This window comes from Cynocephalus volans, chromosome 10, assembly GCF_027409185.1.
Source record: "Cynocephalus volans isolate mCynVol1 chromosome 10, mCynVol1.pri, whole genome shotgun sequence".
NCBI classification, from domain to species: Eukaryota; Metazoa; Chordata; class Mammalia; order Dermoptera; family Cynocephalidae; genus Cynocephalus; species Cynocephalus volans.
In genome coordinates, this window is record NC_084469.1 from 19147552 (window position 1) to 19208499 (window position 60948).

The 60948-nt window shown below is 46.4% G+C and overlaps 3 protein-coding genes across 9 annotated transcripts; 2 read left to right on the forward strand and 1 right to left on the reverse strand.

The window, feature by feature from the left end:
- The first annotated feature begins 13752 nt into the window (after window positions 1-13752).
- On the forward strand, window positions 13753-20834 carry ZNHIT3 (zinc finger HIT-type containing 3). Its single transcript, XM_063112042.1, has 5 exons — window positions 13753-13900; window positions 14023-14054; window positions 17566-17652; window positions 18855-18935; window positions 20232-20834. Exons 1-5 carry the CDS (start codon window positions 13815-13817, stop codon window positions 20411-20413), a joined length of 468 nt encoding a protein of 155 aa, XP_062968112.1. The 5' UTR covers window positions 13753-13814; the 3' UTR covers window positions 20414-20834.
- Window positions 20676-55390, reverse strand: MYO19 (myosin XIX). 7 transcript variants are annotated; one of them, XM_063112036.1, is made up of 26 exons: window positions 55231-55390; window positions 54387-54547; window positions 52953-53088; window positions 50172-50310; window positions 49657-49805; window positions 47823-47936; window positions 40177-40309; window positions 39446-39515; window positions 38777-38879; window positions 38143-38239; window positions 37926-38002; window positions 36135-36225; window positions 35542-35716; window positions 33747-33820; window positions 32832-32953; window positions 32243-32356; window positions 31814-31990; window positions 31285-31437; window positions 30090-30197; window positions 29060-29130; window positions 27068-27171; window positions 25191-25357; window positions 24950-25079; window positions 23451-23536; window positions 22623-22928; window positions 20676-21445 (listed from the first exon to the last, which is right to left on the reverse strand). In XM_063112036.1, the coding sequence occupies exons 3-26, from the start codon at window positions 52962-52964 to the stop codon at window positions 21314-21316; spliced, it is 2904 nt and encodes a 967-aa protein (XP_062968106.1). In that variant the 5' UTR covers window positions 52965-53088; window positions 54387-54547; window positions 55231-55390; the 3' UTR covers window positions 20676-21313. The 7 variants fall into 7 exon arrangements, with proteins under 7 accessions (XP_062968106.1, XP_062968105.1, XP_062968107.1 ...); XM_063112035.1 differs by having other exon boundaries at window positions 50172-50383; XM_063112037.1 differs by lacking the exon at window positions 47823-47936 and having other exon boundaries at window positions 50172-50383.
- Window positions 55391-55493: 103 nt separating this feature from the next.
- On the forward strand, window positions 55494-59422 carry PIGW (phosphatidylinositol glycan anchor biosynthesis class W). Its single transcript, XM_063111686.1, has 2 exons — window positions 55494-56048; window positions 57310-59422. The coding sequence occupies exon 2, from the start codon at window positions 57318-57320 to the stop codon at window positions 58830-58832; it is 1515 nt and encodes a 504-aa protein (XP_062967756.1). The 5' UTR covers window positions 55494-56048; window positions 57310-57317; the 3' UTR covers window positions 58833-59422.
- Window positions 59423-60948: the final 1526 nt, after the last annotated feature.

Consider the following 60948-nt stretch of genomic DNA (forward strand, 5'->3'; position numbering starts at 1 on the left):
GCTAAGGAAGCTGGGGACAAAGAGAAGCCAGAGATATGGGCACAATCAGAAAATGTTTAGGAAAAGAAGTTGACTAGCCTAGCTACATGTTTGATTGGATGAACGGGAAAAAGAATTTACTAGGCCTGGACAATGGGGAAATCTGGGAGATTGACAGTTTGGCAGCCTCTGTTTCCAGAAAGGCTCTGGGCAGCCAAAGGTGGTCAGAGCTTGCAGGTAAACCCTCCCTCTACAAGAATCAGCTCTGTGGGGCCGAGCCCGTGGCGCACTCGGTAGAGTGCTGCGCTGGGAGCGCGGCGACGCTCCCGCCGCGGGTTCGGATCCTATATAGGAATGACCGGTGCACTCACTGGCTGAGTGCCGGTCACGAAAAAACGACAAAAAAAAAAAAAAAAAAGAATCAGCTCTGTGAGATGCGGGAGGACAGGCTGTGGGACCTGCCGGGCTTCCCTGTGGCCAGGCTAGAGCTCTAGAGACCCTTGGGACATTCACATGGGAGTGTCCAAAAAGCACTTGGGCAAGCTTTAGTCTCAAGGCAAGGTCTGGCCTGGAGCCCTGAGTTGGGGGCGGTTGTTGTGTAGATATAACTGAGGCCAGGCAAGGGATAAGGCCCAGGGACAGGCAGAGGGAAAAGAGGCCAAGGGAAGGGTACGAGGCCCCCCCCTCGGCAGGACCCCAGCCCAGCCACAGCTGCTCCCCGCACCCACCCAGCCTTACCCTGGGCCCATCAGCCCCCAGAAGTGCAGACAATTCTGTTTTGTTTTGCTCCCCTCTCGGGTCATTGTTGTCACTTCCTTTCACCCTTTATTCTCTCCTTCCCTCTCTCCATGGCTTGCTCTCCTGTCCTGTCTCTTGCCCAAAGCCCCTCTGGCCTCTGGTTGATTTTGCTGCTGTTTCTCATCTTCAGCATCTCCTTTGGCAGCCTCTGTCTCCAGAGAGGCTCTGAGCGGCCAAAGGTGGTCAGAGCCTCAGGTAAACCCTCCCTCTAGGGGAGTGAGCCCTGCGAGATGCGGGAGGGCAGGCAGCAGGACCCACTAGGTCTTCACAGGGCTGGGAGGTCTCATCTACATTTTACCCATTGAGGGGGCTGGGCCCAGTTGCCCTCTTAGGCACTCACTGTGCAGCTTGGGATTCCAAGTTGCAAGGAGTCACCCTCCTGGCCAGCGAGCACTCTGCCACCCTGTCCAAGGAGACCTGTGGGAAGGGAGGCTTCATGTCACTACAGGGCACAGTTACAGTGGGGGATTCCAAGACCCCTTGGAATGGCCAGATCCCTGAGCTCCTCAGCCAGCTGGAGGTCCACCTCTGGCCTTCCCCCTCCAAAAAGGAAGGACAGAGAAATAGTTAGAAACAGGAGAGGCCTGTGTAGTGTTGCAGGGGCCAGAGCCAATTCACTGAGGTTGAGCAGGGAGATGTAGGACTGAATGCAGATGACTGTGCACTGGGGCTCTAGTCTTCTGCCCCCCAGGATGGTTCCCAAGTCCCGAGGATGTCATGAGGCAACCTCTCTTCCAGGACATTATTTTGTTTTGCTGCTGGCCAGTACAGGGATCTAAATCCTTGACCTTGATGTTACCAGCACCATGCTCTACTGCTGTGCTAACCGGCCAGCCCAGGACATTCTTTAACTAGGGCAGCAGCCACACCTGTTGACCCGATGAAACTGTACCAGCCCCAGTGCCCTGTGGCATGGCCCAAGAGGTCATGAATGTCTGCATGGTAAGCTAGTCTCGGGGAGAAAAATGGACCTGTGGAGGACAGTGGAGTGTGCAGAAACAGCACTCCCAGAGGAGGGGAAAATGGGGCTTGGGAAAGTAGGGGACTGTGATCCTCAGTGACATTTCTCTGCTCCCTAATGCAGCTGCAGGAAGTTATGGACAAATTCGACTTAGAGCTCTGAAACTCAAGTGAAATAAACAAAAAAATATAAGAAAGAGACAGAGACAGAAAGAGATCATTTCAAAAGTTGTGAGCAAATCAGACTCACTGTTCTGAACTGGGTCTGAGATAGGAGGTGAGATTCTGCTGGGCCTTCAGCCAATCTCAGCTATAGGTTGTTCAAGGTTGTTTTAAAATACATTTTCTGGCTTTGTTCTGACTTTAGAATTTTACCTTTATGAAGAAGCATAATATATTTCAAACCTATACAACAATGCTGGTGCCACTGCAGAGACAGGTAGCTGATAGATTAATGACACTTTCATTTTTCTCCTTTTTCTGTCTGAGACCGAAATGATTAGCAACTAGTTCCTGGTTAACTCGGAAACACACCCAGAGGCTGCAGCTGCTGCAGTCACCAAGCGTACATGGCAGAGTGGAGAAACAGGATCTGACTGTCTGGCCCAAGGACACAGGGAGGGCAAGAGAGAGAGACTTGGCACCAGACAGACCTGAGTCCCGAGTTGGAGTGCTGGCTTTGCTGCTGCTAGCTGGGTGGCTTCGGGAAAGTCATTCAACTTCTCTGAGGCTGATACCACTTACAATGCAGGCTAAGGCTGCATCTCTTTCTTCCTGGACCTCTATTCACTTGCAATACAGGATGTTTCCACTGAGCTTTGCCCACGTCATCCCTGAACTTCAGGCCTAAAGTGTGATCAAATTGAATCAAATCCAATTCTGTTTGAAAAACAGGCTTATTCAGTGGTGATCCACTCTAGCCAAAGACTTCCAAAAAACAAAACAGTTATAAAGAACCATCTGGCAGTAGATGAATGTCGAGTTTTTTTTCCACAAGGAAGTGCCATCTTGAGTACCCCCATGTGTCTGAAACATCCATGTAGATGAAGGTGGAGGCCCGAATTACCCATGTCAGCCTGTCTACACTCCTGAAAGTCAACCTTCCTTGCTTAGGGCTTCCACAAGTCTTTCCCCACACTAGCTGGTCTCTTGGGAAAAAGAGGAATTCAGGCAGCAAGAGTCAAGCAGGTGCTTCAGCAAGCAGCGAAGTCATTCATCCTCAGCAGCCTCATCCTGGGAATGGTTCAACAGTTCTTCACAGCAGGCTGCAGCCCCCAAAGGAGGGCTCTTGTGTGCAGTGCTCTCATGTGCTCTGCTCAGCTGTCATCCAACCGAGCTGATCACTGGCTGTCAGCAGCACAGACTGAGCAGTAAACTTCATAATCTTGTACAGTCCTCTTAAAAATAAAAATTAACAGCAGATAATAAACCAATCCAAATTAAAACAGGAATTGAGAAAGCTAGGTGAAAGATGACTGTTGTTTCCAATGTAATAAAATAAGAAGCTTTCAAGGAAGTTGCATCTCCTTAACATTTTAATCCCACATGTCACCTAATGCTTCACATCTACATAAGGTAATGCCAATGTAAGGTGATTTCCATGTTAATGGCAGTTACAGATCCCATTCTGCATTTCTTTCTAGTTATTATGCCTTTATGACGTTGCAGCTGAGGATGAATATTTAATTGTATTCAACCATTATATATATATACATCAAGAACAAAGAGCATTGGATTGTTGGCATGCTGTATTTTCTTTCTTTATAAATAAAAGTCCTCTGTGCTGAGAACAGTATATCCACATGGTCTGAATGGTGCAAAACGTAATTGAGCCTTAGGCAGGGCTGGTAGCAATGAATGAACAGTAGTATTCACACAGTGCTTTACAGTTTACAAAACTTTTCATACTCCTACTATATTTCTCAAACGAAAAAATTACAGCTCAGCTCCAACCTCAGTCTATCAGTCATCAGCCTGTTTACATAAAATGGGCAAAATGAAGATAATGTCCACCTTTGTAAGCTCCCTCAGCTTAGTAAGTATATAGACATAGAACTATTTGAAGGTTAAATGAGCTACACAAGTGTTAAGCATCCTTACAAGTCTCCAGCCTTGTGATGGCCCCAAATACCAAATCCTGGGACTACCAGGCTCAGTTGATGGCATAACTGAGTTGAGCACTGGGGAACCAGAAATAAATGGAGGGCCTTGCCCCATGGCTAGTGAGACAGACACAAATTGCCATAAAATTCAGGGAGCTGTGGGTTAGTAATAAGCATGTGGGAACCCAGAAAATGTGCTTAAATTTGCTCAAGAGAGAGGAAAAGTTACAGATATTTTCACTGAAGAATGGAACTTGAACCAAGACTTAAAGGAGAAGCAGAAGTCTGTCAACACAACAAGGCAAGTAATAGGATTCTAGGAAGAGGGACTAGAGTGTATGAAGAGGAGAAGGTGGTGAGAAGCCCAGGTATTTGATAACTTTTAAAAAAATCACATTCTATACATCAGAGTAAATGTAACTCAATGGCTGATAGTCATTACGATGTACAGCAAAGACTTAGGTTCTTTACATTCTGCAGGTAAATGCTATCCTCTTTCTTATTGCTATTGAGAAAATCAGCTAGAGATGACTCATCTTCAAAGGGAGCTATCACAATAACAAAAATAATTTGAAAAATAAATAAATGAAAGCTTAGTCTAGGATAAAAAACAAAACAAGCAAACAAAAAACAAAACTGTGGAACATCAAGACAATGGAATATTATTCAGCACTAAAAAGATATGAGCCATCAAGCCATATAAAGATATGGAGGAAAGTGAAATTCATATTACTAAGTGATAGAAGCTAATTTGAAAAGACTACATACATACTGTATGATTCCACTATATGGCATTCCGGAAAAGCAAACTATGGAGACAGTAAAAAGATGAATGGTTACCTGGGGTTAAGGACAGGCAGAGCACAGAGGATTTTTAGGGCAGTGAAACCACCCTGTGTGAAACTACAATGGTGGATATACGTCATTATACAATTGTCCAAACCCATAAAATATACAACACCCAGAGTGAACTACGTAAACTATGGACTTTGGGTGATAGTGCAGTGTCACTGTAAGTTCATTGATCGTAACAAAAATACCAATGTTGGGGGGATATCGATAATGGGGGAGGCTATGCATGTGTGGGGCGGGGAATATATGGGATATTTCTGTACCTTCCACTCAATTTTTCTGTGAACTTAAAACTGCTCTAAAAAATAAAGTCTTGCGGAGGAAGAAAAGCTTAGCCTATTACTTATGACTGGGGAGGGAGCCTGAGCAGCAGATTCTCCAGGCCTTCAGTAGATAAAAGGTCTGTGTGCACATGCACATGATGGTGACAAAGGCTGTACAAGGAGGGACAGACAAAAAACACCCTTTATGCCCTGAAATCTGGACATCATACTTTTGTAGGAAAGGGAAGGAAAATGAATGTTGATTTGATCATTCAGTTTAATACATGTTCCAGTGCTTGAACATTAGGTGTTTCTACCTGGCCCTTGGGGTTGGAGTCTGAATTTTACAATGCTTTTCCTGATCCACCCAGTCCTACATGTCTTCAGCCTTGTGATGATCCAATAAACTAAGTGCTCTGTAAAAACCTGACAGACAGAATCCCCTGTGCTTTCAGCATGGGCACAAATTGCTGGCACTGCCAGAACCCATCCTGAAAGTTTCTCAAAGGGTAGAAATGACCCATCCCTTTGCTGTGAATGTCCAATACCCCTTTGGTGACACCAGAGGAACTGCTTTCAGAGCCTGGCACAGTGTATGACACTAGGAGGTACTGAAGGACATTTGGATGGATGGATGGGATGACAGCCCACTACCGTTTTAAGCTCTGAGGAGCCCCCGACAGCAGCTAGATGACCTAGGCCAAGGGAAACCTCCTGCCTGGGCCTAGCTCAGGTGAACTGACAGGTCCAGCCAGGTCCACAGAGACAGACTTGAAGCTGTGACCAGCAGGGCCCACGGCAAACACTCAAAGCACAGCCCTGGCTTTTCTCCCCTCTGCCTCCTGCCCCCATTTTTCTTCTCCTAAGTGATGATTTCAGGCTGCTCTCTCGATATCACTCATGACAACACGTGCCCCCACTCCTGGTGATCAGGGCTAACGAAGCCGCCGCTCCCTAATGAAGCCATCGTTGTTGACTCCCCACCCAGCCCCATCTCCTCTTTTCCTTCCTTTCAACTTTTTCTATTTGAAACCCCTTTCTAGGTTAGTTTGCTTGAAGTCAACCAACCCACCTTTGTTTTCCACAGGCTTTATATTTTCTGCAGGAACAGCTGATCTTATTTTTTTCTCAGTGGGACAGGTTTCAGGGTTGCACTGCTCTGAAAGAGACGCAAATCTCAGGCACACATCACCTCCCTTTCAGTGACAAGGCTGCACCTCCCCCCCAAGCCAACATCTAGGTGGGAAGCCCGTGTATGGGGTAAGGGGTGGAGTGGGGTGGAGATGGATGCAGAGGAATATTGAAGATCAAGATCAGGGCCACTGTAAGGAAATCAGGAGTGACCTGAGATGGCACAAGTTCAAAAAAGGCAGAGCTGAAGTGCCCCATGGACCTGTCTCTGTCCCTTAAAACAGCTGTGGCCTGCAGGGGCTCTGTCCACCACCTCAGCAAATGTTTATATGAAGCACCTGGGCCAGCCACTGTGCTAGACATGAAGGGCACAGAGATAAATCCCTAAGGAGACCACAGTCTAGTAGGGAGGTGTCTGTCAGGACACACCTAGATTATATAGTTCTAGTCAGACAAAAAAACAAAACTGAAAAAACAGAAACTCAAGGGAAAGTCAAGAAAGACCTCACCAGATGAAGTAACCTCTGAGCTAGACTTAGAGGATGAAAACCTCTTCCTAGGAAGAGACCTACCAAGATCTGTGCAAGAATTTTATGAAAATTCTAAAGCTTTACTGACAGACATCAAAGGAGACCTGAATACGTGGAGAGACATTATCCTCCTAGAATGGAGATTTATCTCCCTCAATTTATCTACAAATACCAATCTGAAGTCCAGTAAGATTTGCTTATGGAGCTTGACTGTGAAGTCCTCTCCACGTAAATCAGATTTCACTAGGAAAAGAGGGGTGAGGGCAAAGGAAAGCCTGCGGGCAAAAGGCACTAGGAAGGTGGGTGCCAGATGCTGCTTGGTCAAGTAGAGGTGCCTCATGGGAAGGGAGGCTGAGACCACACTGTGAGGATTGCATTGTTTGATGGATCAATTTGGGGAGATCTGACATCTTAACAATATTAAATCATCTGTCTTTTCTTTCTTTCTTTCTTTCTTTCTCTCTATTTTTTTCTTCTTCATCAGTCTGGCTAGAGATTTATCAATTTTACTGTTTTTTCTCCAAAGAGCCAGGTTTTGGTTTTATTGATTTTCTATCTTTTCTGTTTTATTGATTTCTGCTTTTGGTTTCCTAGTCTCTTAATAAGGGAGCTTAGATCATTTATTTGACACTTCTTTTTTTTCTAACATAGGAGTGTTTCTCAACATCAGCACTGCTGGCATTTGGGGCCAGATAATTATTTGTTGTGGAGGCTTTCTTATGCATTGAAGGACGTTTAGTAACATCTCTGGCCTCTAACCACTAGACATCAGTAGCACCCCTTGCATACTTGGGACAATCAATGTCTTCAGACATTGCCAATGTCCTGGGGATGGGGGGATTGTTCCTGGTTGAGAACTACCTTTATAATAGTCACTTAACGTTATAAACTTCAGCTATGTCCTAAAAATTTTGACATATTTTTTCATTCAGTTAAAAATATATTTTTTAGTTTCCTTTGTGATTTCCTCTTTGACTCCTACATTATTTTGAAGTATATTTTTTAGTTTCCAAATATTTGGGGATTTTCCAGAAATATTTCTGTTACTGATTTTCTAATTTAATTCTGTTGTGCTCAGAGGACATGTTTTGTGTGGTTTCAAATACTTTAAATTTGTGGCTGGCTGGTTAGCTCAGTTGGTTGAAGCGCATCCTTACAACATCGAGGTCACAGGTTCATATCCCTGTATCAGCCACACACACACACACACACACACACACACACACACACACACACACACTCACAAACCCAAAAAACAAATCTTTTAAATTTGTTGACATGTGTTTTATGGTCCTGTATACAGTCTATATTAAGTAAGTTCAGTGTGCACTTGAAAATAATGTATATCCTGGTGTTCTGGGGTGGAGTTGTCTATAAATGTCAATTGGGTTGGTAGTGTTGTTCAAGTATTATTATCATTTTTTTTTTTGTGGCTGGCACGGAGATCTGAACCCTTGACCTTGATGTTATCAACACTGTTCTAAGCAACTGAGCTAACCGGCCAGACCTCAAGTCTTTTATATCCTCACCCATTTTCTCTCTACCATCCTTACTGAGAGAGGAATCTCCAACAATAATTGGGGATTTGTCTACTTCTCCTTTTGGATCTATCTGTTTTTGCTTTATGTATTTTGAAACTCTGTTATTAGACACATAACACATTTAGGATAGTTATATCTTCTTGATGGATTGATACCTTTATGAATTGTTCCTCTTTATCTTAGGAACATTCTTTATTTTGAAATCTACTTTGTCTCATAGTAATATAACTACTCCAGCTTCCTTTTTTTTTTTTTTTTTTTAATGGCAGCTTGCCAGTACAGGGAGCTGAACCCTTGACTTTGGTGTTGTCAGCACCATGCTCTAACCAACTGAACTAACCGGTCAGTACACCAGCTTCTTTTTGACTAGTGTTTGCATGGTATATATTTTTCATATTTTAACTTTTAACCAGCCTGTGTCTTTATACTTAACATGAATTCCTTGTAAATAGCAGTTGGCTCTTGCTTTTTTATCCAATCTGGCAATACCTGTCTTTTAATTAGGTGTTTAGAAACCATTTACATGTAATATAATTATTGATATGGATGGGTTTAAATTTATCATCTTGCTATTTCTTTTTATTTGCCTTATTTGCTTTTTTTCCTCTTTCCCTGCCTTCTCTGGGATTGAGTATCTTCTGACCCCATTTTACCTCCACCTTTATGAAAGTAATAATGTTATACACTCACATGTAGTGCAAGAATCTTACCCAGTAACTTCTATTTCCCCTATTGTTTTTGCTATTGTCTTCATATATTTAACTTTACATGTGCTACAGACTCCACAATGTACTATTTTCTTTAAAGAGCTGATTATCATTCAAAGAGATGGAAAAATGGAAAAAATGTTTTTCTAATATACTATATGTTTACAGTTTCTGTTGTTTCTTTTTGTAGATCCAGATTTCCATCTGATATCATTTTCCTTTTCCCCGAATAACTTTTCTTGTAGTGCAGATCTGCTGGTGAATAATTCTTATGGTTTTTGTTTGTCTAAAAATCTTTATTTTGTCCTCACTTTTAAAGGATGAGGAAACACCAAGGTCTATGATTTGATCCCTGTGCTGGCCAGCTGCCAAAAAGAAAGGGGAAAAAAAAAGGGATAAGGAAGGAAACATGGGGTCTCAGTTTCTCTTCCCTGCTCCTCCCACTGAGCAGAGTTCCTATGTATCTCTGTCACGTGGAGGTAGAGATAAGAAATCCATGAAAAAGTTATAACACCAAGGTCAAGGGTTTGTATCCCCATACTGGCCAGCTGCCAAAACAAACAAACAAAAAATAGAAATTCATGAAAGGCCCAGAGCTCCACTCTCAGTCCACATGGGACCTTTAGAAGCTTCTTGGAGAATCTAGTTTGGTAATCCTGGCTTTTTTGATCTCTGTGTGTCCTAGGGAATGTAAAGTGGGAGATCTGTGTGGATTTGCAAGTGAGAGAGGGTGTGAGAAAAGAAGTGTGGGGTTGTGGGCCGCAGGGTGTGCTCAGGAAGCAACGGTGACCTCTATTGTCTGTGCTCTCCCAACAGTCTGGGATTGTGGAGAAAGCATTTATTCTGTATCCCTTTTGTTGTTTGGAAGTTCTCCTTGAACTCTAACTGTAGACCATATTGTCATTGTCTGGAGTTGGGGGATGGATATAATTTCATGATTGTGAAGTAACATGCAGAGTTGGAAAGCAATTACTTGGGTCCACCCCACCAGCACCTCAGGCCTCCTTCTGACTCCCACCCGCAACCTCACTCATTTTAGCACCTGAGCTACTCCGTCTTAGATGCCAGAGGGGAATGGAAGTAAGCAGGTGAGAAGGTGGCAGCGGTCCCCTAGACAGCCACCATAGCTACCTTCTTCTGATGCTGGCCCTGGCTCCTTCTAGCTCTGGGAAGAAATGGAGGTGTTAGAGCGGCAGAAAAGAAACTGAGACTTAGCAGGGCGCAACCTTATTAACGTAGGGCCCCTGAGGAGGGCAACGCACGGCTCATGTGGGAGATTAGATCGATCCACCCGTCCAATCAGGGTGGCTGGTGAAGGTACAAGGTGGTGGATCGCGCCTTAGCTACTAACCCACAAGCTCCTGAAGAGCCTCCAGCTGGAATCCCGGGCTGCTGGGATTGCGGGACGGTGGGCACCGCGGAACTGCCCCCGGACAGCCAGTCTCATACGGAGCCCTCAGTTGGCGCAGGACGGCTTTCCGCAGGAGACACTGCTCCCCATGTGGTCGGCCGCTTCGCCCGGCGCTCTCTGCGCACTTTGCCGCCACCTGGCTGTGTTCTAGGGGCCTGGACTTGCTCCTGCCGGCGCGGCCACACAGCCCAGCCTCCCGCGCCAGCTGCGGTGCGGCGCGGCTCGTGCTCCAGCCAGGCTCCAGCCCGCCACCAGCGCCAGTCTCGACCGGGAGCGCCCTCTGGCGGTGCTGGGAGCCGGCCCGGGGCTCCGCGCGCCTCCAGACCTGAGTGTTGGGCTCGCCTTGACCGCGCTGCACGGAGCCTGCCAGACCTGGACGGGTCTGGTGGGTGTTCGGAAAGAGCCAGGTGGCCGCCAAGGGCCGCTGCGTTAGTGTGGACATCTGTTTGCTGAGCCTGGAGTCACCTTTTCCGGATTGGCCACTGCCTGGAGGAGGTATAGCAGGCTTCTTGGTGTCCCCAACCTCACTGCCGTCTCTAGCTGAGCCCACCTCCTCTCCTGGGCACTGGAGGAGGCGGGAGTGCGGCGGTCCACGCAAACGGGAGAGCATCCGGAATAGAGGGGGGTGCACCTTCACCGTGTGGGATGTGCGTGGGAGGAACTCTAGAAAATGTCCCTGCTTTTCCTGGAATCGCCATCTCTCGACTCGCATGCAGGGGAGTCAGAGTGGCTCGGATGCGGGTGGGGTGAGGTTGAACCCCTGAAAATTGCTGGGACTCTCCTGGCCTCGGTTTTCACACTCAACTCACTGGACAAATCTGGAGCGGGCAGTGGCGATGTCCTTCCTAGTGGGTGTATTTCTACCAGTGCCAGACAGGGCACGGGATTCAAGTGTGGCCCTGGACAGGTCACTGGCCTTTTCTGGCCTTCCCAGGTAAGCTTAGACCTTGAGAGAGGCTTTGGGTTCAAACCAGCTGTGGTCATGTTACAGGTAACATCATTAGCCCATCCTGTTACAATGCAAGCTGCTGAATATTTCTGTACCCTACAGCTCCATGATCATAGGCTTGTGCTCATGTAAGCAAAAACCACAGGCTGCTATAGCTCCCAGCTTTTTAACCATACTTCCTGCCATTGTACCCAGGAGTAATGAAGGCCTTACCTAAAGCTTGTTCAAAATTATGCCTGTAAGGAAAGTTTTATGCTTTGCTAACTTGCATATTTTAGCTTTTGTAAACCAGCTGTGCTTGCTCTTGCAAAACATCTTGTGTGCCTTACAAGATGTCACTAGTTAACAACTCAAGGTTAAACATAAGTAACACTATTTTGTAAAAACATCTATTTTGGTTCATCTCAAGGACAGTAGGGAGGGGGTAGGATGGTCAGAAAGTCCTGACCAAGGACTGTCGGAGAGTCCCTTAGTCCCTGAGTGCCTGCCAAATGCTAACCACAAAAATTAGCTTATGTATACAAGGCTTGCTTGCATTGGCTAAAACAAAACAAGCAATCACCCGATCGCACCCAACTCAGCATAAAAACCGAAAGTAAATCAGGCTCGCCCCCGCAGTTTGAATTGGCTGCTGCGGTCCCGGCCGGAATAAATCTTTAACACTCCCTTCTGAGTGTGTCTCCTTTGAAACTCGGCTATAACAGTCACAACTGTTGAGGAATACGAGGAACGCTGCGGGTAACTGGATCAGTATGAACGCGACTTGGATTGCAGTCCGGGTCTTGGGTGGAGGCTGGAGGCGGAGGCAGCTGCATGAGGGGACAGGTAGGCGGCCAGAGGGGCCCTGCTACTTCAGCACCGAGGACCGGACAGCGCCCTCGGGGCCGCCCCGCGACTCCAAAGGAGGGACTGTCGCTCACTTTGCACTCCTGTGGCCGACAGAGGCAGACGGCAGAACCGTGTTGGAGGGGCCTCACCTTCAGGACGCGGGCCTCGAGTGGTCCTGCGTTCATAGGGTTGGGACCAGATGCAGGTGAGTTAGACTCTGGGTATCACGTTAACAACTTTTTGTAGCGCTTCAGATTATTATTATTATTATTATTTTTAAGATGACCGGTAAGGGGATCTCAACCCTTGGCTTGGTGTTGTCAGCACCACGCTCAGCCAGTGAGCGAACCGGCCATCCCTATATAGGATCCGAACCCGTGGCCTTGGTGTTATCAGCACCACACTCTCCCGAGTGAGCCACGGGCCGGCCCTGTAGCGCTTCAGATTATAAAACTTTTTACACAGCGTCTCTTCTCTGCCTTACAACAGCCCAGGAAAGCAGGCACAAACCTCCCCTTTAATAAATGAGGGAACTCAGAGTAGGTAACCGACCCCTCCCAGTCATACAGCCCGGGGGTGGGGGGAAGGGGAGGGGTCGAGCCAAGACTCGAACCAGCCTCGGTTGTAGCAGATCCATACCCTCAGACAGAGACGGTCGTGGGGCGCCCTTATTGAAGCAGGACCCAGGAAGCTGAAAAGCCAGCACAGAAGATAAGGCACTTGGGGGTGAGGGCGCCTCATGGCCCGGGGCCAAGCGCAGGTGCAGTGGGAGCTATGGTTAGGCTGGGCCACGCCTAGGGCTGCGAGGAGCGAGGCTCCTAAAAGATGTGACTTTCTCTATTCCTCTCCAGTCTGTGGTGGCAACCAAGGCCCCTCACAGCCATCTATTCAGACTCGTCTGCCCAGGATCCTAGCCTTCGGGCCAGAGGCTACTCATACGCTTTCTGGTCAGTCCATCCCACCAGGGCTGTGACTAGGGTGAGGGGAGTGAAGAGCCCGGGGTGCAAATCGTAAGGAGCGCTCACTTTCAGGTCGGGCAAGTGCAGGCTCGCACCGGCACGACCCTAACAGTGAGTCTTCCCTCCCTCCCTTCCCCGTCCTGCCTTCGTTCTAACCCTTAAGTTCCCAGAAAACGGACACCGAGTCTTCCAGTCCCCGGGGGTCCTCAGAGCCTGGGCAGTGCAGGGCTCAAAGTTGGAGCTCAATGAACTGTCGTCAGTGGCCAAGCCTCATCCTTCTTTTCTCTACAAAAAATGACCTAGGCTGGGAAGGGCAGGTTCCTGTGAGCCACGTGATCCAGTCGATTCTGCTTTGGCCAGTGTCTGGACATTTGCCAGAGGAAAGCAGATGACATGGGCAGGAGAACCCAATGCCCACGCAAGATTGAGAAAGTCGGAGCGGGAGGACGTTTTGTCCCACCCATTCTTTTCACATGAAGGTCAACAGACCTGGAGAGTGACGATGACTTACTCCAAGTCACACAGACACATCAGGGCAGGGACATGGCTACATAACGAGTTCTTCGACGACGTGACCTAATTAGGGTTTTTTCCCCTGGGACACAGCTGCCGATGAGTATCGAGTGTATCGATGCTCTACTTATGAGGACTGGAACGGTGAGAAGGATCAATCTATTGCTTTTGACTGCCAGTAAATGCTGAGCGCTGATTGGTCCCGGTTTAGGAAGCGGAAGGAAGGGCGTGCACAGCGACACTCAGCTTGAGACGCGGGCGCCGGCGTGGGAACCAGTGTTCGGGGAGAACATGGAGTCGCTCAGTTGTGGCACCGTCGTCTGCGTGGTCTGCTTGGAGAAACCCAAATACCGCTGCCCGGCCTGCCTCGTGCCCTAGTGAGCAGCGAGGTCGTGGGAGCACGAGGATCCGGCCGGGGCGGGAGGCCGGGCGGGGGCTGGAGGGCTAGGGCCCGGGAAGCCTTGGGGGCTGACATGGCTTGTGGTCTCTGTTATTACAGCTGCTCAGTGACCTGCTTTCGGAAGCACAAAGGTAAGGTCCCAGCGGCCCCGCCTCAGCTCTCACGCCCCGCCGCATCTCAGGGACGAGGATCCCTAGGGCTGCTCTTCCTCTGGGCCTTGCCGCGCCTCGTCCCATCAGAGCCCCTCAGCCCTCCCAGCCTTTCCTGCCTCGGGTCGCCGCTCGTTCTGTGGGAACCTTGCTTCCTCGGGCTTGATTTCTGGTGTCCTGGATCTCTTCCTGTGCGGGACCTCTGCCTGTAAATGCCTCTCAGGATTTTGAACGTTCAAAGACCTTTTTTTCCCCTACCCTGCCTTTCCTCCTATGTGCCACACTCTTTTTCTTCTTTGCAAATAGTCGACTGCTTTTGCCATAAAAGCCTACCCTAGCTGTTTCTTCATCCTAGCATCTCACCGTTTGGCAGAAACTGCGCTGGCTAATGTTAACAAGAACATTTTCTCTCTTTTAAGTAATGGCTTGAAACCTAGGTCAAGGGTTCAGATCTCCATACCGGCCAGCCGCGGGGGGTGGCGGGGGGGGGAAGGCTTGTTAGAAATAATGAGGTAGATCAGTTTACAATAAGGAGAGAAGTCCTTGGTTGAACAGAACGAAATAAGTTCTGTGTATGATGTGAGCACATTTTTGTACAATTAAAAAGTGCTGTTTATTTGTGTATATGCATCTAAATACATTGATTGTACATCTACTTATCAAATCTATAAATACTGTCTTTAAGATGTGTGGTTATGAAACCAACATGTCCCTGTAGAAAATTCGATTACCACTCTGTGGTTGCTTCTTTATATTTGGTGACTTTGCAATTTTAAAATTAGTCACATATGTCTTCTGAAGGTAAAATAAATTTCTGCGTTTAATTTTAAAAAGTCCCAGTATTTTAGAACGCAAAACTCATTAGACAATTCTACCACCGAGTAAATGTTACAATTAGAAGTTTGATGTAGATTATTTCAGATTATTTTCATTCTTGGATATATAGAGAACTTTTTTTTAGCTCTCAGAATCTCAGCAATGAGATTATACTACTCAACAACATCCTTATTTGATTTTTACAGTGTATGTTGGGCATTTTAAACAACCAGTGCATGCAATTCTAGCTGATTGATATGGTTGAAATGACTATTATTTATATAACCAGCCCCCATTGGTGGATATTTGAGTTGTTTTGCTTTCATTGCTGCTACAGTTGGTGTTAAAGCGGTATTTAATAAAGAATCATTTCTCCCAAGAATCTCTAACAGTCACATCTGTTGGACACTTCATTTGTCATCTTTCTTGATTCCTGTGAATATCTATTGTGCTTGATGTCTCCCGTCTTGATATTCTCCTGTTGACTGGCGAGATATCTTCCTGCTCTCTGGGATTCTTTCCTTACTGTGTTTTTTTTTTTGGCAGTTGACTAGTAGGGAGATCCGAACCCTTGACCTTGGTGTTATAAAACTGCGTTCTAACCAACGGAATAATCGGCCAGCCCTGCCCTTTTCTTTAGTTTTTTTTTTTTTTAATCATAACTCATTTATTTACTTATTTTTTAAGAAAGCAGTAAAAGGCTGCAAGAGGACTTGACAAGGTTGTTAGTGACTTTTTTTTTCTTTGCTGTCCTCCTTTTCTGAATGCTGTTTCTCTGTCTTTTACTGGATTCTCTCCCTTTACCTGCCTGCTAAACTCGTTCTTCACATTCTGTCCTTGACCTTATTCATGGGTGATTTCTTTCACTTCTGTAACTTTCTTCCTTTTTTTCTTTTTTACTGACACCCAAATCTATAGCTTCAACCTCTTTTTGAGCCACTAGAAACAAATATCTCTGTTTTGGGGTCGGGTGCTACTAACCCTGAAAATTCACCTCTCCTTCATTCCCTCCTGCTGTGTTCCTTACATGTATAGGACAATTTTAGAGTTGGATCTGGGCAACTCTAAGGGCAAAATTCTGCCTCTGCCATTTACTATCTATGAACCTTGGGCAAATTTATTACAAGAAAACTTAATCCTTTCATCTGAAAGTGGAATGAACATTTTCCATGTCATAGGTTCTTGGTAAGTGTTCAGTGAAACACTGCATAAATGTCTGAAACAGTGCTTGGCACTTAGTGAGTGTTCAGTCATTGGCAACTGTTGTAACATGATTAGAACCTTTTCCCTTTTCACAGCATATTGTCGAGTCTACATTTTAGGTCTTTTCTCCAGTCTGGCCCCTCCTTTCTGCCCTTGGAACCCATTCCCATGACCTTATGCTCTGTTGACTCTTATATTAAAGTTCCTCTTTGGTTGTTTTGCCTCTAGTTTTATCCCCTCTAGTCTCTGGTTTATAGCATTAGGTTTCAAACACTTCCGTCCTCCCCCTTTTCCTAATATCTCTGGAGTATTTTCAAAAGAAACCTTACAGCTCAAAATAGGAAAGAAGTAGAGCTGCTTTGCTGGAAATAGGGTTGAGGGTCTGGGGTCATGAATACTTCCCTCTTACCCTGCAGCCCTCTGGTATCCCTCCAGGAACCCCTAGGGCAGTCAGGAGCTCATTACTGCTGCTTCCAATGTGATTTTTCTGGAAATGCAAATTTGAGCCATTCACTCCCTTGTTGAAAACTCTGTGGTTCTCTAGCATGGAGGGCAATGTTCTTAACCTGGATATTGCTCTCCCTAGGGAGACACATTGTATTTGTTGTCACAGTGACTAAGGAGGGATTGGCTGTACTACTGGTAGTTGGTGCTGGGGCTCAAATGCACATCCTGCAGTGTGTGAGACTATCCTATACCATTAAAGACTTTCCCACCCTGAATACCAGTAACACTCTTGCTGAGAAACACTGGTCTTGGGAAGAAAGACGAACCTCCTGTGTTTGGCATTCTTTTGCTCTGGCTTCCTCCTCTTGTGCCTCAGCCACCTGCTAGGCCTGCCCTACCAGTGAGCTGGTAGTTGCTCATCACCATCTTCCTGAGCCTGACCTTAGTTTTTCAAGCCTCTGGTCCAGGCATCAAACTCCCTCTGCCAGGAATGCTTTTCTTTCTACCTGGCAAAGCCTCCTCCTCTTAGCGTCCTTTTGATCTTATCTCCTGGCTCTCTCAGATGGACTTACACTAGACCCATCTTACCTTATCCATATCTCTAGCTGTCATCCATAAGAGTAAACCCTTCTGAGGTGGGTGTGGTGACTTTCATCTGTATATTCCCAATGGCACATGGTACATGCAAATTTGGTATCTGAAACTGCTAAGAAAAAATCATTTGATGCTCATTGAAGTTAGTATTATGTTGAGAGTCCTGTGAGCTTAGGCAGGGCAGGAAGGATGGGGACAGGCTCTTGGGGTGCATGAGCCCTGCTTCCTCAGCCCTTCTGCCATCTCAGGTCGCTCCTGATTTCCTTATAGTGGCCCTGATCTTGATCTTCAATATTCCTCTGCATCCATCTCCACCCCACTCCACCCCTTACCCCATACACATGCTTCCCACCTAGATGTTGGCTAGGGGGGGAGGTGCAGCCTTGTCACTGAAAGGGAGGTGATGTTTGCCTGAGATTTGTGTCTCTTTCAGAGCAGTGCAACCCTGAAACTCATCCTGTTGAGAAAAAAATAGGATCAGCTGTTCCTGCAAAAACTATAAGGCCTGTGGAAAACAAAGGTGGGTTGGTTGACTTCAAGCAAACAAACCTAGAAAGGGGTTTCAAAAAGAAAAAGTTGAAAGGAGGGCTGGCCCGTGGCTCACTCGGGAGAGTGCGGTGCTGATAACACCAAAGCCATGGGTTCGGATCCCTATATAGGGATGGCTGGTTAGCTCACTGGCTGAGCATGGTCCTGACAACACCAAGCCAAGGGTTAAGATCTCCTTACTGGTCATCTTTAAAAAAAAAAAAAAAGAAAAAGTTGAAAGGAAGGAAAAGAGGAGATGGGGCTGGGTGGGGAGTCAACAACGATGACTTCATTAGGGAGCGGCGGCTTCGTTAGCCCTGATCACCAGGAGTGGGGGCACGTGTTGTCATGAGTGATATCGAGAGAGCAGCCTGAAATCATCACTTAGGAGAAGAAAAATGGGGGCAGGAGGCAGAGGGGAGAAAAGCCAGGGCTGTGCTTTGAGTGTTTGCTGTGGGCCCTGCTGGTCATAGCTTCAAGTCTGTCTCTGTGGGCCTGGCTGGACCTGTCAGTTCACCTGAGCTAGGCCCAGGCAGGAGGCTTCCCTTGGCCTAGGTCACCTAGCTGCTGTCGGGGGCTCCTCAGAGCTTAAAACGGTAGTGGGCTGTCATCCCATCCATCCATCCAAATGTCCTTCAGTACCTCCTAATGTCATACACTGTGCCAGGCTCTGAAAGCAGCTCCTCTGGTGCCACCAAAGGGGTATTGGACATTCACAGCAAAGGGATGGGTCATTTCTACCCTTTGAGAAACTTCCAGGACCGGTTCTGGCAGTACCAGCAATTTGTGCCCATGCTGAAAGCACAGGGGATTCTGTCTGTCAGGTTTTTACAGAGCACTTAGTTTATTGGCCTATGGTGGAGCTGGGGCCATGGTTAGGGAAGGTGGGGTGAGCAGAATTAGAAAACCATGCTCCAAGCCCAAAGACCACAGGGAAACATATAGAGTAAGTGTGCAAACACTAGGATGCATTTGTTAAATTAAAATCACCAATTCTTTTATGTACCCTCCCTTTCCTAAAAGGGGAGTGTTAGTATAGGCACAAACTCCAGAGAAGAGGTTGTTTGTGTTTGTTTTGTCTATACCTTGTATACTCCTATCACTGTCACATGTGTTTTATCTATTGGAGTAAAAATCTGGCGCTCAGGCTTTCCTTTTAGTCATAAGCAATTGATTGTGTTATATATTCCTTAGATGATGATGACTCTGTGGCTGATTTTCTCAATAGTGATGAGGAAGAGGACAGAGTTTCTTTGCAGAGTTTAAAGAATTTAGGTAAGTCTTGGGCCGGCCCGTGGCTCACTCGGTAGAGTGCAGTGCTGATAACACCAAGGCCCCGGGTTCGGATCCCATATACGGATGGCCGGTTCGCTCACTGGCTGAGCGTGGTGCTGACAACACCAAGTCAAGGGTTAAGATCCCCTTACCGGTCATCTTTTAAAAAAAAAAAAAAAGAATTTAGGTAAGTCTGTGCTGTGCTTGTTTGTCAGCTGTTGAGATCTTGTTAATTTACTGTTATATGGAATATGATTTTTTTTTTTTTTTACATTAAGTATTTCAGTGTGGCATGCAGTGCCTTTCCTGTCCAGCCACACGATTCTGTAAACATTAGGGCTTTCACACCTCCCAGCCTGCCTCCAATGTCATTCCCTCTGCCTGGAATCCTGCTGGTCTTGCAGGTTAGCCAAAATTCTGCTCTTCCTTCAAGGCTATCTTCAAGCTTTCTTTGCTCACCTAAGCTTTTTTCGATCATGTCTCTCAGAATTAGGTAACTTTTTGGCTTCCCACAGTGCCTTGCACTTACTGTAATATGCTCCTTACATTTTATGGTAATTCATAAATGTACCAATCTGTAGGGCAGGGGCCTGTGTTCCCATATTGCCAGTGCTCAATTTACAGTCCAGTCATTAGTACAGACTGGTAATCACGATTTGATTTTTTTACGGGGAAATGGATGTTAATAATGCCCAGTATTTTTGTAGCATTGCTTATTCAAGCCATATAACAGCTTTACATATATAATTAACAGGCTAATGTAGTTCCTAAAGGTGGGCATTATTTTCATTTTCCCATTTCATAGAATCAGGCTGAAAGGTTGTACTTTTGCACTTAGATTTAGATTGGAGCTGAGCGGGTAATAGGTATGAAAACTTTTATAGACTGTAAAGTACCATACAGGTGTTAGTGTTAGTTCTTGCTATTGGTCCTGCTGCCTGCTGGATCACATACCACCATTCAGAGTATTTGGTGTAACTGTCCTCACTACTGAGAACCATTATACCTACAAAGAAAGAAGACATGCTAACAGCTTAATACTGTTGTTCTCTGTGTATTTGTGCTGATAAAACAACTTTTTCTTAGCTGAAATGATATGAAGTTACACTATTTACAAAGAGAACACAAGAACAGGAATCTGTTACTACATTTAACTTGGAAATCATTTGATATGCTTAAAGGTTAAGGGGATGCAACATCTTGATAATTTTATTACATTTGAAACATTTAGCTTGCAGCCATCTCTACGTTTTCCCACTTGAATTCAGATTGGCACTTTTTTTATTAATTTTTAAGGGGAATCTGCAACATTAAGAAGCTTATTGCTCAATCCACACCTCAGGCAGCTGATGGTCAGTCTTGATCAGGGGGACAACAAAGCAAAGCTCATGAGAGCCTACATGCAAGAGCCCTTGTTTGTGGAGTTTGCGGACTGCTGCTTAAGAATTGTGGAGCCATCCCAGAATGAGGATTCTTAATGTGGATCATTGTGCTGCTTGCTCAAGCATGTGCTTGACTCCCAGAACTTGCTGCTCCTTCCCCAGGAAACTGGCTAGTGTGGGGCCGTGAGCAAGGGAGGTGATTTCAGGATGCGGACGGGCTGATGTAGGTTATGTAGGTCTTCACCTCTTTCGATGTGGGCTCATGTTTCAAGCAGATAGGGGTACATAAGGTGGCAAATCCTTTTTGGAGAGAAAACTTGACATTCAAATAGTTTTTAAATGTTTTATTTTTGGCATAGTTAAGATAGACATCATAAATGATATAATTTAAGTTTTACACCCATTTGAGTTAAAAACTTGATCAGTGTTAATAAAAATCAAGATGTGATGGTTCTAGTGTATGTTGCATTGTTCATCATCCTTGTTTCATAATCTAATTGTTTGAAATTACATTAAATAGATCAACAACTTATTAAATAATAATGTTTCATTCCTTTTTTAAGGAACTAAATGCAGAATGTTCTCCAGCCCAAATTCCAGAGCCAATTTTAAGATTTCTTGGCCTGTTTTCTTCCAAAAGTGGTTATGGGGAGTCAGAGTCCTCACTGCAGTGAAAGACAACACTCTAGGACAGACAGTCATGATCTGTGAAGGCAGTGAAACGTGGTGACGTTCTCCGTGGCCCTGATGTTTCTTAGTCCTGATTTGGTACTACCACCCCTGATGCCCTGTAGTGCTTGAGATGTGGACTGAAGCCCCAGGCCTGCTGGTACACGCAGCCCTGGCTCGCACATGCGTTTGCAGTCGCTGTGGGAGCACTTTGGCAGCTGTGTGTGGATTAAATGTCTTTGGCAAGGCAGTTGGCAAGAAAAAGCCTTATGGAAACAAAGGCACCGAGGATTACCCAGTTGGGTGAGAGTCTAGGGTGAGAAGAGGTCACATGTGGATCAGCCTGTGTCTTTCCAGCAGAATCTGATTAAAGCCAGTAATACCGTAGGGTGAATAAGGTTCAGGACAGATGTCAGCATAGCGCAGTGGAGACTTTCTGCAGTGAAACTTTATCGAGCCCTAGGGAGAGAAAGATGCTGCTTAGCCTCAGCTACCAGGAGTGCCAGGGCCTAAAGGTACCTTACAGCGAATGCTAGAAATGCAAGGAGGTATGGACAAGTAAATACTGGCATGAGGGCCACAGGAGTAGCAGGATTGAGTTAATGTTTTTTTCTCCTTTCTCTAAAAGAGTAGCAAAGTCCAAAGCAGCATTAAAAATTTTATATCTATCCAATGCGAAGCAGATGAAACACTAGGAGTGAGTATTGCATGTCACATTCCTATGATTGTGTAAAGCTGGAAGAGCAAAACATTTACACTTCTGTTTATACTCTTGCTAGCCTGTGTTTTCATGGGAGATTTTATCCAGATTATGGCCTTTAGTAATCCTCTGGCATGGAAATTCAGTGTTTCCTTGCTTCTGCCTTGTCAATTTCACTTATTCCTTGCTGGGGCCCTGTATAATAGGTTGCGTTATCAGCCCATTCTATAGGGGAAGAACGGAGGCTCTGAGATGATGTGCCTTAGCCAAGGTCATGCAGTGAGGCGGGCACAGCCAGGACTCAGACCCTGGTGTTTTGCCTCCAAATGTAACACACCTTTCATCTTTCCTCAGCCACTTTATTTCTGTGAGGTCTGGCTTGCTGGGGTGAACCAGAAAGCTGAGTGACATCAACTTCCTGGGTGTGCTGGCTGACTTCCCTGGCTGCTCATATTGTATTGTATCATATCATATCATATATCATACCATACCATATCACTTGGACCAGTGACTCACCTGCTTTTCATTTCCTCAGCTGGAAAAGGAGATAAACCAAGTAATAAAATTTGAGGAAAATATGGTGTCAAATCTAGTGCCATCTGAGGTCATCACAACCCAAAATTTCTGAAAGTAGGACTAATTAAAAGAGATTCAGAGGAGATGCTATAACACTTAGAGGCATTTTTTTTTTTTTTTTTTTAAGTGAAGGGGCTATGGAAGAGTCCCAGTTGTAACAAAGGAAATAATCCAAACCTGTAGCTGGTAGGGAAGTGTACGCGTCTAGTTTCCCCAGCAGGGTTAGGGACAGATCTTGTCCAAGCCTCTTTCCTGCTCCCCTCCGTGGACTCCTAGGCTTTGCCTCCTGCCTTCTACAGCGGGGTGTGAGGAGCCCAGAGCTGTTGGGGCAGGACTACCATCCCGTCACACACAACTTACCTGAGGCAGAGCTCGGATGGACGTGACACCAGCCTGGTCTTGTTGGGCTGTCTGGATGGTGTAGCTACTGGGCCTGCCCCTGGGAAGCCGGAGGCAGGCCCAGACTACCAGTTTCCTCTGAAAGCCACGTGTACCCACAGCTGCATTGGCCAGGACCAGTCCCAGGGGCCAGAGGTGAATTATTGCCTCCAGGAGCCTGGTCTGTACAGGGGGCAGCGAGGAGGAGCACGGCAAATGGGAAGCTTGAGACAAGTGTTTTTCTTCTGTACCATCCAGTTCTTTAGAAGCAAGGAAGGCCATTCTGATCTTAAAAAGAAAACATCCCTTTATAGCTTTAGACTTATCTAGCCTTCTTAATGGAAAATGGAAACTAAAACTATTTTTAGTAATTCGGCTTCACAAAGTGAATTGAAGGCATCTGGCTGTGGGCAACTGGATGCCCTGAACTAGACTGGTTCCATGTGACAGAAGCCTATACACCCTGGGCACTGGTGCTTAGGCCTCTCATATGCTACTTTCAAAAAAAAATAACAGCCTTATTGAGATGGAATTTATATGCCATCAAATTCAACCCTTGAATGTGCATAATTGCCTGGTTTAGTGTATTCCCAGAGTTGCTTATGCCACTCTTTACCTTCACAACCACCCTGCAGTGTAGCTGATGGTGTGCTCATTTCACACACAAGGAACATGAAGCTCAGAGAGAGAGGCTGAATGACCTGCCTGAGGTCACTGTATTACAGTGCCAGAGCCCGCATCCCCACTCAGGTCCATCTGGTACCCAAATCTCCATCCATTGTTCACTCTGACTACTTGAATCCTACTCACTCTCCACTTCTGCCATGCACGCTTGATGACTGTGGCGGCTGCGTGCAGTCTCCGGATGTGTTTCCGAGTTAACCAGGAACGAATGGCTGAGAGGTTTGCCCAGAAACAGGAGATAATAAAATGGTTGTTAGAGCTACCGGCAACCTGGCTCTGCAGCAGCACTGGAGTTGCTGTAAAAGTCTGAAATGTGTAGTTTTTCACATTACAACTATATGAAGTAAGGCGCCAAAATAAATACATAAAGCAAAATTGGCTTTTAAAAACACCCCTCAAACTGCTGTTGCACTTGGAGATACCTACACAATGAAGAGGCAGCTAGGACTGGCTGCGGGCCCAGCAGTCACCTCCCATCTCAGGCTCAGTCCAGGGCAATGCCAAGGAAAGGAAGGGTCTCAAATTGTCTACATCTTTTAAAATTGTCTCTCCCTTAAAAATTTTCAGTTGAATTTGCTTGCTTACTTTATGAGTCCATGATATGACAACATCATATACTCAAATACTGATAAAAGTAATTACTGGATGGTGGGATTATCTTTCTCTTGGAATTTCAGCATATTTTGATTCTTTTTGGCATAATAATATTCAGAAAAGGGGCTTATTCCATTAAATACTAGAAATACATTCAGATTCTAAAAAACTTGAAAAAACTTTAGAGGACTGGCTGGTTAGCTCAGTTGGTTAGAGCATGGTGTTGTAATACCAAAGTCATGGGTTCAGATTCCCATGCTGGCCGGCTGCCAAAAATTTAATTAAATAAATAAATAAAAGGAAAAGAAAATTAAAAACTTTAGAGACAAATATAAAAATCACCTCTTGTTACCTCACCAACCCAGATGGTTTTACAATATTTCCTTGATGATCTTTTTATGCCTATACACTCAGAAACATACCTTACAAAGGTGGCATCACCCTTGATATGCAGTTTGGCATCCAGGTTTGAACATGACATTGGAAGTAGTTTTCCATTAAATTTATAATATTTTTCAAAAACACTTAGCTGCATCATAGGGATGGTCCATAATTTAGCCATGAATCCACCACTGTTAAGATATTTGGCTTCTTTCTAGTATTTATATTTTTCAAAATAAGACTGCTATGAACATACTAGCTCATACATCTCTTCCTCTGATGAACTCTTGTTGGTTTTTACCTTCTCCTTAAACTCATCCCAAGCTCTAGAGCCCAGCAGGTAATGATATGTCATAAAGGGAAAAAAAAAATGTTAGCATAAAAAGCTGTCTAGATTTGATAAGGGGAAAGTAAAGGCAAACTTCTGGCCTCCATTACCTACACAGTACCCTTATTTGTAGTGTGATTTGGTTACCACCAAACTGGAGAGAGACTCTGGGTGAGGTGCACAGGGAATTGGAATCCTAGGGCACCACAGGGATGTACCATCCACCTCTTCGGGCTGGGACTCAGTTTCAGTAGACGGGGACTCAATAAGCAACCTTTCAAAGGAAACCAACATCATGTGGGGTCTGTGTGCAGTTGCCTACCTGCCTGGATGAACATGGCAGCCCGCCTCTGCCTCTCCTGCTTTTGGTGTTGGTATCGCCTCCAGCCATCCTGGATGCAGCGGGCACACTGCTCCAGCACCTGGGCACGCCCACATTCTAGAAGCTCCAGCTGGGAGAAGGGGCATCCACTGAGGTCCTTAGCCTCTTCTCCTTCTGACCTGAGGAAGGCCCAGACCCTGTCCTGTTGAGGAGTGCATGGGTCCTCCCCAAACCAGCTTACCATGGAGTCGGTCATGAACACCTTGGTCTTGCCACAGTGCACTGGGGCCGGTGTGACCTCAGCCGGGTCGCCAAGCATGCCTGCTGTCTGGGTTAGAGCTGGCAGAGTGTGGAGGATGTCCTGGAGCAGAGGCTGCAGTATGGCCCCCCTGGCATGTGGAGGCCATTCTGGAGGAGGGGAGACAGGGGCCCCATCAGTGCGTGGTCACTCTACAGCTTTTGTGGTCTTAAGAAACTGGCTTTGGCCTCCCCAGCTCTCTAGAGGCCTCTTTCCTGCTGTTCTTCCCCCTTCCCTTTTTGGGGGAGGTCAGAGGCAGCCCCTCTACTACCACCCCTTACAGCCTGGCTGTTCTGGGGATTCTTGGGATCCCCCCTTGTGGCTGTGCCCTGGTGTCCTGCAAGCACATTGTCGTGGGTCCCTTTGGGCAGGCTGGCAAAGGGTACTTGATCCCTGAAAGAGTGATTCTTCCCAACCTGGAATCCCAGGCTGTCTGGCCAGCATTTACTTCCAAGGCCCCCAAAATCCTGAGGGCCAATAAGGGCAGCTGGGCCACTCCCTCAGTCCCTGACCCCTCACTCCCTGCCATGTATGGGAACAGGGAGAACAAATCCCAGCCCTGTAAGGACCTAGTGGGTCCTGCTGCCTGCCCTCCCGCATCTCGCAGGGCTCACTCCCCTAGAGGGAGGGTTTACCTGAGGCTCTGACCACCTTTGGCCGCTCAGAGCCTCTCTGGAGACAGAGGCTGCCAAAGGAGATGCCGAAGATGAGAAACAGCAGCAAAATCAACCAGAGGCCAGAGGGGCTTTGGGCAAGAGACAGGACAGGAGAGCAAGCCATGGAGAGAGGGAAGGAGAGAATAAAGGGTGAAAGGAAGTGACAACACTGACCCGAGAGGGGAGCAAAACAAAGCAGAATTGTCTGCACTTCTGGGGGCTGATGGGCCCAGGGTAAGGCTGGGTGGGTGCGGGGAGCAGCTGTGGCTGGGCTGGGGTCCTGCTGAGGGGGTGCCTCGTACCCTTCCCTTGGCCTCTTTTCCCTCTGCCTGTCCCTGGGCCTTATCCCTTGCCTGGCCTCAGTTATATCTACACAACAACCGCCCCCAACTCAGGGCTCCAGGCCAGACCTTGCCTTGAGATTAAAGCTTGCCCAAGTGCACTGCAGACGTCTTCACTGAACTCCAGTCACCTGGAGCTCAGGTCAGCCATAGCAGGGCTCATTAGCTTCCCCAAACCTCTCTTCCTCCTGCTTTTCCCCACTGGCCGAGTTAATTTTTTCCCTTCCTCTCCTCTACAACTAATCAAGCGCCTAACAAGGCTGACCAATTTCTTCCAAACATTTTCTGATTATACATATTTCTGGCTTCTCGAAACTTCACAGCCTCCCTCCCATGGCTCTCCATAGGGCCTGCAGAACGCATCAGGCTGATGGAATCACTTGCTCCCTCCCCCAGAGAGCCTCCCCATCTGCCCAGAGGATAAAGTCCAGGTATGGTGACTGGGCCCCAGCTGTCACCGCAGCCTTACCTCCTACCATTCTCTGCCCTGATGAGCCAGCAACACTGAAGGGCCTGCAGTGCCTCACACCTACACTGTTGTCTTATGCCTCCAGGCCTGTTCCAACTACCTCTGACATGTGGAATGCCCTTCACCTGGCTAATCCAATTAATCCTCTGACCCCTCCTCCAGGAAGCTTTCCTGATTCACACCTCTCCAGCATCACTCACAGCATCCTGTTCATAGTTCTGCCTTTCCACTTTCCACACTGTTTTATTGTCTCTTTTGAGTCTATTTTTCCCACTAAACCAAGAACCATAAGGGCAGGGCAGGCGCTCAGTAAACTGTGGTTGAACAAATCACTAACAAATGGTCCTCACTCACCAGAGTGCCCTTTGGCAGGATATGGGCTGTGAGGGCCAAAGGATGTGCAGGGACGGAGCCTTCTCAGTAACTCATATCGTTCCACGAAGTTCTGGTGAGAGACCCTGGAAGCCAAAGCAGGTGGAAGAAGAGAATGTCCTCATCTGTGAGCTAGGTACGTTGCTCGGGGCTCAACAGAAGTTATTCCATTTAATCTAACCACCTGGTGAGGTGCTGCCCTGACTAGCCTCACTCAATGGACAAGGATGTGGTTCTAGGCAGATTATTAGGTTCACTAAGTGTGAAGCCCATGGAGACCATTTTAAATCAGGTCTGCTCTTCCTGCTGCCTCGGTTTACCGAAACAAAGCATCTTGCTCTTACAATAGGGGATTTGCAGCCTGCCTCCTTCCACAGGGGCTAACAGGCCTCTCCCCAGACAACCGGACCTCTTCTATCACACAAGCATGCTTGGCTGCATCTCCCCTCTGACCTCTCTGACCACACAGCCTCCTCCAATTCCCCCTGATTTCTCTGCTCCCCTTCAGGGCAACACTTCTCTAAACAGCTGATGACACTTGATATATGCACTTCCTCCTCCCAATCGCTTTTGTCCCCACACTGCACCAATGTGGCTCCTGTCACAGCCAACAGCTAACACTGTGCCACCAAATTGAGGGGTCAGTGCTTAGTCTCCCTCCTACCTTATCTCTGGGCAAAAGCTGTCCCCTCTCCCTTGTGGACCATTCTCTCAGCCACCAGGACACCCACAACCTTCCTCCTACACCCATGACTCCTTCCAAATTGTCATTGCTGGTTTCTCTTCATCCACCCTTTCTAAATGTGAGCATTCCTCAGGGAATGGCCTCAGACCCTTTCTCTCTCTCCCTAGGCAATTTCTACCTTGCTCATGGTGCTAAAACCCACTGAGGACAGACCCTCACATGCCTCTCCAGTTCTTAAAGCTCTGCGCAGCCCCGAGCCTGTCTCACAGCCAGCTCAAATCTGACAAGGCCATAAGAGAATTCCCAGGCCAACCCTCCTTCCTTCCCCTCCCACCCTCCAACCTGGGCCTTGCCCAGACCAAACCATTTTGGCAAACTGCCCCCAACGCATCCATTTGCCTTAGAAGGAAAACTGCAAGTTGCTTCTGCAACCTGGAAGTTTGCTCCTCTGCCCAACACTCTGTGGTCAATCAATCCACAGTCCTGCTCTTTCTATTGCAAACCATACTCCACTTTCACCCGCTTCTCTCCACTTTTCACTGCAGCTGCCCTCGTGTGGCCACCACTCTTGTCTGTTCACCTGCAACAGCCTCCTTACTCATCTCCTCCCTTCTACCCTGACACTGCAGCCAACCTCCACACAGCAGCCACAGGGCTCTTCTTGGAATATGAATGAGAACACACCACTCCTCTTTAGAATATCCAACGGCTCCCAATGCACTCAGGACAAAGTCCTCTCATGGCCTATAAGGCCCTGCAGGTCTCCCTCCACCACTCCCTGTTCTCTGTGGTCTAGTCCCTTTAGCATCTCTTGGTCTGATCTAGGAGCTTTAGGATTACTGTTCCCTCAGCCTGGACTACTCTCCCCTCCCCCAAATCTTCCCAGGCTGGCCCCTTCCTTTCCCATAGGCCTAAGCTGCTTACAGGGGCCCCTCCCTGACCAGCCCATGGATCCCCTTCCCTGTTAGTCTGTCTAATAGCAATTTTTGTTTCCTTCCTAGCACCAGTTACACTTTATACTTATTTTTCTTGTTTCCATGGGAATGTATGCCCCAAGAGGACAGAGACTCACCTTCCTTATTTATGATATATTACCAGCAATAGTGCTGGGTCCAAAATAGTGTACAAGTGAATGGATAAATGAATGGGTGCTGCTCCTTGAGTTCCAGGTTGACATTTACAGACCTGCCTCTTTTTCTTCATCTCCATATCCTGGGTTGGGAGTCCTGAGCTTCACCCTGGCACTGCAGGTCTCCACCCTTCCCCCTGCAGCCATCTGGTCCACTCACCGGATGGGGAAGCCGGCAGCACTGATGTGGATGGTCTCCACAAGGCCACAGGCCTCCAGCTGGCTCAGCACCTGCAAGAATGGGGAGACAGGATAGGCACCAGCAGCATGCTACCAGCAGGCCAGAAATACCATTCCTTCTGCCCTTCTGCTCAGGCTCTGGCCAGCGTGGAGCTGCAGGATCTCCCAAGGCTTGGCTGATGGGGGTATCTCCTTGGGGCAGTGAGACACCAAGGGACCTTGAAAAAAATCTCCCTGGTAGAAAAGGGTCCTGGTGGTCAAGTCCCCCTTATCTGATGCACAGCTTATGACACAGCTGAGGCAAATGACAGTCCTGGCTGTGTCCATCTTCTCCCAGTGCAGACTCACTACCTCACAAGGCAGCCCAACCAAACTTCTAGTTTTGATTGTTTTTATTTTTTATGGGCAATAGAGTGGTTCATAGCTGAGCAGTAGGGGAGGTTATATTATGAAGATTCTTCCATGACCTAAACCCAGCTCTTTACCATACAGCCAAGTTCCTGGCTACAAACCCCCAGGCCACATCTACCAGGTGACTGAGGGCCACTCTTCAGCACTGTGCAACACTCACACCTCATCCACATCCCTCAGAGCCTGGTACCCTAAGAAAAGGGCAGCTGCTGTCCAGAGTGCTTCTGTACAAATTAGAAGAAATGATACCTCCAGTCAGAAATGGCCACACTGTACAGGGACTGTAAGGTGGCACAAACTTTCGGCTAATCACAAAAGCTACCCATTCCTCTGGGCAGCTTCAGTCTCTCGTCAGGGGAAGTGGCTTGGCAAGTAGAGGGCAAGATGCACTGGAGCCCGTACTTGCCCCCTTGGCTAGGCCACTGTGCAGTGTATAGACCATACAACTTGAGCGGGAGATAAGCCCTCCCTCAGGTCAGGCCTAGCCTGAGAGACCTCTCTGGTCACTCCATTTGGAGCAGATGTCCTGCCCTTCCTCCCTCCAGAACAGTGGCCAGAGTGGGCTTGGTGCACAGCAGCTTTGGCACAGTGTTAATTACCTCCTCCTGGAAGAAGGTCTGTGCCTGGCCCTGGCTGTTGGGCTTGATGCAGCGAATGTAGTGGGGCGTGGTGCTGTGCAGGACCTGCAGGAGCTGCTCCAGGGAGGCCTACAGATGGGAGAGACTGTGGGGTCAGGCACAGGTTGGGGCTGCCCAGAGCCATCAGCTGGGCCCTGGTCAGTGACTACATCAAACGCCTCCAGTGGCCCTCCTAGCTGTGAGACCAGGATCCTCATGTACCCTGGGGACAACTACTGGAGGATCTCACTGAGTGTGCCCAAAGCAACTCCTCTCCTGACCTCCCACCACTCCTTACCTCCACCTCTAGGGACCCATCTGACCTGTGATCATCACCTGATTGGTGTCCTTGCATCTGATCTCAGCCTCCTTTCCTCCCTCCCCTCCTCCCCAGAACAATCTTCCTAGAAGAGAACAATCTCATGATCCCTGCCATTCACTCAGAGAACTGCTGTTATTAAAAGTCCATCCTGTGTGCTGGAGGCTGTGTCAGGGGCTGTGACACAAGCAATCTGCTGCTGTCTCAGAGCTCAGTTTAATGGGCTACACACATGTTGGATGGGAACCTTCAGTGCTGTATCTGAGGCTGGGGCAGGTAAGTGCTAATCGATCCGGAGTTTCCAGGGGTGCCTCCTCAAGGTGGTAATGATAAAGCTGAGGTTTGATGGATGAGAAGGAATAAACTAAGAAAAGTGATGTGGAGGGTGGCAGTGAGGTGGAGTTGAAGGGACAGGGGCCAAGAGCATCCCAAGAAGATGAAGGTGGTACATGCAAGGGCTGAGAGATGGTACAAAACAGATAATATTGAGAGAAGTGACAAATCTGCTCTAGCCAAGGACAAGGTTTTAACAGGAAGCTAGAATTGGGAAGGGGCCAGGTCATAGAGATTCAGGTAACTACTGCTCTCCTGTGATCACCCTATCAGCAGAGGGTGAGAGGCCCCACTGTGACCCCACAGGCTCCTAGGCTTCCTGTCATATCATTACATCCATTAGTCTATTTGTCTGTTTCCTGTCTGTCTTCCACACAGAAGTGTAAACTCCATGGGGACCAGGGCCATGTCTACTTGACTCACCACTGCTCTCCGCAAACAGCACCAATCCTGGGAGGAGCTCAATAAACATTTGTGATATTGATGAGTGAACTGAGCGCCTCACCTCAGCACCACCAGACTCACCTTGAACTTGGACACCACGGTCAACACAGGAGCCCTGTTCTGGCCAGAGGGCTCTTCCTGGGTCTTCTCTTCGGGGTTAGTAGGAAACAGCACCGTGAGCAGGGGGTCCTGGGACTGCTGCAGAAGCCTGGCCAGCTCAGGGGGGATGGGGTCCTATTTGGAAAGGGCAAGAGTACCAGGTGAGGGCAGGTGGAGCTGCTGCCCAGGGCTGTCCATGTACCTGACACTCCTGCCTTGGCCCAAGCCAAAATGGGACTTCCAGGCAGGGCAGGGCCTGAGCCTAAGAGAAGAGCTGGCCCACTGGACAACCAGAGACCTGGAGACCCCGTCTAACATGCACGGGTCACTTCCAGACAGGTTGTGCTTGATTAGCAGAGACCTCGGGCAGGTGAGCCCAAGATGGTGATCCTGGATTCTGGGAGGATGTTCAGAAGAAACAGGAGGCATGATGGGAAACTACTATGTACATGCAGCAATGACTCAGCATCTTGTTTCACCCAGGCCCCTACCAGCCATGCCCAGCCCTCACCTTGTTCTTCTCCACCAGGCCCTCTGTGTGATACCGCACAGGCCCCGCATAATGCACCACAATGAAGCTGGGCTCCCTGCTGAGCTTATTGTGGCCCAGGCAGGGGTTGCCTGCCAGCGCACCCTCAATGCGTGTCTGGAGCTGGGCCGCGCTGCTTGGACGATTAAGGCGGCATTCCTATGGGACGGGAATGGGCAGTCAGCCACAAAACCAAGAGTGTCTCACCACAATCCTCACTGTCCCCACTCTGTGACCCCATGGCAGAACTGTGACACAGGCATCATAGTGATCCCAACAGAGAGGGAATGTAGGGACTACCAAACCCATTTGGCAGATGGGGAAGGCACAGAGAGGGCACAGGATAGTCACCAAGGCCTAGGAAAGCCCAAAGACCAACTCATGCTCAGCTCATGAGCTGACCCTCCCCACCTCATTTATAAGAGAGCAGATGCTGATGGGGCTCCCCTCGAGGAGATCCAAACAGGTCTGGTTGTCCTGGTAGTTGACAAATGACCATTCCAGGCCCTCCACTGCGTATTCCTCCTAGGGGGCAAAGGTGGGGGTAGGGTGGGTAAGGCAGCTGTGGTCTGAGGCCCAGAAGGGCCATGCATGGCTGATCTCAGTACTTCGGTATATTGTTCTAGAACAGCAAAGCAAGAACAAAAGTATATCAAAAATCACCAGGGCCGGCCCGTGGCTCACTCGGGAGAGAGTGTGGTGCTGATATCACCAAGGCCCCGGGTCCAGATCCCATATAGGGATGGCCAGTTAGCTCACTTGGGAGAGCACGGTGCTAACAACACCAAGTCAAGGGTTACGATCCCCTTACCGGTCATCTTAATAAGAAAAAAAAAAAAAACCACACTGTATCTCATATATATATATATAATTATTATTTGTCAATTAAAAATAAAATAAGGAGGAACAAAAGGCTTCTAGTCAAAACTTAGGCTGGGGCTGAAGAGCCAGGAAGAGACAGAGGATCCAGGAGGACCATCCACCTTACCCTATCCCTCACCTGCTGTGCCCTTAGGTAGTGAGCCACAAAGTGCTGTTGTAGTTTCTCATTGGTGTAGTTGATGCACAACTGTTCTAGACTGTTTTCAGGAAATGACTCAAATCCGTACACATCCAGCAAGCCTGGGAGGATGGGAGAGAACCCATGGGGCCACTGCAGCAAGCAGGTGGGGGTTGAGGGACTACAGGAGCCCAGGGTTGCTGGGTCCCTGCCAACATCTCACACTTGGCAGGCTGGGGATGAGGTTGAGTGAGCATGACACCAAGTGGTGGCCAAGCATACCTCCTCTATCCCCCATCCCCCACCCCATGCTCCCTCAGAGCTCAGAGGAGCCAGAAAAGCCAAATGAGGTATATGGGGCAGCCCAGGCACCAGGCCCATTTTTGAATCTGAATTCTTTGGTCCTGATAGGCCCCTCCTCTGAGGAAACCAGGTCTCAGGGAACGTTTTCTGAGTCAAATCTAGTTCAGAGGGCCTTGATCTCACCAGCCTGGTTGGTGCCTAGAATTCCACCATTCCATGAGCCAACCACTCTGGGGCCTTTAAGCTTTACTTCCTCCCCTACTTGACTGTCCCATCCATGGTTACAATGATGTCAACCTCAGTCATGGCTTCCAAATCTCTTCTAGTCTAGCTCTTTCACCCATCCCTCATGATTCTCTTGTGACTGGAGCTGGGTCTGGGGAGAAAAGGGATGCATATAGACAAAGCTCTATCTAAGTCTGTTTGGAGAGCTACAGATGTGGAATTAGATGTGGGCACTGGAGAGCAGAGACTTTGCCCAAACACTGGTGGATGGATAGAAGAGAAGACAGTCATGCAGAGAAGGAAAAGGAGGGGACCCAGGGCTCCTGCCTCTCCATCTCGGGTTCTGTTGCTTTTTCTGGAATGCCCTTAGCAGGGTGGGCTGGTTACCTATAAAAGTGGTCCATGAAGTGGGGTCCGCACAAATGCTGCTGTTGATCACTGATACCAGCCAGTCAAACAGCCTGTTGGTGGGAAGAGAGTGGACTTTTTTGAGAGGGGGTCAGGCTGAGCATAAAGGGCAGCAAAACTGCTCCCCTAGCCAGGGTGCCACACCCTGCAGGGCCCTGTACGCTAAGCCTGACAGGTCAAAGGGTAAATCTTCTCCTCTTGCTTCCTGCCAATCCTGTCCTGACCTACTACAGATGCAGGCTATGGGCACATACATGTTCCCAGGTATATACAAACCTGGCCCATCCTCCCAGCAAACTAGCATAGGACCAGATCGACTCCTGGCCTAGGCAAGGAATGGGTCTGTGTCAGCTGCATGGCCCGACACCCAGCTGGTGTCTTGACTAGAAGAGTCCTGGGTGGGGTTTGTAAAGAACTGAGTTCACTGGACTCCCCTGCAAAATTCTATTTGTGGAGCCCACAGCTCAAGGCCTCACCACATGCCCCCGACTCAGTCCTGCACAAGTAGGCCCTGAGTCACTTGAAGTTAACAATGGCATCCTCAACTCTGAAACCACCTCCACCACAGAGAAGATGAGGTTACTGTATGAGGTGGTGACAGGTACACTCTTCAGGGGTTTCTTCCTTACAATTTTTCTTAAAGTAATTTCTCTGCAACTTTTTTTTCAGTTCAGTAAATAAAATAGCTTCTCTTTTTGCAAGAAAGGCTTCAAACACCCATTTGCGGTACTAAAAATGAATGACCTAGTGTTGACAATGACTTGGTGTTTTCTGTGAGTAAAATGTTCTGTGGTTAGAAGTTCACTCTATCTGTGATCATCACACACTTAATCTGCTCATTTTGCAGTAACTTGTAGGCAAAGGCTTTAAAAACCTTTGACCTGAAGTTCTGACTTGAACTTAGTTTCAAGGCAGTGGTAACTGAGCCTCTTGCTGAAATGGGTTCAGTCTGGGCCTGAACCCAGCTGCCTTGTGCCATTTTCAACTCAGAGGATCTTGTTCCCTCAACAGTGCTTCTCAAGTTCTTGGCTCCTTAACATGTTCATGAAAGCAGGGGGACCCTCTCCCCAGAAGGGTACCCCAGGTCCCACATGTACATACACACACATGTGAGGATTCTAGGTCCTTGAAGCCCTTATAAGGTACCCTGAAGGTTCCCAGGGTCCAAAGTGAGAAACCATCCTTAATCACATGGACAGAAGGTGGAGGTACCCATGTAACCCACCAGGAGAAGGCCAGGACCCCTACCTTCACCACTGTCTTGGGCTCCCACTTGCTGCATGCTGTGTTGTCCAAGACTGTGTGCTGAGCCTCTGGCTCTTACCAGCATCTATCAAATTCCCCAGGTGACTACATAAGTCTTAAGTACAAGGGTACAGGGAGACAGAGAAGCCTATACTCCCAAGAGTCTGAACCTGTAACTGAGAAGGCCCCAGATCACCTTTGGGGCCTGTCTTGCCAGCAGAGAACTGAGCAGGCTTTCCTCACCTATTGCCAAGGTCAAAGCAGGCTCCTGTACTTTAATAATGAGCTGAATCTAGACCAGGAATGTGGCAACTTCCCCACTCAGTACTCAGGAATAGAAGCCAAGGGCATTGCTCAGGAAAAAGCTGGGAGCCATGCCCTGCTGTCCTCAGGGGTCTGAGGAACCTGTCTGCTTTATCTGGCATTACCCAACCTGGGCCTGTCTGTGACTATTGCCTGATGGTGTCTGGCCCAACCCCAGACAGAAGGAGAACTTGTGGGGACGGCAGGGCCCAGAGTAACTGCTCACCGTGCATAGACCAATTTAGCCAGACAGTCTCTGCGGGTGTCACACTCGGCTCGGGAGCAGGGCTTCCGGAACACCTGCTGCCGCTGCCTGCCTGCCCTGATAGTTCTAATCCGCAGTGTCTCCAGCAGTATGTCCTCTGGAAGTCGCAGCAGCAAAGCTGATGTCCTGATAGAGCCTGAGAGGAGTGAATCCTTTTTATCACCCTCCATCTAAACAGCCCTTTTCACCAGGCACTGTGAAGTCATCACAGTGGAACCATGACTTCCAATGGGTGAAGAAACTTGCCAAAGGCTTCCATAAGAAGCAAAGTCAGGAGAAGAACCCAGTTCTATGTCCCAGTCCACACTGCCACATGTGGGACAAATCACTTTATAAACCCCGACTCTCATTTTCTCATCTGTACAATGTGGATTACATGGTCTGCCTTAGCAGAGATGGGATGAGGAGTAAATTATCCAGGGCAGGGCCCTACAGTGAATGGTTTACTCAAGGGCATCAGATTCAAAGTTTTACCATTGGTCTCCCACCTAATCCCACCAATGTTGGCTACTTTCCTGACAGGGCCTGCCCTACGCCGCACCCTTGCCCCTCACACTTGGCATCATCCATCAGCTGGCAGGGCTGGGCTTCATCCTCTGAGTCAGCAAACCGGATGTTGCCAAGGTGCAGCAGTCCAGCTAGGACCTGAGGGGGCAGAAAAGGATAGTCAGGAGCAGGAGAGGATATGAAGTGGGCCTAGGCTGGGAAGGGCCTCTCTCCTGCTGAATACAATCATGACAAGAGAAGAATAATAGCTCCCAATTATTGCCCAATTTTCTCTGCCAGGCACAATTCCATACAAGTTATATGCATCCTCTCATTTAATCTTTTCAACATACCAACCTATGAGGTATGCACTATGATGATGCCCATGATAGAGATGTGTCAGGGAGAGGTTAAATCACAAGCCTGAGAACAAACACTTTCTGAGGAGAAAAGCAAGCTTAGAACCCAGCAGTCTGACTTCAAATGCCTCCCAGAGCAGCCAGTGGGGCCCTCATGTCTACCCACTATCTGTCCCTCTGCCTCCCACTCTCCAGGAACAGACTGTGTGCGTGAACACCACTCCTGTTAGCTGTGGTCCTGGGCTACTTTTGTGTCTGCTGCGGGCTTGGCTCTGGCTCCTTTTCCTGGGCTTATGACAGCCCAGCCTGGGGAGGAGCTGTGATCCTGGTCTCTGTACAGTGGGTGACCTTTTGCTTTTGTACTCAATGATCCACATGGACAAGCCTCCAGTAGCTAAAGAAAAGAGGCCCCCAGGCCCAACAACTTTGAAACACCTGGAACTGATACCAGGAGAGCAGGATTCATCCCAGCATTCAAGTCTGGATCCAGGCAGGGCACCTCCACATGCTACTGGCCTTCTGGCCACAACCTAGTCCATAAGAAGACTGCTATGCCCAACAGATGGTGTGGCTGTGGCAGAGTGTTATGCCACCCCCAAACCAGCACTACTGCCCGGACTCCTAGTGTCCATTCACCCTGGGCTCATTCCCCATGTGCTGTTCTTCCAGCCAAGCTCTTACCTGGCAGTGCCCATACTGGGCATGTACCCTCTCTACTTGAGCAGTCCCCACCTGGAGGTGGAGGTCACTTTCCACCATACTGCCATGTCCCTGAAGTGGTGTCCCTGTCCCTGCTGCCAGCCTATCCTATCTATCTCCTCCTCTTGCTCTCGTGGGTGAGGAAGGGGGGAGTGGTGCAGAAGAGAGGCAGTCAGCTTTGTCAGCAAAGACAGAAGGGAGAAGGGAAGTCACCAGTGGCCATGAGAGAGGTCCAGCTCACCTGGGTCAGTGCCATGTCCAAGAGGAAGAGGCAGGTGGACGGGAGGTTGTGGGAGGAGACAAGGAGAAAGGTGGAAATTTGAAATTACTATGTCTGGCACAAACTCACTATCACTAGTGGTGTCTAACCTTGGGCAGGTCACTTTACCTCTCTGGTTTTCTCAAGCATGAAATGGAAATAATCTCCACACACAGAAGACTGCTGAAAAGACCAAGGGAGCTAAGAGGTGCGAACATGATTTTTAAGTTTTAATGTACTAGACAAACATGTGGTCGCATTTCTGTATTCTGATACTGCAGTAACAACTGACCCAAGCACCTTGCTCTCCGATACCTGCGGGTCACCGTATTATCTTCTGTACTCTAGCCCTATGTACTGTACCACTGTCCTCTCTGCCTCTGTCCACCCCTCGACACCTTGTCTCCAGGTTCAGCAGCATGGAGCGGTGGTTGACTCCTTTGAGATTTTACATTGGGGCCCAAAGTCCTAGATGCTCAGGGAAAGAGGAGGGGCTGCCTGTTACCTTTGGGAAATGTGAGTGGAATGGCTTTTCTTCTGACCTTAAAGATGTTGTTCTGGGTGGGAGTGTCGATGCCCAAATGGAGCATGGCCTCTCTGGTCACCTCGAAACAATCCTCTGAAAAAGAATTCATGTTACAGTCCAGTGTCAGAGCCAAAGCTCAGTAGGGGCAGCAAGGAGTGAGGGAGGTAGGCTCTGTTAGCAGAGTAATAGGTACTGTTGGGCTGGCCCAGGGTCCTGGGTGAGGTTCCCCCTACCTTCCAAGGTCTTTTCTGGGTTGGGCAGCCAGGAGAAAGTGGCTCCCTCAGGGAGGTGCCACTGGAGCCTCTCATCTTCACTGGCTCCTTTGTAGATCTGTGGGGAGGGATGGGCAGGTGGCTGAGCTGGGGGTGAAGGGAAGCCCAGGTCTCCACAGGCCTGGAGCTGGGATGACAGGGGTGAGAAATGACAGCATCACAAGTCCAAGAGGTCCCTGTAGACAGCCCAGGCAGGCATGGGGGCAAAAGAACCTAACATGCCTTGGGGGATCCTATCTTATGGAAGAGGCACAAGTCTAGGAAAGCCCTCATTCAGTTGGAGACAGCTGCCATTCTAGGAGAGTTCTCAGTATGATGAGGATGATATAATTTCCACCTAGAGACAGAGTCCCAGCCTCAGGGACCTTCTGGTCTGACAGAGGTAGTAAAACACATCCCCAGGCCAAAACTGTGCAGGGACCTAAGGTCCAATGTGAAGCAGAAGTATTGCATATAAAGTTTGCAGGGATAAGTGGCAGCACTGCCGCCAGCCAGGTGAAGGGGCCAGGCAGGCATGGAGCATTTTAGGGGGCTGGAGACACAGACCCATCCCTGCCCTGTAGCTGGGCAGCTGTGGGCCCCAGCTGGCACAGACCTGGTAGAAGATGTGAAAGTTCCTCTCATTGGAGGCCTGGTAGGCCACTCGAGTTTTCTCTAGGAGGTAGGTCTGAACTGCAGCTCCGGTCATCTGCTGATCCCTGGGCACATGCAGGCCGGAGCCCATTAGTTGCCTGTTCATTCCATAGCCATTTATTCAGCACTCACTGTGTGCCACACAGCCACCTAGCAACTCCCCAAGCTCTTCCACTTAGCCAACTGGAGTCATGAGGGCTGGGGACCACTCAGAATGTTCTTGAGTGTTCTGGAAACATCACCCGCATCCAGGTCAGGTAGGCAGGGCCAAGGCCTCTGTACATCATTTTTGCTCCATCCCAAGGCAGGAGCAGAAGCCCTAGCTCAAAGCTATCGCCCAAAGGGATGGCAATTTAGCTAGAAGTCCCTGAGCAAGGGTAGAAGCCAGGAGAAACATATAGGCTGCAACAAGAATACTGCCCCAGAGTCCCTAAGGTTGGAGTAGCTATAGTTTTCCAGACTCAAAGATCATCCTCAGGCTTCAATAATCCTAAAGAATCCCATATAGATACATGCCAAGAGAAGCAGGGTTTTGCCCATAGGAATGGCCGAGGCTAGAAACTGCCCTGGCCACTTTCAACACCCCCCCCACCCCTATCCTTCCATTGTCCAGGGTAGAAGCAGCTATTACCTGTTCAGCTGGAGCTGGATGAACTTCCCAAAGCGACTGCTGTTGTTATTCCTCAGTGTACACGCATTCCCTACAGATCACACCCATGTTTACACCTCTCCCCTGGGTTTACAAAGTTCTCACAGGCCAAGGTGGCTGCAGGTCTGCTGGGGGCCATACCCCTATCCTCAAGTCACCTAAAGGCACCTTTGTTGATTTCCATGTCACAAGGGACAGGACTAGGGAATGGGCACTCAGGCTTAAGCAAGTAGGATTTAGGAGAATTAGAACTTCCCAGCAAAGGACTGGAATGAATAAGCCTAGGCAGTCAGAGATTCTCTTCTACAAACGGAAGCGTCAAAAAAAGCTGTCACTATTGGCTTTAAATAGTAATTAATATCCAACATGGATATTAACTGTTGCACATCCTTAGACAAGCACCCTTCTCCTTTGAACCATCAGGAAACTAAGTAGAAAGATAGGATTTGGACTATGTGGGCCATAAGGTCCTCTCCAGCACCACTTTAAAAGTGTGGCTAGGCTGGAAGGAAGAAGATAACTAAATTACATCACCTCTATTGGAAAGAGGCTGAGGGGCGCCCGGGAGGAGGGGGTCCAAGGCAGTGAAGGATACACTCATCCTCCAACCCTCAAAGAAAGGGTCTCAAATCATTGCCCCTCTCTCTCCCTGGAAGGTGGTTAATTCCAGAGAAAAATGGATTGAGGTACTGTGCAGAGGACACTGAGCTCACCAAAAGCTTCCATGACAGGGTTGGAGTTCAGGATCCGCTGTTCGATCCTCTCTGCAATCTTGTGGCTCTCCCAGGATGTAGGTGAGGCGGCCACCACAGCATAGAACTTCATCAGGCAGCGAGACGTCCATGTCTGAGGCAGAAACAGCCCTGGTGGGAGCCACATCTATGTTCCCTCCCACTTCCAAACCTGCCTGCAGGAACAATACCCACGAAAGCTCAATTCTCCTACATGTATGTTGCTGATCAAATGGGTGAATGCTGAATCCAACTGTGGCCTTGGGCAAGGCACTTCCTCCAGTCTGTAAAGCAGGGGTGCTCATCTCTCCTTCTCTTAGTTCCAGAGGTTGCAGTAAGAAATAAGGCTGGGGTAGAGAAGGGACAATCCTCCCTGACCTAAGCAGGTTACTCAGTGTCTCTGAGGCCTGACAGCTAATAGCGATTACACTGTGGCAGGCACCGAGCTGTGGAGGCCTTCTGTGCATTTTCTTACAAACCCTATAGATGTAGGTGCAACTTACACCTATTTTTAAAATGATGAAACCAGGGCTGGTCAATTAGCTCAGCGTAGTATAGTGTACAGCACAGTGCTGATAACACCAAGGCCAAGTGTTTGAATCCCCATACTGGCCAGCCACCAAAAAAATAAAAAATAATAAATCAATGAAACCAAAGCATAGAAAAATTAAAAAATTTATTGAAGATCACACATCAAGTAAACGACAGGGCTCTCATTTATACCCATGTAGTCTAATTATAAAACTTTAACTCTTTTGTTTTTACTCGGCTGAAGTGAGGTACATTTTCATTTTAATTTCCAATTGTTTGTGGTTAGGACATAGAAATGTTTGTTGCTAAGACACAGAAATACAAATAATTTTTATAAATTAACCTTGTATCCTATTACCTTGCTAAACTCTCTACAACTTTTTTGTTGTAGTAGCTATTTTTAAAAAAAAAATAAATTCTTTAGATCTTTCTATGAGATCAGGGATGCTCCTTCTCTTCTTTTCTGAAAGAAGTTGTGTAGAACTGGTAACATTTCTTTCTTAAATGTATGGTAGAATTCACAAGTGACGCTGGCTGGGCCTGAAGCTTTCTTGCAGAGAGGTTTTTAACTATAACTTCAATTTCTTTCATAAATAGGGGCTTTTCTTTCTTAAATGTATGGTAGAATTCACAAGGGATGCTGGCTGGGCCTGAAGCTTTCTTGCAGAGAGGTTTTTAACTATAACTTCAATTTCTTTCATAAATAGGGGCTACTGGGCTAGCTGTCTAGTTCAGTTGGTTAGTGTGGTGTTGATAACACCAAGGTCAAGGGTTCAGATCCCCCTTACTGGCCAGCTGCGAAAACAAATAAGTAAATAGGGGTTATTAAGGTTATATATTTCTTCTTGTGCGAGTTTTAGCAGTTTGTGTCTTTCAAAATATTTCTCCATTTCACCTAAATTGTATAATTTATTGGCATAAAATTGTTTAAAATATTCTTGTATCAATCTGTAGAATCCATAGTGATGTGTATTCTTTCGTTCCTGATACGAGTAATTTGTGTCTTTTTTTCTCTTTTTTGTAAGTTTAACTGAAGGGTTATCATTTTATTCACCTTTCCAAAGAAATAGCCTTTGATTTCATTTATTCTATTAGTTTTGTTTTCTATTACATTCATTTTCACTTTCCTTCTTCTCCTTACTGTGCGTTTAGTGTATTTTTTCCTCTCCTAATTTCTTAAGGTGTGCTATGATTGAATTGTGTTCCCCCAAAATTCCTATAACCCCCAATGTGACTGTATCACATTGAGTCTTTAGAAGGTAATTAAGATTAAGGGAGGTCATAAAGGTAGGGCCCTAATCCAATAGCATTGCAGCCTTCTAAGTAGAGGAAGAGAGCTCTCTCTCTTCCTGCCATGTGACAACACACGGAGAAGGCGGCAATCTGCAAGCCCGAAAGAGAGACCTCACTAGAACCCAATCATACTGGTATCCTGATCTTGGACTTCCAGCCTCCACAACTGTGAGAAAATAAACTTCTGTTGTTTTGTCCACCCAATCGATGGTAATTTGTTATGGCAGCCTGAATTGACTAATACAAGGTGGAAGCTCAGATTATTGATTTGAGTCCTTTATTTGCTTATAAAAATATATAAAACTGTTCTTTTCTAAAAAATGTAAGTATTTAACACTACAAATTTCTTCTAACCACTGCTTTTTTAAAAAAGCACACATTTTGATATGTTGTGCTTTCATTTTCATTCAGTTCAAAATATTTTCTAACATCTCTTGTGATTTCATCTTTAATCCTATTAGGCTATTTTGAAGTGTTTAATTTCCAAATGCTTTAGGATTTTCTAGATGTCAGTCATTTATTTCTAGTTCAATTCTACTCAGGTCAGAGAACATAGTTTGTATAGTTTTAATCTTTTTTTTGGCAGCTGGCCAGTATGGGGATCTGAACCCTTGACCTTGGTGTTATAACACCATGCTCTAAACAACTGAGCCAACTGGCCAGCCCAATTTTAATCTTTTCAAATTGAGATTTGTTTTATGGCTCAGAATAAATATTACATATGTACTTAAATGTTACATATGTACTTAAAAGAATGCTGAAGCAAACTATAATTTTGACTTTATTTCTCCTTTCATTTCTATCAGTTTGTACTTCATGCATTTTGAAATTATAATTAGGTACATACACATTTAGAACTGTTTTCTCTTTTTTATGAATTCACCCATTTATCATTATGAAATGTCTCCATCTTATCCTTAGTAACATTCCTTGTTTGAAAATTGCTCCACATTAATGAAACCACTTTAGAAACCACTTTAGTTTCCCTTTGACTAGTGTTGGGATGGTTTATATTTTTCCATCCTTTTACTTTACATCTATGTCTTTATACTTCGAGTGGATTTCTTGAAGAGTAATTTCAGTTTTGCCTTTAAAAAAATACAATCTGGGCCGAGCCCGTGGCGCACTTGGTAGAGTGCTGCGCTGGCAGCACGGCGATGCTCCCGCCGCGGGTTCGGATCCTATATAGGACTGACCAGTGCACTCACTGGCTGAGTGCCGGTCACGAAAAAACAACAAAAAAATAAAAATAAAAAAATAAAAAAATAAAAAAATACAATCTGACATTCATTGCCTTTTAACTGGAGTGTGTAATTATCACTGTTTGGTTTAAACCTACCATCTTTTCATTTCTTTTCGATTTGTTCCATGTGATCTCACTTTTTTTCTTCTTTTATTGCCCTTGGTTGAACTTAGTACTTTTATAATTCCGTTTTAACATATGATACATTGTTACCATTTTTGCCTTAGAGTGAATTAATTATCTTCTAAAGAGACAAAATATGAGATTTTACATCTCTAATACTCTTTATTCCTCTGTATAGATGCAAGTAGTCACCTGGTTTCATATTCCTTTGACCTAAAAAACCTCCCCTAATATTTCTTGTAGTGTAAGTCTGCTGGCAATAAGGCCCCTCAACTTTGATTTGTCTGAAAAAGTATATCACTTTCATTTTTGAAAGACATTTTTGCTGGTAACAGAATTCCAGGTTGACAGATATTTTCTTTCAGCGCTTCATAGATGTCACTGTGGTCTTGCAGTTTTTGACAAGATGCTTACTATCATTCTTATCTTTGTTCCTCTTTATGTAATGTTTATTTTCCTGGCTTCCTTTAAGATTTTTTTCCTTATGTTTGGTTTTCAGCACTATGACTATAATGTGCCTAAATGTGTTTTCTTTATATTCATCCTACTTGCTGTTTTCTGAGCTTCTTGGATCTGTGCTTGCTTCTTTCGTTAATTTTTTTTAGCCAGTAAGGGGATCGCAATCCTCGGCTTGGTGTCGTCTGCACCATGCTCAGCCAGTGAGCGCACCGGCCATCCCTATATAGGATCCGAACCCACGGCCTCGGCGCTAACAGCATTGCACTCACCCAAGTGAGCCACAGGGCTGGCCCCGTTCATTAATTTTTTAACATACCATTTCTGACCCATGTTCCCTCTCTTTTCCTGGGACACCAATTACAAGTATGGTAGACGATATGATATTGTACTACAACTCTCTAGGACAGTGTACTAAAAGTTTTCTCTGCTTTTCTTTTCTTTTCTTTTTTTTGGCAGTTGGCCAGTAAGGAGATTGAAACCCTTGACCTTGGTGTTATCAACGCCGTGCTATAACCAACTGAGCCAACTGGCCAGCCCTCTTTTTCTTTTATCTATCTTATCTATCTTATCTATCTATCTATCTATCTATCTATCTATCTATCTATCTATCTATCTATCTATCTATCTATCTATCTATTGATCAAAGATGACTGGTAAGGGGATCTTAACCCTTGACTTGGTGTTTTTGGTACCAGGCTCTCTCAAGTGAGCCAACCGGCCATCCCTACATAGAGATCCGAACCTGTGGCCTTAGTGTTATCAGCACCACACTCTCCCAAGTGAGCCATGGGGCCCTTTTATTTTTCAATTTGAATAATTTCTATCAAACTACTGTGAAGTTCACTAATGTATTCTTCTACATGTCTAGTCTGCTGATAAGCCCAAAGGAAGTGTTCATCATGTTTTTAATTTTCATCATTTCCATTTAACTCTTTACAGTTTCCACCTCTCTACTGAAGAGATTGAAAGAATCTTTTCTGGAGACATTGACAAGCTCATGAGAAAAGTAATGGACACTCAGGGTCCCACAAATGTAAGAAGCCACCTATAGTGAGGCCCCCTGGTTGACAATCCTGCCCATAAACACAGAGATTCTAATCAGTTGTTTAATGTCTTATTGTAAAATATGAGCAGACACTGAAAGATCACTAACTATTTGATAAACCTCTTTTACATGAATGTCAAATATTACAACAAATGGAAGGAACCAGAACTCATAGAATTAAAATTAAGAAAAATTAAAAATTAAAAAAAATTGGAAGGTAAAGAGAATATCTCTCAGAAGACAGAACAAAAATATTAAGAGATGGAAGAATAGATGAGAAAAACAAGAATATCAGACAATTAATCAAACTACCTACTAACAGGAATTCCAAAAAGAGAAAAGAGGAGAGGAAATTATTAGGTAATATTTTCCTGAACAAAAGGACCTGAGTTTCCAGGTTAAAAAGACTCACACAAAGTATCCAGCACAGTAAGTGAAAAATGACCATACCAAGACATAGCACTGTGAATTTAATATCTAAGAGATTTTGGAAGGAAAAAACAAACACCATTATAGACTGGGACTCTAAAGAGCAATATATAAGAAAAAAACTTCTAAATTTGGAAAGAAAACAATTCCAAACCCAGAGTAATAAAACCCAGCAAAAATATCTACCAAATTTGAGGCAGAATAGATATTTTCACATGTGCAATAACACAAAAATCTGCCCTCCATGCACCCTGTTCAGGAAACTACTAAAGAATGTGCTTCCATAAAAATAAGGCAGTAAACAAAGAAAAAAGAAGCCATGGGCTCCAACAATGAGAGACTTCTCTGTCCTAAGACAGATGGGAATCTGAGGATCCCCAGAGTGAGGTAGAGAAGCTTCCATATAATAGCTGCATGGCAACAGCCCTAAGCAGCCACCAGTCCAGATGGGAGCATGAGATCTGAGAGCTCTAAGATGGGCATCTCCAAGAAAAAAAAACCCCGACTTGCTTGCCAGTTTGACAAGTGTTTACCAGCTTTGGTGACAAGTCTGGTAATGAATTAATAATACTCATGTAAAAACTAAACAAGTGAAAAATGGGGCAAGTAGCAAGGAAAATAAAAGTTATGTAACAAAGGGAATATAGTGTATTACATGGCTCTGCTGTGAACAATATACATGGTCATAATAATGTAAATACTGCATATTAACTAGAAGTTGTGATATAATTACATTTAGAGTATATATTTGGGGGCAGGGAAATAAAGGCTAAATCCTTTTAGGAAGTGAACAGATAAGGTCCAAAAATAAAAAGTCAGTAACAATATAAGCATGTGATTTAGAAATACGGATGTAAACACCCAAATAAACTGATTAAAAGATGTGAAAGTAGGGCCAGCCCGTGGCTCACTTGGGAGAGTGTGCTGACAACACCAAGGCCACGGGTTAAGATCTCCTTACCAGTCATCTTTAAAAAAAAAAAAAAAAAAAAAAAAAAAAGATGAGAAAGTAGCTGCCTCTGGGTTGAGACATACAGGGCAGGTTTGCTGTTTTTGTTTTTCTTAAAGATGACCGGTAAGGGGATCTTAACCCTTGACTTGGTGTTGTCAGCACCACACTCACCCAGTGAGCTAACCGGCCATCCCTATAAGGGATCCGAACCTATGGCCTTGGTGTTATCAGCACTGCACTCTCCCCAGTGAGCCACGGGCCGGCCCCTTGCTGATTTTCTTCGTAAGGCTTATAGTATTGCTTGATTTTTTGAACTATGTAACTATATTACTACTATTAAGAATAAATTAAAATTTAAAAATATACCAGGTTCAGCTCACGGTCATAAGTTACTCAATAAACATTACCAAGCTTTGATTGCATGGGTCTTAGGCCGGGTTCAGCCTCAGTTTCTCAGATCAATTCTGGGGGACAATGGGCTTTGTCCAGGACCTAGGCATCAGCCACTTCACTGGCCACCTTGATATAGCTTCTGCAGATCCTCTCATCCCTGCAACTGTCCCTATTTGTTTCTTTATCTGCCTTTCCTAATAGACTAAAAGCCCTATGAGAGCTGGATGTTGTATTTTTCATTTCTGTTCCTTTCTTTGCCCCCCTTTAGTGCCTAGCCTGGAGACTAGAACCTGGCAGGTGCTTAGTGTGCTGCATATCTCCTATATGTGAGTGAAGGCAAAAGACGTTTATAGTCCTAAGAATCCCCTGTGAAGGTAAAAGTGCTACGGAAAGGGTGGGGCAGCAGGGTGAGGCTTGACAAGAAGGTGGTGGTGCCTGGGCCAGTAGCCTCTTCTTACCACCTGTGCAACTCCTCACTTATTCCTGTGCAACATTCTGTCTCACCTGCTGTGGTTCTGCCACCCAGGAGGCCACACGGCCACACCAGAATCTTCTGTCCTCCCCCACAGCTAGCCCAATGCACTGTCCTTGCCAGCATGTGCAACCCTAGAGGGTTCAGGTGGGCTACTCAAATAAGCCCTTTCCCACAGCAACCCCAGCTACATTTGGAGGAACACTGCCGTGTGCCAAGCAGGCCACCAATTGCCTTATGTGCACTGGCTCATTTAAGTCTCACAGAAGTCCCAGTCAGGTGTTGGTCCTCCCTGCCCCTCATCCCATTTTATAAGTGAGAGAACTGAGGTTTGCAGAAGCTAAATACCTTTCTGATGTGCTCTTAACCATTATGCTGGAATCCTCAGTACCTGAGTTTTGCTTATAGTGGTGTCAGAACTCAAAGTAGACTTTTATTGTGAAAATGAAGGCACAGAGAGGGAAGTACCTCATCTAGGGTGATAGCACAGCTGGTGGTAGAGCCTGTACTAGAACCCTGTCTCTTGACTTATGGCCCAGTGCTTGCCCACTATCACGCATCAATCCATGCTTTGGCCAGCCTATCTGGGAATGACTAGGCAGTAAATGATTCCGCAAGGAATGATCCCCTGCCTCGTTGCCCACTCTGCCAGTCATGAGTTGACATGGTGGGAAAGAGGCCCTCCTACCTTTCCAGCACCACTCTCTCCACTGACAATAATAGACTGGTTGACTGGCTCAATCAGGCTCTTGACATTCCTGTAGGTCTGTTCACCCACAGTAAATACGTGGGGCTTCAGTTTCTGAAACATCAAGGGATGAAAGGTCATGTGAGGGAACACCTGTTTTCAAGAAGTGGTTGACCCCAATGATGGCTGAGATGGGGAGGCTGCCAACGGCAGTGCCAGAATGCTTCCTCCAGAAAAGTTTCCTGGATGTAACAGTGTTAGACTCAACTGTGGGACCCCTATGGTGGCTTTACCCACTCATCCTCTCTCAGCATGGAAGCAGTACTGGCCTCCACCAGTCTATAACATTAATACTATGCTCTCATCTTATCTTGGTTTAATGGTCTTATTCTGCTGCTTTTTATTTTATGTTATTGTACTTGGCAGTTTGCAAAAAGGTTTCTTACAAATTACTGCCTAGAAGTCTGTGCATAATTTGGATAGCTAGCCCTATTTTATAGATGACAAATCTAAGGTTCAGAGGAGTTATGTAAACTTCCAAGGCCATTGAACAAAAAAAGTATATCCACGTGATTTGAATTCCAAAGCCACTGTTCTCCTTTCCTTCAACAAATATTGCCCTCAGTGTGCTGGGCATTAAGCTGGGCACTGGGGAAACAGAAGGAACCATGACCTGGCTTTTGCCCTTGAGGAGGCAGGGTAGTCAATTGGTGATAGGGGCTCTGAGGACAGACTTCCCCACTTGGACACTTTACTATGTGTGAACTTCTAAAGGGCTAGGCCGTCTGCACAATGCCTAGCCAGCCCACCCAGCAATAGTCATTTATCCACAGCTTCCTGAGGGAGAAGGCACCTGCTGCAGATAGTGCCAGAGCCGTCCCTCTCTACACCTGCCCTTGCTCCAACCACCTATCACCTGGACTGTTACAAAGCCTCCAGCTGTTTTCTCTGCCTCCTGTCTCACCCTCCTAAACTCAACTCCCAGAGTAATTATTCCCCTAGTGAGCTGTGTTCACAGTGCCACCTTCACCCTGATAAAGAAACTTTGTGGATTCTCTCTGCCTACTGTGGTGCTTCAGACCCTTCACAAACAGTCCTGCCTTTCTCATCCTCCTTGTCTACTGCCTCTTTCCCCACAGCCTTCCTCCTGCTTGTAAGTTTGCTCTTGCCTCTCCCTAAACACATCATGCATTCTAACATCAAGAAGTCCATTCCCTGCCCACACCACTGCCGCCACCACCCCCCAAATAATTTATTCTCTTCTCAGTAGAATAATTTATTCTTTTCAGTAGAAATGAACATGTGCTGAATTTTCTAGGCAATCCTTATCACATGTAATTTTATTCTTTTCTAAAAAGGTGTTTTGTGGACCTAGCCAGTTAGCTCAGTTGGTTACAGCATGGTGCTATTAACACCAAGGTCTAGGGTTCAATCCCTGTACTGGCCAGCCACCCCCCCCCCAAAAAAAGATGGTTTGTTAAATATACAAATATACCTTTGTAAATCCTTTCCTATTAATAAATCTGCAAATAAGTAAAAAAAAAAAAAAAAAAAAGGAAGAAAGGAAGAAAGAAATCCTTGACCCTGAGCCCCTATTTTAGGTTTCCATACTCAGTTAAACAAATATTTACTTATCCCCACTTTGCACCTTCTGTCCTATAGTCAGTTCTCTATGTGTCCAAAATTCTTCAAGCTCCTGTTGGGCAGGGCCATGGCACCAACACTTTGAATGGTTACTTGGCTGATGAATAGATGCCTAAGGATGTGGAAACTGCAGGGAGGTGAAGAGTGAGGTTGGGGAGGCGTGAGGCCACAGGAAGTGGCTAACCCTTACCTGGGGCTGAGGTGCAGCATGGTACTCTCTCATCAGCTCTGGTGAGTAGAGCTGAGGGACAGGCTTGAAGGGGTTTAGAGCCACCAGGGTACAGCCAGCATTGGTGTAGAATGTGTCTGCCATGTACCGGGCCTGCAGGCATCTCAGGACTGAGGCAGAGAACACATTTAGCAAACTCTGGCTCTAATACAGACAAAACCATACACACAGACACACATCTGCCGCACAGCCCTCCCTCTGCAATCAGCCAAGTGCCATTAGATCCCAGCAGCTCCCTGATGAATAGATACAAGATCTAATTAAGATGAGTCCCAAATCTGGAGCAAAGCCTGCCCTGGGGAGCCTAGGTGCAGCTGCCAGGCTCTCCCAGGCAGAGGACTGGAGCAGCCCACCTGCCTCCATGTAGGTCAGGAGTCCTGCCTGCGTCAATGTGACCTGGGGAGGCTGTGCTGAATACCCTCATCACACCTCCACCATCATGGAGACGGCACTCTTGAGGAGTGGAAGGCCCATACCTGTCTCCAGCGTCACAGGATTCACCCTGGTGAGGTCATCGAGCTGGTGCAGTGGGGCCTCTCCGCCCAGGAACTCCTGGAGGTCTTCTCTGAGGGAGTCCCTGCCTTGGGCATCAGAGCCTGAACTGTGGCCATTAATCTGCAAGGGAATAACCCGAGGGCCATGGGAACTGAGACTCAGACCAGCTGGCAGGTACATTAAAGGTGGGAGCCTGTATAGTAGAAAGAGAACAGGTCTCTAATATCACAGTCTGGTTAAGTTCAAATTTCAGTTCTGCCACTTACTAGCCCTGTGAGTCTGGGTAAGTTTCCCTCTCTGAGCCACAGCTTCTTTATTTGTAAACAAAGGAAAATAAATTTAACTCACAGGGCTATTGGAAAGAAAAGTAAGAGATCTACAAAGCACTGAGTTAGTGCCTGACACACAGTATGTACTCAACAAACGCTATCCCATTACCTTTGCGAAGAGCTCCATCCAGTCAGCTTCCAGGCTACCAGCCTTACTGGGCCTGCCACAGGCGGGACCCAAAGGAGGGGCTGCTATAGGAGTATTGCAAAAGAAAAGAACCATGCATTGGGCCTTTTTGGGAACAGACCATTCAGCTTGTGATGAAAGATGGCAGTATCTTCCCAAAGAGGGAGCCCCAAGCCTTCATCGCCTATCTCTTGGGGCTTAACTTTAGCCTGGCTAATGAACTGGTTCCCTCTGCCTTGGGTCTATTTGAGAGGAAGCTGGCTCAGAAGGCTGTATCAGGTAAAGAATGGGCACCAAGAGGAATAGCACCTTCCTTTTCCCTTGCCCATCCTTATGCCAACACTTTCCACATGTTTCATCTCCCTACTTTCCTCCCATGGTCCCAGTTCTCTTCCCATCTTTCTTGGGGATGTAGGAAAGATGGGGTGGGAATAGAAGACAGGCATCTGCTTTTGAAGGAAGAGGTCTGTGATATGACATATGTGAGTTTCCAATGAGACTGGTGAGCCCTAACAGTTTAAACACCTCAGGGAAACAGGCCAAGGTGGCAAGTTTCATCTGAGAGGCCCAGTAATGAGTTTCTTCCAAAGACGTTGCCTGTTCTCTGAACTTTGGGCCCACCATAATGCATGAGGCAGGTTCTTGGCCTCCTGGATAAGTGCTGAGGTCAGAGCATGGCTGGATCCATGCAAACCCCTCTGTTCTAGTAGAAAAAAAAACCAACAAACCACTCACAAACCCAGCCAAAATTTATGAACAACTCTAATCCATCCAGAGAGTCACGTTAGTGATCAGGAGCTTAGACTTGAAAGCTAGATTTCTTGGGTTTGAATCCTGATTCTACCACTTACTAGTTATATAATCTCTTGTTTAAGTTTCTTAATCTCTTTGTGCCTCAATTTTCTCTTCTGTAAAATGGCAATAGTGATAGTCCCTACTTCATAGATACTAATAAGCACATGAAGGGCTTAGAAAGTCATCTGGAATATGCTAAATAAGATTAGCTATTATTCTTCTAAAAGTGGCTCTTCTTTTTTTTTTTTTTTTTTAAGATGACCGGTAAGGGGATCTTAACCCTTGACTTGGTGTTGTCAGCACCACACTCAGCCAGTGAGCGAACCGGCCATCCATATATGGGATCCGAACCCGGGGCCTTGGTGTTATCAGCACCGCACTCTACCGAGTGAGCCACGGGCCGGCCCCTAAAAGTGGCTCTTCTAATTAAGCAATAATATATCAAAAGCTTTAAACTATGCATGCCCCTTAAGTCTGCAATTGTTTCTCAAAAATGATCCTACGTAAAGGCCACAGAATGTCAGTGTACATAGAGCCATTTATAATTATAAAATAATTGAAAACAGAATGTCAAATAGTAGGCTGCTTAAATTATAGCATATCCATACAATGGAATAAAGCAGGTTACAAAAAAAGTATAATACCTTTAAATGTTTTTAAAACATATACTTAGGAAAAAAAATCTACAATATTCTCTAAAATGTTGGTTATCTCTGGGTAATACAATTATTAATAATTTTAATGTTCTTTTTGCTTATTTGTATTTTCCAAACTTCTGATAATGAATGTGACCTTTAATAAGCCACTTAACCTCTCTGAGTCTTATATTCAAAATGGTGATATAATAGTACTGTATATATAATAGTGTATCTTTCTCATGGGGATGATGTAAGGATTAAACAAAATTATACATGCAAATTCTTAGCGTAATGCCTACTATATAACAAGGGCTCAACACAGAGCAACTGCAGAGGCCTGGAGTAAGGGCAGGTTTCACACACCTCGTGATCCACTCAACAGAATCCTTCTATATTTCCAGACTGGTCATCTTCTCCTACATTTTGCATAGCCTGACCTCTTTGCCTGTACTCCTTACTTTCCTTCTCCGCTTGGCTAATTCCTTCTTATTCTTTAAGGTTCAGCTTCAAAGAACACATCGTCTTGGAAATCTCAGGTACCCACTGTGCTTCGATGATTCAGGAGGCAGGGATGTGTCTCAGGACTCCCTCTCTACAAGGTTACCAAACTGCCCTAAGGATTCTCTTACCCACCCCAAGGAAAAGAGCTAAAAACCACAGAGGAGAGATTCAAATTGGATATCAAGAAGAGCTTCTTAATAATGAATGAAAGGCATTGGTGTGACTACCTGAAGAAGTGAAAAGAAGAAATAACTTTTCAGGGTCTTTCCCTTCCTTCCAGGTAAGGGCAGTGTACCCTTCATTTAGTCAAGCAAAAGATAGGCAAGTGCCTCAGGTGCTTGAGGGCCTGGTTAACAAAGGTTGAGGTTTTACCTGCTGGAGCATCCTGCTTTAATGTGATCAGCCAGGGTTCTGGGTCACTGGCACAAGGAGTGCTATCCACCTGGTCATGGGGCCACGGGCTGGGGCATGGCTTCAGCAAAGGGCTGAGTTCTGTAGGAATCAGAGCCTGAGGCATGAGAGAAGACAAGAGCCACACACAGGTGAGGGCTTCTCCAGGGTGACTCACTACTACTCTTTCCACCAAGCAAGAGATGCCAAAATGAGAACCAGGGCAAGCCTAGGCAGAGTGAGAGCCATCCTTTCCCTTGCCAATTAGGGAACAGGGGAAACTTTTATGAGAGCCTCCAAAGACTCCCTGGGCCAGTTTTATTACAGGGTTAGGGTTGGAGTGGGACTGAAGATCTTCTGGGTCAGTATGCCACAGAGTATAAAGAAGACACTAGGAGACAGAGAAGCCTCGTGCTCTATCCTCTCCACTAGACAAAAATATCCTGTTTCAGCGTAGCTAGTGTTTGGTGGGTAGAGTAGGCTGGAGTCAACTCCCGATGCTCCAGGAAAAGCTGTTGTGTGGGAGGGGAATCACAGCTTAGCCATATGCTGTGTGTGACCTTGAGCAAGCCACATCACCTACCTGGATTCCTCACCTTGAAAATGGGGATAGTTAAATTTACCTCAGGAGGAGTAGCTGTGAAGGTCAATGAGGTCATGGTTTGAAAGCACCATACGAAATACAAATCTGGTACTGGCCAGCTGCTCCCCCCCAAATTAAACAAACAAAAAAACCCCCAAAGTACAAATCTGAATATTCACTTAGCGGGTGAATATTTTTAGAACTAAGGGTTGATCCATTTGGGGGCACAAATTAGAACTTCAAGAACTTCAGTGTCAACTTCAAGAAGGTGGTGATTTCAAGGGAGGGGAATCCATTTGAGAGAACGGGTGTTGTGAGCCTGGGCCAAGGCCAATCTCTGAAGAATGGTAAGTGACTCTCAGACTTGGAATTTTCCAGGCTTCAGCACCTCCCCCACCAGGAAGGGACGAGAATGAAGGGTATCTCTAATGGATTAACTCTGGTGGAGGTCTTTTTGAGGCTCTGAATACATCTAGTTTTTAAAGGACCCAGGGATAAAGACTTTCATGGAAATTGGAATAAGGACAATTCAGGCAGAAAAGGGCATCAAGACTGTGTTAGACACATTCACCCTGGACACTAACCCATTCAGGGAACAGCCACGCAGAAGGCTCTGGAGACTCAAGGAAACAAAGCTCCCCCAACTGGAAGCTCATATTAAGAGAGAGGTCCAGATGGGGAGGACAACAGGTTGTGGGGTTAGAATCCAAAGCCCACAACCCTTCTAAAGCAGATCACAAGAGCTCTTAAACCTTATTGTTTCCTCATTTACAAAATGGAATAAGAATATCTAGACCTCGTAGTGCTAAATTAAGGGTCAAATGGGCTAGTACCTGTGAGAGAGCTTTGCAAATGTTGGTTGTTAGGATGCCTGACGCAGAGTTAGCTTCCAGCTGGAGTCAAGTCAGATTAGAGCGGTTTTCTCCAGTTCTCCCAGCTCCTGCTCCCCTTGGCTTCGCATTACAGCCAAGGATTTCTGGGAAGGGTGTGACCACTGTGGGCAGAAGGGAGATGGTAATGAATAGAAGGAACACCTGGTCAAGGCAAGTGGCAACCTGATCACCAGCTCCTCTTCCCCACTTCCCCCCAGCCTCAGTTTCTTTCTTGGCTCAGAGAAGGACAATGCGAGGGCAGAGGCAAAGAGTTGGTTAAGGGTCCTGGGAGCCCAGCTGGCCCCGCCTCAGTCTGCTGGCGGGAACCAGGACTCCCGGTCAGGGCGTCGTGCCCGCCGTGCCCAGGGCTGGGATGCCCCTCCAGAAGCACCTGGCACGGGAGAGTATGTCCTTCCCGGGAAGGTGGACATGACCCCAGCCAAGGGCGCGGCTGCTCCGCCTCCTCCCCGGTCCTTGGGTAGGGCGAGGAGAGGGGCAGGCGCCCGGTCCTAGTCTGCCAGCCGGGACCCTGCACCCACCCAGGCCTCTCTCTGCCGGCAAGATGAAAAGGTGGAGGGTAACCCATGAAAGGTCCTTATTCTGGGCAAGGGCCAACAGCAGGGCTACCTCCCTCTGGGACACGGGAAAGTCAAAAAGAAAAGTGACGAGGGAAAGGAAACGGAGCTTTGGCAAGGAGAGAGACGCCCCCATCTTCCTCAGCGCTACGGGGCAAACCGGCTGCCGCTGGTCTTGCCCCCTGCGGGGTCGCTAAGGGCTTCGGGTCTGGGCTGGGGATGGCACTCACCGGTCCCACGGCCTAAAGAGCCGAGCGTGCGGCCCCCACCCAGCTCGACTGGTAAGGCGGACAGACCGGGTGAGGAGGCGCGAAAAGCCTGGGGCGGGGAGGGAAGAGGAGTGGCGGAAGGGAGCAGGGAGGAGAGAAAGCCGGTCCAGCAGGACCGTACTCGCCCGGCTGCCGCCCTGGCCGAGTGGCCGAGAGCCGGCCGGCTCCTCCCCAGGGGCGGGGCGCGCACACGCGGCTCAGGGCGCACGTGGCCCTCCCGGGACGCCCGGTCCCGGGTCGATCTGGGGCGGGGTATTTTGAGAATCTCAGTAAGATAAGGGGAAAACGGCGGCCTTCCGTGTCCTGTGGGGAGAAACTCGGGAAGCGCGGTGTCCTGAACCTCCGCGCGCTCCCGGAACTGCGGGGTTTTTCAGTAGAGGTCGCCGTGGCCGAATCTCGCGCGGGTTCCTCAGACCCCCATTACCCTGACAAGGCCTCGCCGCGGGGTCCAGGGGGCTACAGCGAGGCGCATGACACGCCTTTTCCGCTTCAGGCGCTCCTCTGACAGAGGCGCACAGCCTCGACTCGAGAGGACTTGGGCTGGACAATAGGGAAAGCCGGACGTGGGGAGCTGGCGAGTGCCATCCTGAGCCGGAGCGCGGAATCTGCCGGCCCGGAAGAGCAGGCTGCCCCGCGTCGGCCGGAAGCGCCGCTCGGGAGGCGGAAGCGGTTGGCTCCGGCGTGGTCCCGCGGGCGCAGGGGCCTCTCGGCGGCCCGGCCCGCATAGATCACCCTCTGTCGGGGGCGCCGGTACCACCCGAAGCGCAAGCGAGTGAAGTGTAAGGGTGGGGCGTGGCTGTGGTGGGCGTCTGTCAGGAAAAGGACTTTTATTTTTAAAATTTAAAAGCCAGTCGATTCGGGTCGGTTACGTGAGGTGTTGTTTCGGGGCCCAGACAGGCCATACTCATGTATGCATTCATCTGTATATTCAGTATTGTTCATGTTTGACCAACAAATGAATTTTTGTTCTTCCAGCGTGCCGCTTTTCTGACACTAATATGTGGCAGAGATGTTTTATATCACTTTTAAAGAACGGCTAACACTAGTATGTGCTGTATGTGCTGTACATCCATTCTGTCTGCTCACACCTTAACCTGAAAATGTCGCTGTCTGTAAGTGAGGGAAGGAAAAGCCTGAGGTGCGGGAGATCACAGCAGGCACAGGGCTCACATTTTGTACCAGAGGCAGTAGGTTTAGAGCAGCCTTGAACAGAAACCGAGGCCCCCAACTCCAAAGTACTTAAAGCTTCTTCCCCCGCCCCCCCCCCACCGCCCTCCTAGCCCCGAGTTTGGTTTAAAAGTAATAGTAAGGCGTATTTAGTTTTCGTTAATAATCTTCATGACACATACTATGCTCTGTAAATAGAAATTCCTACCTGACTGTGATGCCATTCTCAGGGTTGATATCAAATTCACTTTCCTTGTGAGTCAATCATATACAGGCTGTCCCTGACTTAAAACTTCGGATGGTTTTTCCACATTAGAATGGTGCAAAAGCAATCCACATGCAGTAGAAACCCATACAATCATTCTGTTTTTCACTTTCAGTACAGTATTCAGTAAATTATCTTAGACATTCAACACTTTATTATAAAATAGGCTTTGTGTTAGATGATTTTGCCCGAGTGTAGGCTGATGTAAGCACGTTGAAGGTAGGCTAGGCTAAGCTATGATGTTCCATAGGTTAGGTGTATTAACTGCATTTTCAACTTAGGATATCTTCAATTTAGGATGGGTTTATTGGGATGTACCCCATCATAAATCAAGGAACATCTGAAAATAGACAAAGCTTTCTAACCAATAATTTCATGCTATTAGTGTGACTTTGCTATTCTAATACATCAGTGTTAGGCTTCTTCCAACAATCCTTGGAAGGGGAATCATGAGTCCTAGGTTCTGCCCCTGATTTGGAATCATTAGGGCCTAAAGTTCTGCTCTGAAACTTAAGAATAAGAGTAAAAGCAAGTCAGGTACATATATATGCCAGTCCCACAAGAATGTTGCTTTCCACAAATCTATTCCTTTGCTCTTGCCTTCACAGGAAGAAAAATGTCTCAAAAGCAGATGAAGGAAGATTTTGTCAGTAACCTTAATGGAACCAGCGTGCTGGAAATCACCAAGGGCTTGTGCTATCCTCCACTCTGTATCCTAGTCAGAGGGCTTCTGATCATTTTCTCACAGCACTTGTGTTCTTCTTCACATACCTGGAGAACTCAATTCTTTATTGACTTTGTGTTCCTAATAGTTCCCATGGTGGCTATTTTGACCGTTTTGCATCCATTTGTTGGCCTTGATTATCTCACTGTAATTATCTTTGGGGTGGGGTTGCTCTATCAAATATACCAAAGGAGGACTTGCTATGCCAGAGTACCTGTACAGAAAATCCTTGAGAAATTCTTGAAAACCAGCCTAGAATCAGAATACATTCCAGCCATCTCTTCTTTCCGTGTAGTAAACAGTGTATTTACTGCTATTGCCATTTTGGCTGTGGACTTCCCACTTTTTCCCAGAAGATTTGCCAAAACTGAGCTCTATGGGACAGGAGCAATGGATTTTGGAGTAGGCGGCTTTATTTTTGGGTCTGCAATGGTTTGTCCAGAGGTAAAGAGGAGAAAATATATGGAAGGATCCAGATTTTATTGTTTTAAAAAGTCATTGTACTCTGTTTGGCCGTTAGTTTTCCTAGGAATAGGACGATTAGTCATTATAAAATCCATAGGCTATCAGGAACATTTCACTGAGTATGGAGTTCACTGGAACTTTTTCTTTACCATAATAGTTGTAAAAGTGGTAACATCACTGCTTTTGATAATTTTTCCTTTAAATAAATCCTGGATTATGGCCATCAGCATTACTGTATTATACCAGCTAGCCCTTGATTTTACCCCGCTGAAGAGGTTAATTTTGTATGGCACTGATGGCAGTGGCACAAGGGTTGGTTTATTAAATGCCAACCGAGAAGGAATAATCTCTACCTTGGGGTATGTGGCAATACACATGGCTGGTGTGCAAACAGGGTCATATGTGCTTAAGAACAAAACACATAGCAAAGACTGGATAAAAGTCATGTGTTGTCTTCTACTGGTAGCTATTAGCCTCTTTATATCTCTTTATATAGTTCAAGTCAATGTAGAAGCAGCATCTCGAAGGATGGCCAATTTAGCCTTTTGTATTTGGATAGTTGCTTCTTGCCTGATTCTTCTCAGTGTTTTATTACTGGGCGACATAATTTTGAGTTTTGCAAAATTTCTAATTGAAGGGGCTGTAGTACCATGTTCTTGGAAACTTACCCAGTCACCTGCTACAAATAGAAAACATTCAGAATCTCTAGTCCCTGAAGCTGAAAGAAAGGAACCCAGTGTTTGTTTAATCACAGCTATGAACAGACACCAGTTAATTTTTTTCTTGCTGTCAAATGTAACAACTGGCCTGATCAACCTGATGGTAGATACATTACACAGCAGTACCTTGTGGGCCTTGTTTCTGCTCTATTTCTATATGTTTACCAACTGTTTAATTACATATGTAGCACATTTACAAGATGTGACTATAAAATTTTGGTGATCAACAGGGACAGGTGTATCTGTATTTGAGCAATATTACTTTAATGGGGAAAAATATTAAATGTGAAGAAAATGTGCTTTTGGTAACCCAGTGTTAACCATATTTTATTATAGAGTTTTAGTCCTTCCCTATAATAGTAGTGATGCTTAGTACTTTAATGTATCGATACTGTATAAAATAAACCAAGAGAACAAAGCCTTGGGACATGTTAGAATTTATTAAAAGTCCATATTGTTTTTTTCTTTTGGTGGCTGGCCCATGTGGGGATCCAAACCCTTGACTTTGGTATTATAACACCATGCTCTAGCCAGTTGGGCTAACTGTATTTTATAGAAACTGTTTATAGTTGTGACACTGGAAGATTGGAGGTGGAGAGGAGGATTTTATTTTCCATCTTAATGTGACCTTATGGCATTCTGTATTTTTTATTGTATTTTATTATAATAAATGTAATATACATTTATAGTAGACATCAAGACATTTCAGTGTGAATTATGGATTGTCAGTACTTCTTTACTGCTCAATTTTGTGTGTGTGTGTGGGTGGCTGGCTGTATCAATTTTAATCTTTTAGTAAAGCCTAGGAGTAAGAAGCAAGTGTTAAGTCAGATACTTATATACTATGAAGTCAGAAAAGTTAAATGCTCCAAAGAATGGACTGAATTCTATGATGTGGTTTACATACATAATACTTATCAGACAATAAAAGTTTTGCTTTAGGGCTGATTCATTTTTTTGGCCTACTCTGTACTAGGGATACAATGATAAGTAAAGTATAAGTTTCCTGGTATCTTGGAGCTTTTCAGTTTAGTGGGGAAAACAGACATGAAACAACTATTATAACTTAAGTCATGAAGAAAAAGTATAGGTTGGGACGGCCTGTGGCTCACTCGGGAGAGTGTGGTGCTGATGACACCAAGGCCGCGGGTTCGGATCCTATATAGGGATGGCCAGTTAACTCACTGGCTGAGCATGGTGCTGACAACACCAAGTCAAGGGTTGAGATCCCCTTACCGGTCATCTTTAAAAAAAAAAAAAAAAAGTATAGGTTACCACAAGTGTCAAATGAAGAACTGATCTAGTAAGGAGTCAAAGTATTCTCCACAGAGGGTATTTTTTTGAGCAGAGCTAATGGGTAGGATGAGGAGTTAAAGAGTATGTGTGTTTGGGGGGTGGGAAGGGGTAAAAGCAGAAAGCATTCTAGGTAGGATGAATCCTTCAGTAAAAGTCCTAAATTGGGAGGGAACCTAGAACTAAAAGAAGGCTGGAACTCAAAAAAAGGGAGAGCATGGGCAGTGAGCTGAAGAGGCAGGCAAGGGCCATATTTAAGGCATACCTCACCATGTTAAAGAGAAAGAAAACTAGTGAGAAAGGTAAAAGTTATCAAGTACCTAGTCTAAATTAATAAAACTATGGCTATATTAAGGTTCAATATACTACAGAGAACTTGAGTCACTTAAACTCGGAGCAGACCTTTAAATCTGCTGTTCAAAATCTTTTTAAAACCCACAAAATCCTTAGTTTCCAAATCTAATGTTCACTATATCATTCAAAGTAGGCAAAAAAATCAATTAAAATTTGCCTTTAGTTCTATTTTCAAGTAGCAATCTCATTACTGCAGAAAAAGCTAGGGGTCAGAATGATGGTGAACAACCTGGATTATTTGTGTAATGTAGAGTAGGTGGAGCCTCTTCTGATATTAAATTGTAGATTTGCTTTTTAATTAGTTGCCTCAAAGTTAAAAATTTATTAATATTACTATTGCACTAATTAGTTTACTTCAATTTGTTAAATTGATGGCTAATTTAGCATTTATGTGGCACTTTATATTTGCTAACTACAATCAGTTACATTTGGAGTTAATCTATTATTGAAAGAAATCCCCCCCCAAAGAAATCAGTATGTTTAAGTTATGTAACTGAAAATAAAGATCAGATTTTATTTTCAGTTATTTTTATTTTATTTTATTTTATTTTTAAAAGATGACCGGTAAGGGGATCTTAACCCTTGACTTGGTGTTGTCAGCACCACGCTCACCCAGTGAGCAAACCGGCCATCCCTATATGGGATCCGAACCTGTGGCCTTGGTGTTATCAGCACTGCACTCTCCCGAGTGA

What these genes read in the sequence shown, in the direction of transcription:
- ZNHIT3 (XM_063112042.1), top strand. Translation starts at nt 13,815, where the DNA reads ATGGAGTCGCTCAGTTGTGGCACCGTCGTCTGCGTGGTCTGCTTGGAG. An exon ending in CCGGCCTGCCTCGTGCCCTA is followed by an intron (nt 13,901 to 14,022) that starts GTGAGCAGCGAG and finishes CTGTTATTACAG; the next exon opens with CTGCTCAGTGACCTGCTTTC. An exon ending in CTGCTTTCGGAAGCACAAAG is followed by an intron (nt 14,055 to 17,565) that starts GTAAGGTCCCAG and finishes TGTCTCTTTCAG; the next exon opens with AGCAGTGCAACCCTGAAACT.
- MYO19 (XM_063112035.1), bottom strand. Translation starts at nt 50,370, where the DNA reads ATGTACCTGCCAGCTGGTCTGAGTCTCAGTTCCCATGGCCCTCGGGTT. An exon ending in CCCAGAACAACATCTTTAAG is followed by an intron (nt 36,226 to 37,925) that starts GTCAGAAGAAAA and finishes CTGCCCCCTCAG; the next exon opens with GTCCTAGCTGGACTGCTGCA. An exon ending in TTCATGGACCACTTTTATAG is followed by an intron (nt 32,954 to 33,746) that starts GTAACCAGCCCA and finishes CCATCCTCCCAG; the next exon opens with GCTTGCTGGATGTGTACGGA.
- PIGW (XM_063111686.1), top strand. Translation starts at nt 57,318, where the DNA reads ATGTCTCAAAAGCAGATGAAGGAAGATTTTGTCAGTAACCTTAATGGA.